The following is a 72089-nucleotide window of genomic DNA, read 5'->3' as shown; positions in this document are numbered from 1 at the left end:
AGCACACAGCCTAAGCCTTGAGTAGACGCATCGCAGTAGACAACGAAGTCCTCTGTCCCCTTGGGTAGGGACAGAACGGACGCGCTGCACAAGGCTTTCTTCAGCGTCTGGAATGCGGTTTCTTGTTTATCACTCCAACAAAAGGGTACACCTTTCTGTGTTAGAGTGATTAGAGGTTTGGCGATTTTGGAAAAGTTCTGGATGAATCTCCGATAGTAGCCACCTTGACTCAAGAATTGCCGGATTTCTGTGGGTGTCCTCGGAGCTGACCAATTCTCTATCGCCTTTATCTTAGAAGGATCGACATGAATACCCTCCTCGCTTACTACGTGACCGAGGAAAGTTACCTTCCGAATGCAGAACTCGCATTTGGAAAATTTCGCGTACAACTTCTCGGATCGAAGGGTTTCCAACACTAGCCTCAAGTGTTGTTTGTGGTCTTCTTCGTTTCGGGAATAGACAATTATGTCATCAATGAACACAATGACAAACTTGTCTAGATATGGACGACACACCCGGTTTATCAGGTCCATGAACACCGCCGGTGCATTGGTTAGACCGAAGGGCATCACTACGAACTCGTAGTGTCCATATCGAGTCCTGAAAGCTGTTTTGGACACATCACTCTCATGGACTCGTAGTTGATGGTACCCTGATCGAAGTTCTATCTTGGAGAAGTAACTGGCTCCCTTGAGTTGATCGAAAAGGTCATCTATTCGCGGAAGAGGATATCGGTTTTTGACAGTCAACTTGTTTAGCTCACGATAATCGATACACATCCGAAAGGATCCATCTTTCTTCTTGACAAATAGTACCGGAGCTCCCCAGGGTGAGGAACTCGGTCTAATGAATCCTTTACTGAGCAACTCGTTAAGTTGACTGGATAACTCCTGCATTTCTGCTAGAGCTAAGCGTTACGGAGACTTCGCTACGGGAGTAGCTCCAGGAATTAGGTCAATACAGAACTCGACTTGGCGCTCGGGAGGAATTCCTGGAAGCTCTTCGGGAAACACATCAGGAAAGTTACAGACTTCAGGGATGCTCACGAGGTCTTTAACTTCCTGCTTCTCTTTGATTACATGGGCCAAGAATGCAACGCACTCCTTTCGCAGGAGCTTTTGAGCTTTGATGCAGGAAATGATACGAAGGTTGGAACTTATTTTATCGCCATAGATTACGAGAGTTTGTCCCGAAGGAAGGTTGAGACGGATGGCTTTCTCGAAACAAAGGATATCCGCATGATTGGAACTCAGCCAATCCATACCAATGATGACATCAAAGCTCTTTATGGATACCGGCATGAGATCGATAGGAAACGAATGGTCGTTCAAGGTAAGGGTACAACCTACGAATATTTCACTCGCGTTTTCTTTCTCACCGTTCGCCATCTCGAAGGTAAACGTTTCGGTTAAAGGTTGGGAATTATGTTTTAGGTTATGTTTGAATGCATGACTAATAAAGCTTCTTTCAGCACCCGAATCGAAAAGAATGCTAGCATATGAGTTGTCGAGAAGGAACGTACCTAAGACAACAGTTGGATCAGCGACCGCTTCCTCCCGTCCCATGGCGAGGACCCTTCCGGTGTTGTCAGAAGTAGACTTCTTGGGGCAGTTCCTTTTAAAGTGCCCAGCTTCACCACAGTTGTAGCAGGTTTAACCAACGCCTGCTCCCGAAGATTGATTGGCCGATTGGGCCGGAGCTTTGTAGAATCGGACCGTGTGCCCCTTTTTACCACAATTGGTACAGGAAAGTTCTCGACAGGGGTCGGGGTTGTGGTGATACTTGCACTTATCACAGAGAGGGAGGTTACCAACATACCGGCTGGTAGGAGTTGGAGCTGTGGATCCCACAACAGAGGCAGCAGCAATGGGGGTAGTAGCAGCATGGACTGCTACTGTTTGCTGTCTTTTGGAGGACCCTTGAGAAGATTGACCCTTCTTCTTTTTCGAGAATTTTCTTTTCTCACCACTCCTTTTGGTCGGTTCAGGAGTGGTAGTGGTTTCCTCGACATCATCACTGTGGTGAATTATGGCTAGCACTATCATATGTATCCGGGCGAGCAGCTAAGACATGACCCTTTGTTGGATTGGTTAGCCCCCAAATAAACCTCTCGATCTTTTTGCTTTCAGGAGTGACCAGACCAAGGCATAGAAGTGCGAGATCATCGAATCGGGAAGTGCATGCAGTAATGTCGAAACCTTTCATCTTCAGGTTCCAGAGCTCGTGCTCTAGCTTTTGCATTTCACCACGTGGACAATATTCGGCAAGGAGGAGTTCTTTCATGGCTTCCCATCCCATGGCATTGGCTACGTGTAGGGTCAAGGATTTGACTCGACCGTTCCACCAAGTCAATGCTTTATCGAGGAAGGTACATGCTGCGAATTTGACCTTATCAGACTCAGCACAAGCACATATTTCGAAGATGCATTCGATTTTCTCGAACCATCGAGACAAGGAAATGACACCGCCAGTGCCATCGAATAATGAAGGCTTCGCATTCATGAAGTCCTTGTAGGAACCCTCCTTACGGTGTTCCTGGTTACTTTCTTGATTCTGATTGCTACCTCCTGAACCACTGGAACCACCGGTGTTTAGTTGGGACATGGAAGCTGCCACCGCGGCGGTAACAACTGTCTGAAATAACACGAGATCAATTTCAGGAGGAGGTGGCGGAGGGTTGTTGGAGCTGGACCTTCTTCTGGGAGGCATCTTGATCTAATAAGATCAAGGAAGAGAGAGGATGGTAAGTCCTCTGAATCGAGTTGAATGATATCACAGATATCCAATTATTCCGAGTAAGCGATAAGCGATAAAGCAGAAAGGAGTTATCAAAGCAGATAATTTATCGCTAATGGAACAATTAAGGATCAATGCATGCACGAGGATTTCTACGAAGGGTTGGTTCCAGAAATACTCCCATAGTATTTCATGATTCGTTACGACACTAGTTCGATGTTTGTGGTATTAGGGTAAGTTTTAGGCATGCCGCACACCACAGTCACTCCCAATGAACATGTTGGCCGTGTCTCGAATGAATATAGTTGGCCAGGCTATATTGATCCTAGACACGACTACATAACTGCCCAGGTTTAACCACAGTAAACAACACCCATTTACTTAGGTTCTGTTCTACTTGAAGTTACGGATCTCGACGGTTCGGTATACTTGTATACTTTTGAAAATACTTGTAGTTTGAAAATACTTTTAATTTAGAGCACTGAGGCCCTTTAGTGTTTATAGTTTTATACCATGTAAGGTTTGGTATACTTTATTCACTATAAACAAGGGCTCTGATACCAATCTGTCACACCCCGAAAACTGAAGGCGGAAACATTTCCAGGGTTGACTCCACGTTGTGTATCAAATCCAATGTACGTAGTAAGTAAAGTGAAACAAACACTACATTACATATTAAAAAGTTTTACAACTTGTTTCAAAAGATACAGTTTATACATTTGATGTATAGTATAGATATAAACAAAAACGAACGGGTCTTGCACGCACTCCATCCTGGATCAAGTGGATCTTCGGGTACCTGTACTAACGCTGACCTGAGAGCACAAGCAGTTTGAAAATCAGCATAACGCTGTTGAGTTCATAAGTAGTTTCTTTTTGTGAAAATGTTCATGTTTCCTTTCTGCTTCTGAAAATGTAACACACGCCAAGAAAATCTCACATTTTCTTAAAAGTTGGTTGTTGTTTCATAATATGTAAAGTATAGTAAGTTTGTACACTGAAAACACGTTTACTCATGTGAAAAATGTATAGTTTGGTTATCTGGTTTGTTAAACTGTTCTATTTATGTATCATTGTATTCTCAGGAAAGTCCCATACTTTCCTGATTGTATATTACCAATTGTAAAAGATATAATGTTATCCAGTTTGTTACACTTTCTAGTTATGTATCTGTTTCCCCAAGAAAGCCCCATGCTTTCCTAAATGTTGGTTTTTAATATGAAAGATGTATTCTTGTTAGACCTGGTTATGTATAAGGTTTCCCAGGAAGGTCCCATACCTTCCTAAATGTTGGTTATCACTGTAAAAGATGTATACGTGGTTATGTTCTATGTTTTTCCCCAGGAAAGTCCCATACTTTCCTGAATGTTGGTTACCTTATGTAAACATTTAAATGAGTTTACAGCCACATATCACATACATACATGAGTTCACGGCCGTGAACTCATGTGGGTGTGGTTTTGAGGGTTTAATGGCTTGTTTGGACTTGGGGATTGTTGGAATGACTTACAAAAATGACTTGGGATAGTTTGAATGAATTAATACCACTAAAAAGGGAGTTCATGGCTGTAAACTTGGAGTTTACGGCCGTAAACTCTCTTATGGTCAAGAGAAATTGATTTGAGGCACAAGGAGCGATCACATGTGATTCTAATTAATTTTCCAAGGCTTGGTATCACTTTTGGGCATCAAATAACATCAATTTAGGAGTTTATGGCCCAGGTATATATACTCTGGCCGTAAACTCTCCTATGTTCATGTATAGTTAATTTATGGCACTTAAAACAATCACATGTGATTCTACAAATTTTTCCAAGCCTTTGGGGTGAATTAGGGGCATCATTTGACATGGTTTTATGAGTTTACGGCCAAAGGGTATGTGCCTAGGCCGTAAACTTCTATATGTGGCATTTTGATATGTTACAAACCCCCAAACTATTTTTAGATGGTTCTCAGATTTACCACAAGGCTATTAGTTAAGTTACAAGGCATTTTGACATGATTTAAGGTGTTAAATCCCCATTTTTGAGGGGTTTACGGCCCAAGAAGGAGCCTTGGCTGTAAACTCCTAAATTTCCCTCAAAATTCAAGTTTCAAAGGTTTCAAGTCCCATTTTGCAAGCCTTAAGGTCGTATCTAAGTCCCAACAATAATTTGGAAGGGTTAATTGGCTTAAAAACCCCAATTTTAAGTGTTTTCGGCCCAAGCTTGATCCTTGGCCATAAACACATGTTCTAGGTCCTAAAACTCAAATTAAACATCAATTTGAAGGCTAAAGAGGTTAGATAACAAGTTAGGGATGTTACCTCTTTGATTTGGAGCCTTAAATCTTTGTTTTTGGACCTTTGATTATGGATGAGGAGAGAGGTTGGAAGTGTTTATGGAAGAATGGCCAAAAGCTTCAAATGAAAGATTTGAATCAGTTATATAGTGCTCGGGAATTGGACACGGCGTAATTCTACCTGATACCGGCGTTAGGCGGGGCTTTTGGTCGCACCCGACCAAGTTGCCGTAACCCGATATTGTCGATTCTAGAGTTATTCTGATAACTATTATGGGGTGTTAAAATGATTTCAAATGACATTAGGACATCCATTAAGTCATTTTAGGTCAATACAAGATAATGATTTAATTAAAAGGCGAAATCGGAATTGAATTTGAAAACGACATTTGGTTGATCGAATTGGATTACAAGTTGAGTTACATTAAGTGATATGGAATTCTGGGTTGTTACAAAGCACGGGACTCACACTTGGATCAGGGAAAGTCACAAGGTTACCAAGGAACTAGTAACTGATTTTTTTTGTTCATGTCTGTCGTTACCATCGTTTCGGTAATGACAAAGAAGATGATTGTTAATTAGAACCTAGTTGTAACACCCGAAATCAGGAAGACCAAGAAAGGAAAGGAAAACCATAAGTTAAAGAGGGTCGACTCGTTGAGTCCAGGGAGGAACTCGACGAGTCGGAGCGGGATCCGGGTGTAAAGTAAGTGACCGACTCGGCGAGTCGGCAAGTGGACTCGGGGAGTCTGGTCTGGGTTGGGAAACCCTAATTCCGAGACTTGGTACCCTATTTAAGCACCTTATTCTCTTCCCCAGGGCTAATTTGCGGCCCCTATAGTCCAGAACCCCAAACCCTAGCCACCATATCCTTTTCTTGGAGCAAGATCTATCCTTGGAGAAGTAATTAGCAAGCTTTGAAGAAGAAGAAGGAGGAAAAGGAGTTGGGAGGTCCAAGGAGATGCTTGTTGGTCCAGGATTGGTTTCTCAACCTCATCACTTTCTGGTAATAAAGCTCTCACCTTGGCTATTGTACTTCTAGATCTAGTTTGCCGCCAAATGGATGGTTTTGAGCTCAAAAACCATAAATTCGTAATGATGAAGCAATTATTCGGTTCATATTGTAGATCTAGACATCCTTGAGCTCCAGGATCTCAAGAAAGACATCTTTTGGTAGCCATGACCTTGTTCTAGCCCAATTAGCCTCCTTAATAGTTAATTTGTAGTATTTTGGCTTCATTGCATCATAGACACATGTAAACTTAGCAACTTTACGTGTTCAGATAGTATTAGAAGACCATATCTATTGTTTGGAGCAAAAGAGAAGCTCTGTGACTCGAAATTATGGGAATGCTCGTATGGAGTCGGCGAGTCAGGCTAGATATCAGACTTGAAATGCGTAGTAACTCGGTGAGTCACATGGGTGGACTCGGCGAGTTAGATGAAGATAGGCAGGAACTCGACGAGTTGGAAGAACAACTCAGCGAATTTGTTGAAGATTGCCTTGGACTCGGCGAGTCAAGTCGCGAAACCCCAAACCCTTCGAGTTAAGACTCGGATCAGTGAGTTGAGTGGGGACTCAGTGAGTTGGACAGGATGGGACTCAGAAGTCGGTAGACTCAGCGAGTCAGGGGATGACTCGGCGAGTCGAGTCGCGAATGAAAGGATTCTGAGCGTATGAACTCGGCGAGTCAGTAGGCAGACTCGGCGAGTAGGGTTGACCTGGAAGGTTGACTTTGACCAGGACTTTGACTTTGACCAGAGTTTACTTAGTTGACTTTTGGAGGACTGTCAGACTAAGTGTTATATTGATATTGGTAGCACGAAGAGCCAGAGGGTTATCAACAGAGCTCAACAGTTCAGGTAAGTTTCCTTCCACTAGGAACGGGTCTAAGGCCACAATGCCGACCCGTTTAGCTACCAGTAGTTTCCGGACTTCGGTCCGATGCAGTAGTTAGTATGTTTGATGCCTTCGTGGATCAGACAGGATTTATGTGTTATGTGTTCCGGGCTACGGCCCAATGCAGAATGCAGTATATGTGTGTTCATGCTAGTTGATATATTTATGTTATGCTATGTCTAGTTAGTCCGGACTTCGGTCCGATGCAGGGGACAACGTCCCAGTTAGTTTCCGGACTTCGGTCCGATGCAGGGGGCAAGGCCCCAGTTAGTCCAGACTTCGGTCTGATGCAGGGGACAAGGTCCCAGTCAGTTTCCGGACTTTGGTCCGATGCAGGGGCAAGGCCCCAATTAGTCCGGACCTCGGTCCGATGCAGTGGGCAAGGCCCAGTATATGCTTTATATGATATTCTATGGGATGTGGTAGTTTGGGGGAGCTCACTAAGCTACGTGCTTATGGTTTCAGTTTTTGGTTTCAGGTACTCGGTTTTCAAAGGAGGAGCTCAGAGAGGTTGTAGTGCACACACCATAGTGAGTTAGCCTGAGAATGTTTTACTTTGTTAATAAGATTATGTTTTGAATTAATACTCAGAAATTATGTTATGACTTATGATACGGTTTTTATAAATATGGTTTTAGTAATATTTTAAAAGAAATTTTTAGTCGTGATTTTGGGTCGTTACAAGTTGGTATCAAAGCATTGGTTTGAGGGATTCAGACATACTTGAGAGTCTGTTTGGACTCAAACTAAGGAAATGGGAAAAAGGTTTTCAAATGAAAAACATTTTCGAAAGGAATTTTTGGTAAAAAGGAGTTTTAGAAACAAAAAGAGTTTTAGAAAAAGCGAATAGAATATTTAGAAGGAAAATAACTTGAAAAGAGAAAAAGGGTGTGGTGCATGCAATCAGCCGAGCTCAAGTAAGTACCCCCAAGTGACCCATACAAGTTTATGATTATCAGTTTGAGTTTCAGTTTTAGTTCCAGTTTCAGTTTCAGTAGAACAACATGCTAGTATAGGACTAAGGATCTAGGAGGATGCCTTATGTGCCTGCTTATGTGTTTCAGCCTTATGAGAATTGCTTGCTAGTATTGAGTAGATAGCAGTAGGATAGCCTGTTTAGGTTATGCCTGATAGAATGAGTTCAACATTTTATGCTAGTACAGTTTCTTGATTATGAGAATAGTTTGCATGAGTATGTTTCCTTTATCCGAATGCTGCTTGCTCTGTGCTTAGTGGGACTCTAAGTGATGGGAGTTAGCCATTAGGTGAATACGTCACATCACATGTGATCAAGGTTGAATAATCTCAGAGTGCTGGATTTGGCCCTATACCGCAGCTCTCGTCTGAGTCTAACCGTTGTGGGGACGAGTCTTTTACTCGAAGGATTATCTGAGCCTCGTCACATGTGATGGTATTCAGGTGGTGGCTAATTGGCATTACGAGGAGGCCTTCAGCAGCTGAGGACTGTTTGGTGGAGTCAGAGGATTCCTAGGGCAAGCCTAGGATGAGAGTAGCAAAGACTAGCAGTAGAGAAAAGGGAGTTGGTGGAGTTGAGGTAACTCTTGAGGAAAGTACAGATAGATGTGGAAGGTAGTATGGGCCCGTACTACTGAAAGCAGAGGATCTGTACTCGATTCAAGAGGGGCCGAGGCAAAGCCAGGGAACTAGTAGAGGGTGTGAGAGCTCCCTCAGCAGCGGTGTGTATTGATAAGTAATGTGTTATGTTTTCAGCGGGTGACATTGCGCGAGATATCAGTTGGCAGTTCTGGCGCCAGGGAGGGATCTAGCTCAGGTTGTAGATCTGGGCAGCTTGATGATCAGATGATGGATTTCATTTCTGTAGAGATTATGTGCAACATCGTTGATCATACTCCAGTGATTTTTGGTTCGGTTAGTGAGGCCATCGTGGAGCTCATGGACAGTCATCTTCAGGCCTTTAGGACCAGGATAGTTTCAGGACGGTTTGGGGCTCGTCTAGAGCCCGATTCTTCTGAAGCTCGAGGATCCATCAGAGAGGGGGATTCCATTTCTGGCTTTTGCCATCAGGGGCCAGGGGTGAGTGGGGCACCCTGTCTCCAGGAGAGACCCTTGCATGATTGGGTAGTTAATGAGGTTTCGCTAGTCATTCGCGAGGAGTTACCTAACATCATTGGACGGGTCACTGATAGGTTAACCGCGAGGCTCCGGGATTGGACAACGGTTGTTCAGACGATGGGTGGGTTTGATGAGGTAACGCATGAACGAGAGTCGGGCAGGGAGTTGGAAAGGAAGAGGAAAACGGATGAGACTCGGGTAGCTACAAGTTCGGGCAAGAGCCCCAAGGGGTCGGATTCGAGATCGAGGGACTATCAGAGCCGCAATCAATGCGGGAAGTGTGGTAGGACGCATGAGGGTGCGTGTAGGCGTAGAAGTGGTGGAGATGCTGGATGTTTCAAGTGCGGTTGGATTGGCCATTTTAGTAGAGATTGTATTGTTACCATCTCCCAGGGACTTGACCTGATATGTTTCCATTGCAGTCAGAGGGGCCACAAGAAGGCCCACTATCCGAGTTTGAATACAGCAGGGTAGGTGCCAGCTCCTGTCCTTGGGACTTCGAGAACCACCAACAGACATCAGGGTCGGGCAAGGGCGCCTACGACTCGGAGCCGAGTATTCGGGTTGATTTCAACAAGGATTCGAGCAGCACTGAATGATGGGGGTACGTATCTTTTACCTTCCTGTCAATTATTATTCATGATATTATTGTTATGTTGCTGCATTGATATCAATAAGCATATGTGTTGGGGTATTATATTACCTGCCTATGGTTAAGTCATATGCCATTTGCATACCTTGGAATTAGAATGGTGAATTGGAGGTCATCCCCTCTAGGGTAGGTTACTTCAGATACAGTAACTGTAGCATGTATGTGTAAGATTCAATAGTGCCTCACTAGTTGCGGAAGGTGTTAGTTGGGTAATGATCAGTTATATTCTCAGAAGTGACAACTAGAGCTTCTAGTGGAGTAGCTAGCGGTCGGTAAGGAAGTGGGTTAGAGATGTTCTCCCTAAACGCAGGCTCTCGGGATGCAGTCAGTTAGTAGTAGAGTGTTGTAAGTCTACGGGGGTAGCCGTAGCATTCCCTAGAATTCAGATATAAGTAGAGTGTTATAAGTCTGCAGGGGTAGCCGTAGCATTCACTAGCAGTCAGTTAGCAGTAGAGTGTTGTAATTCTACGGGGGTAGCCGTAGCATTCACTAGCAGTCAGTTAGTAGTAAAGTGTTGTAAGTCTGCGGGGGTAGCCGTAGCATTCACTAGCAGTCAGATATTAGTAGAGTGTTGTAAGTCTGTGGGGGTATCCGTAGCATTCATTACCAGCCAGATAGTATTAGGGAGTTGTAAGTCTGCGGATATAGCCATAGCATTCGTCAGGTTAGTAGACAGCATGAGTGCGTTGTTTGGACGCGGGGGAAGCAGTAGTACCCACCAGTTCGGGTGCAGCAGTGAGGATACAGGAATCCACGGGTCGGATTTTCGATTTCCCAAATGGTTTAGTTATGGTTGAGCCGGTAATTCGACAGTTGGATCATCACCACAGTTATAAGATCAGGGAAGCAGCGGACCGCTTGGGTTCGTGTATGTTAAGGGCTACCGTTAGTTTGGAAGCCATCATCTTTAGTCTTGGATTTGATGATGTCAGCATGTGACATTTGGACCTGATCAGTGGATCGGTGTCACACCCCAAAACCAAGAACGGCAGAAACGTTCTGGAGCGGAGGACGTCATGTACAGTATCACAACAATGAAAAGTAGTAAACAAACAATAACATCATCCATTGCATTAATAATATAACTTTAATACAAGTGTTCTGTCAAATTATTATAGACACTAAAGTATAAACAAAACGAAAGATGGGTCTTGAACGAGCTCCATCTTCTCTAAACCTTGCCTCGGTACCTGTCTACTGTTGACCTGAGGATACAAGTTATTTTGAAAGAGAGTATCAGCTTTAAAGCTGGTGAGATCATAAGTATTAATGTGTCTTAGTTTGTATGTAAGTATTTATTTGACATGTAATGAAAGACTTGAAAATGTTTTGAAAGAAAGTTCGTGTAAGTATGAAAATGTTTGTAAAACAACTGTAAGCGTTTGAAAAACCCTAGAAATCCCTATAATTCCTACTATATTAAAAGGGAGTCTTCTACCAAGACCCAACTGTTCTAAATGTAGTCTTCTACCAAGACTTAACTGTTCTAGATGTATTCTTCTACAAAGACTTAACTGTGCTACTATTATTATTATTATTATAAGACATTGTATCCTTTGGTACTAAGATACTCAAATATAATTCACCTCATCGCTTATGTGAATGGGTCACAAGAAAAAGGTAATAATATCAATAACCTAAGTATTACCCTTTGGTACTAGGGTAACTAACGGTGTTAACTGAAGACATCTGTAGATGTACATTTACCTCTGTTGCTAACAGCTGGGTATAGGAATAGTTAGTCCCTTAAATTATACCTGTAATGGTATCAACCGTTGACATCCGTGGATGTGCTTTTACCTCTTTTAGCTAACAAAGATTCTAGGGATGGTTAATCCTACAAGTATCCTTTGGTACTAGGATATTAAATCCAATCTATCTCGTCGATTATGTGATTGTATCACAAAGTGAAGATAAGAATGAGTATTATATAACATAATCTATACATATAAAATGTACCATTAATTCATAATATGTTCTCTATGTAAACGTACTTATGTAAGTGCACTCATGTAAATGTACTCTTGTAGATGTATCTATGTAACTGTACTCATGTAAATGTAATCATGTAAATGTATTCATGTAGATGTAATCATGTAAATGTATCTATGTAATAGTAATGTACTGTAATGTTCTACGTGTGCTAGCTGTAATGTGTGTTCTCTCTGTATCTAGCATGTATAGTAATGTACTGTAATGTTCTACGTGTGCTAGTTGTAATGTGTGTTCTCTCTCTATCTAGCATGTATAGTAATGTACTCTGTGTACTAGCTGTAATGTATGTTCTCTCTATCTAGCAAGTATTGACTCATGAATGAACTGACTCACTGTATGATATCGCGTTCTAGTAATAGTTCTAGTGTCTTCCTAAACTACCCATATGGTACTTTACTAGTAATTTAAATGGTACGTATGAACATGGATGTATAGCCTTGCTACCACAGGGCATTGGATGAACTAGAAGGACCTTTATGACTATATCTGTACATATGATATATAACTAATATTTAAACAACCTTCAAACGGATACCCGATGTCCCACTAGACCACATCTCAAGCGCGAAAAGGAAATAGGGTGGATAGCCTTCCTAAGTCTTTTAAACATTTCTTATATAGCTATACATATATAGGCATGAAATTGATAATATAAAAGCATAAAATAAGTTTTGTAAAACCTTTGGACATAATTATTATCTAAGAAAAGATTGACTTGATGTCAATCTATAAAACGGGTTGAAAGTATGGGTTTGATAAAACAGTTTAAGTATAAAGAAACATTTGTTTGAAACACAATTGTAAATGAGTTTGAAATGAAACATACAGAGTAAAATGTACAGTTTAATAAGGAGTTTTAAACATATAAAGTGTTTATGAAAAACATTTGAAGGAAACTGTTTGGTAAAACGTCTAATGAGTAGCCAATCATTTGAATACTGCTTATTAATCACAAGTGATTAATATAATAACTAGCATGATTCTACTTGTATCCACCCCATAAAGCATTTAAAAAAATTTAAAACATTGATTAAGGGGTATGAACTCACCTGTTGCGAGTGGATCGGAAGGAAGTGTCAGATAAGTGCTTGGTGTCAATTGAAGACTTAGACACGCACAAAGATCCTAATAACATATAAAGACATATGTATATAAAAAAAATAGTCTTTAAACAATTAATAAACAAGTCAAGACACTCTAGGTCATGAAAAACACTTTGTATAAGTGTTAAGGAGTGCATCTAAGTGTTTTAGGGAAAGGCTAGTGTTTTGGGGTTGAAGGAACACTCCTAAAATGAGTTTACTCCCTAAAGACCAACATTCCTTGAGTTTATGGCCGTAGCCTCTTGAGTTTACGGTCGTAAACTCCTAACCTTTTTGACCATTTGCTGTTTTGAAGTCTTCTAAGCTATTCCAAACATTCCTACTTCATGTTTAAGCCTTAGGAAGTGTTGTGTGGCATCAAAACACTCCTAAATGGAGTGTACGGTCTAATGACCATTTCTCCATGAGTTTACTACCTTAAACTCATGAGTTAACTACCTTAAGCTCGTGAGTTTACTACCTTAAACCCATAATTTTGGTATTTTGGGGGTTTTCAAGTCCTTAGCTCAATCATGGTACTAGTCTAGGTTAGATTTAGACATAAGGAACAACCATTGGACTTTTATGGGACATTTAAACACTTTTTGGGGTGTTTACGGTTCTGGGAGATCCCCAAACTGTAAACACATATAAATGGTTGTTTTCTTGTTCTTTTAGGTGATATATACATCAAGGATGGATCTAGACAAGTCCCTAAGGCATTGTGAAGCACCTAGACACCCTAACGCACCCTAAGGCACTATATTTGGTGTTTACGGTTTTGGGAGCCTCCAAAAACCGTGAAGACCTTGTTCTTGGTGTTCTTGGGACTTTTCCTTGGTATAAACATGTATAGCTAGCTTTAAATGACTCTAGGATAGAAGTACTTACATTGTGGAAGCTTGAAATGAACTTAAAGTCCAAGAACACTTAGTGTGTGTTCTTGGTGTTTTTGGAAAACTAATCAAAACACAAAAATGGATGGATTAAAGGATGTAAAATCACTAGATTAAGTTATATACTAACTTGAAAGGGCTAGAAACACTTACTAGATTGAAGATATTGAACAAAAACTTGGATGATACTTGAGAGAGTTTGGAGTTACTCTTTTGGTAAATGGGCAGTAAACACAAGAATGACTAGTTTGGGGAGTAAACTCATGCTTAAGGCATGAGTTTACATTTTTGGATGATTTTTCTAGCCAAACATAAAAGTTTGTTCATGAACTTCGAAGACACGAGGTGTTTGCGGTTTTTAAACACTACTAGAAAAACAGCCTTTTACGACGCTCATTGCGCATCGTAAAAGGCTCAGACGACGCGCAAATGTGCGTCAAGGAAGGCCCTGTCATAAAGAGAGACGACGCGCTTTTAAGCGTCGTCTATAGACGACGCACATTTACGACGCTCATTTACGGCGCGCAATTACGGCGCGCGTTTACGACACGCAATGCGTATCAAAGAAGGCCCTGTCATAAAGGAAGACGACACACATTCGCTTGTCGTAACCTTACGACGCGCGTGTTAATGACACGCAATGCGTATCAAGAAAGCCCCTGTCAAGAAAGGCCATGTCATAAATGAAGATGACACACATTTTTGCGTATCATAATTTTAAATATTAAAAAAAATATATTCTTTATAGATTTACTTATTTTCAAATTAAATTTGTATTTAATGTTTCATAATAGAAAATAAAATATCAGATACAAAAAATAGAATCCATTGCATAAATTTAATGTCATACAATTCTATTTCTTACAATATATAAATTTGCATCTAATCTACTATGTACATCAAATTCCAACTAAGTAAAGTTGCATCTTGCCTTTCATAATTCTTTAAGACTAATGCTCCAAACAGCTGATTATATGGATAAGTAGTTGTACATTGTCCCATCTCACTCAATAATGACTTAGCCAATTTCAACTCCAAGTCTTTACTGCATCTTGCTGATAATGCTGCAAGATTTAAATCAAGTGGCTTCATATTCCTTTCTTCCATCAACTTTACCTGATGCACAAAATACACAAAAACAAAAAAAAAAATTGTAGTGGAAGGGGTAATTTGGGAAAATGTGAGGGGTATAATATAATAAGAATGCAAATACTTAATACCATTTTCATGCCATCATGGAAACCAATTGTCACTACTAGAAAGTAGAAATGTTTCATGTAGAGTTAGATGTTCCGCTTCACCTTAGTTACTAAAGAGCATATGGAGACTGATATTCTCTGAATCACATCAACAGCTGCTCCAGACCTGATATTCTTTGCATCACATCAACATCTAGCTGTAAAATCAAAGAGCGTAACAAATAACTTTTTACAGTTTACTTTTGAAGATCATTAAGATTTGAAGATCATACCTTTGCACCACATAAAACTAGAATATGGAGAGAGCTAGACTCCATATCCTTAACAGCCCGACCTAAGGAGATGGAGTGATCCTTTTCATTTTGATCCCATTCATCCAAATATGGAATCTCCATTTGTCAAAAACATACAATCAGAATTAAGAACAATATTTTATATTAAAAATAAGGGAAAATCAATAGCAAAATGAAAGTGAAAATGAAGTGAATTGACATTCTAACTTGTTTCTTGAGGATAGACTGCAACATCAAGTCCTGATTTAACTGTTGTATCTGTAATCTTTTGGATATGACTGAATGCCACATCTTGGAGATAGTCACTCATGCGTGTCTGAAAGAAATTGTAATTATTACAAAAGAACAAGCTTTCTTATATAAAAAATTACGGGTATGGAAAGGTCAAAGGTCTAAAGTCTGAATTAAAGAATTTATAAAGAAAGAAAGAGAGGGAACCTTGAATCCTATGAGAAGGCTAGAGCTGTAACAAGGCCAAGATGTGGTTTCTTCACTACACTATGCATCCTCATATTACTAGAATTCAATATAAATATGTCCCCTTGGATCGTACCTTTGCAATTAATGCATCAACGTTTATCATTCATATAAAATACTACTATAGATTCTTCATCTGAGAATTGAGATGTTTTATTTTGAAACAGATCCATTTGATCATAAGCAGATTTATACACATGCTAAGTGATAACATGAAGTTTAAGAAAAGCAAATGGAGTCTTACATTGCAAGAAACCTCCCATCATCTTATACGCTTCCATGTACTAGTGTTCCACTTGAGCGTAGTTGTAGAAATTGTCCATCTGTGGAGAGCTCAGCAAATCCTTTACTTAGAGATGCCAAAGTGGAGCTTGTCATACCCAACACATCCACAGAGAAAATTAAATGTAGAGGATTAAGTATTGGAACTAGCTTCCATATATATAAATATAATATAATATATATGACAACAAGGGACTCACTGATTAGGTTTGGTGTCAAAACCTTTAGGTGCATCAGATAAGGAGCATCATTTCCATTTCCATCTCTGATTCCAATGACTTCTACACATAGCGGTGCCAATTTTCATCGTCCATGAAAAAACAATAAATTCAAAATACTTTTTTTAATTAAAAAAAATTAATATTATGTTAATACCTTGTAGAGACTTAAAACATCTGTTGTTAGCTTTGTAGCAACATACCTTGCTCTTTTGTTAACAATCATCTGTTTAGTGAAATTATTTGCATAAATCACTCAATTTTGTAAATTGGCCCATGGAACTAAAAATAAATTGGAGGAACAACAACAACATACATACCCTATTTGCAAACAAATTCTTTTTCCTTTTGTTCTTGAACAAAGCTAGTAGAAATTCTACCTGCATATATAATAGTTAGTGAACTAAATTAAACATGTGATATTAAGATACATATTTAATTATTTATCTACATAATTACGATTCTTAAATAGAAATTCTGACATAAACTACCTTGCTAAAGAATAGAAAAAGCAAGAGTCCACCGTGGAATAACAACAGCCCATTCAACAACAAGGATGATGCATGATTACAAGCATCGCAAGGATTTACTGTTGTATCAAAAAATGCAATTAAATTTTTATTTTTATTTATTTCAATGTTCATATAATGAGGAATTAAAAAATGTTATTTATAAAAACAAATTTTTTGTTTATTGTGAATATATATATATATATATATATATATATATATATCAGAATTTTTGTTTTTATTTATTTTAATATTATATAACAAGGGTATTTTAGTCTTTTTAACGAAAAATAAATAAAAAACGGAATTGAATTCCTTCCACCCTCCTAATGAAATCCATCAAACATAGTAATTATAGGACTCCAGTGGAATTGAATTGCCTCTATTTAGCAACCAAACATGCCATGGAATGGAATCTCATATACCAATTCCATCAATGCCCTTGGTTTTTAATTAAAGAGCAATCTATTACCTTGGCAATGTCAAGTTTACCAAGCTGAATAACCAACTCAAATCTATAATCAGGGTCTGTAGCAACTTCCAAGGCCTCTTCAACCTTGCCCCATGACTCCAGAAAATGAGCAACACCATTGAAGAAAACAACCAGAATTCGTTTGTATAAAAATATAATATATATTTAAGATACAAATTTTGGTAATAACAATATAATATTTGAAACTCTACCTATTATAATGCTACTTTGGGATTGAGGGTAAAACTCCATAAGCTCATTCTATGTCTCCACGCATTACAAGTGTCTTGTACTCGATTAATGTCAGGAGCAAAGTGTAACCAATGACACTAAAACATAAAAATTAAAGAAAAAAAATTAGCATAAATGTTGATGATAATTGTTTATTTAAAGATTATTATACCCACTCACTTGAATTCTTTGTTAATGAGATAAACCCTGCTCTGGTTAGCAAGAAACCCAAGAAGATACATAGGTTGATCCAAATGGAACATTGTGTTAACCTGAAACAAATGTCACATTAAATATTATCAAAAATCATCTCACCCTTCACACCAATCAAAATATCAAACCCAAACAAAAAACAAAACCAATTAGTCATCCAGATCAGGATAATTAATATTTATATTTATATAGTTTGATATAATGGCATCAAAAAGTTACAGGGGTGGAATATTATTAAAACTAGAAGACATACCAGTAGAATTAATGTATCCTGAAGTGGACATACATGGTGATCACTAACTATTTTCATACCATGAAACAAAGCCTTAATCAACGACTCCAAAAACAGGTTCGCTCATAGAACCCAGATGCTCACAAACGGATGAGTGATAGACATCATCCTCAGACGCTGAACTTTCAACACACTTGTATAAAATTGATTTCTTTCACAGATAAAGTCATTCATTTTCAAAAGACACTCTCTCTATATTCAAGACCTTATTAAAAAAGCAAGGTTTTAACCAATGCTGGATTATATAGCTCTACTTGGGTGACCTATGTTGGAATAATCCAGAAGTTTAGAAGAATTTAACTAGTTTATTTTTTTGAACTTTTAGTCATTATCCTTTCTTCCTGTATTTTAGAGATAAACCCATCTAGTTAGTTTGCTTTGTTTCTTTCAAGTATAAGTAGGAACGTTATTTATGATGTTACAGTGAGTTTTTTCAGTTCAATAAAAATCTCAGCAGAAAGTTGGACAAAAATACCCCTCAATTGCTTCTTCTTGTTCTCTGTTCCCCTGTTCTTACTTCTTGCTGTTAGATTTAAGCAACCACCTTCCCTCTACCATCTTTAGATGCAACCACATCACTCAGTGGAGGCCATGAATCAAACTTTGATCTGAAAGAAACTGTCTCAAAATTCTCAATCATTCGAATGATATTGGATTTTGGTCTTTCATGAACACGTAAATGTTCCTGTAAATCAATACGTTATTTATTATAATAAGAACCTTGGAAATTTATATTTATATTTATATAGTTTGATATAATGTTTACTTCTGCAGCTCCATTTGCAGCTTTTCTTTCTTCAAGATTAGTACTTCTTCCAACCCACACATAAATTTCTGTTCCACAATCTAGAAGATAACAATGGTGTGTGTCTAGTAACTTCTTTGTCAATGAATCATCAGCTACAGGTATTGCTTTCCCTTTATGATACATAAAACAAGAAAAAAAAATTAGAATTTTATTAATTGTTGAATAAAGAGATAGAATAGTAATAGAATAATATAAGAAAATATTACCAAAGTAGCTGAGTAGGATAAGCATGAGTACTTTGAGCATCATTTGTAGTTGTTTTCTTTGGAAGTGGAGAAAATCCACCAAAGAAACCCCATAATTCTCCAGCTTCAACATCATCCATTAATCTCCCATCATCTATTCAAATTAAACATATACAAGTAGAAATGAGATTGCAAGGGCTTTTCTGTAATTTTCTGTTTTTATAACATAATGCGCACAAAATCACATACCAATGGTAGCTATGCCCCACTTGTTACTATGGTAGGTGGTTTTGATATAAGTAGCGTTTTTTATGAACGCAACTGGTGGAGCAATCTCCAATTGCAAAATTGTTTCAATCGCTAGCGATCTTGAATTGCGTTTTTGGGAACTAATCTGGAAATAATGTTTTAAGTGATGCACCCTGCAATTAGTGAGTAGCGTTTCATCTTCCTCGGCAAGCCATGGTGGCTTGTAGAATTGACAAACTACAAAACCAATAATTAGGAAACATAAAAAAGTTACTGAACGAGAAAATTACAGAACCAGAAATTGACAAAACCCTAACCCTTTGATTTCAATTTATTGGCCCTATGAGCGGACGACAATCATCGATTGACTATCAAGCGATCCTCGTAGGTGCCATGGAGCTCTCTAAAGACAACGTCGATGTCATCCTTGTTAATCAGCTTCTGCATCGCGATTGACTTGCAAGCAAACTGTTGGTGCGTGGTTTTATGAGTGACAAGATGCGTCACACCAAATTGACTTGCGGGAACATTATCCATTGGTCGCCCAAGGATGGGGTTGGAGAGCTGCAAATGGTGATGGTGGATGAAGTGTTGGTCGATAAGGCCCGTACATCGTCGTCGTGCGAGGCCTGACGATTCGGTGTCGATTGGAGGTAGTGTTGGTCGAAGAGGATTTTAAGAACTTCAAAAATATGAAATTATCGATCTTCAACACACCAAGTAGCAATTCAGAAAAATCACATTTTAAAGTCAAAAATATGATTTCAGGAACTTCACAACTAAAAATCGTATATCAGGAACCCACACAATGATTTTAGGGTTTCTTTTAATCTAAGAGGATTTCACAACATACGAAGAAGAAGGAGGAGAGTATCAGGCGGGGTTTTCAATTTTTTGGTATTTGATTCCCACATTGGCAATTAAAAAAATTGAAGAACGCGCGTTGATGAAAAAAATTATAAAACGACAGTTCTACACGACGAACTTTTTTTTTATGGTAGGTGCCCTCCGTGTTTTTAATTTTTTTGTTGGACGCTAATTTTAGGGCCCCCATAAATGCGTGTCTTCTATGCTTCATATTTTGGAAAATTGACATCAATTTTTAGGGCACGGACAGATGCATGTCTTCTATCAGCGCGTGTCATTGATTGTGCGTCGTAAAAGGCTGTTTTTCTAGTAGTGAAATTTCAAAACCCGAGACGGCACTTTCTTTCATCCGTTCGATTAAAGAATGATATTAAAATAATCAAATGAACTTATTTTTCCCAAAAACAAGTAAAAGTGAACTTGACTTATAATATGAAGTGATTGACTTTTAGGGTTTGACCGAATGAAAATTCCGGGTTGTCACATCATCCCCCTGTTAAAGGGAATTTCGTCCCGAAATTAGAATTTAGGTAAGGAAGTAGGTATGAATGATCGATTCAAGAGGTGGGAAACTTCCTAATCGATTGTTTCTCATGCTCATATGTGAATTTGTGCCTTCAGTTGGTATCCCAACGAACCTCCACTATAGGGAGGCGGCGCTGCTTCGTCCGCTTGACCACTCGGTCGAGGGTCACTACGGTTCTAATATGAAGGCAAGGATCTCGTTAATCTCATTCTCGTCGGGTCGAACTTGCGAGGGTCCTAACGGAAAGGTATGGTTTCAAGATCAATATGCGAAGGGTAAAATGTACGTTACTGAGTTCGCGGAGTAGGTTTAGCCAGTGAGGTACAAGATCGATTCTGGTAAGAATCTCGGAGGTCCTAACTATCTTGGATTTAAGCTTTTCACACGAAGCGAAGCGTATTAAGCCATTCCCAGAGTGAGTTTTCCTAAAGAACTTGGTCTCTCACTTGGAATCTCCAAGGTTTCTTCTTCTTTATTAACTTCCCTATCAAAGGCCACCCTCTGCTGGGTCAAAGTCGTAATGGTTTTTGTGATTTGGGAGGAGTTCTATATAAACTATGACAGTAGGTCTTTAAGACCTAGAATTTGGCGAATTCCTGTTAGCATCTCTGGTGTCGACAAATTCTCAACTATGTTGATAAATTGACAGAGTACTCAATAATTTCCACATCACTATTAGTGTGTCTTAGGAGATTTTTACTATTCAATTCCAAAACTCGTGTTCAGAGAACTTTGCGAAAAGTATCTCCGAGGGTAATGTTTTTGCGGGTTCCTTCTTACTACGAGGGTAGATAACTAAGTTGTCACATGGAGAATGATGAACTGATCCAAGTAAGAAAGACATACTCTATTCATTATACTCATGAATGCTTCGGACGTATTGGTCCTATCCGAGAGGTATCATTACGGACTCGAAGTGTCCGCATCGAGTTCGGAAGGTAGTCTTCCAGACATCCTTTCCTCACACTCAAACTGGTGATATTCGGATCTTAGGTCCATTTCTGAAAGTAATTCTTTCCTTGCGTTTGCTCAACCGCTTCATCTATGCAAGGCAGAGACAACGATTTCTAATGGAAAATCTTGACGGAGTCCTCGATATCTGAGGTACATATGATGCAATCCGTCGACCTCTGGAAGAATAAGACCGGGTCTCTCCAGGGTGAGAAGCCTAGTCTTCCAATTCTATTACTGTGTAGTTTGCTAAGTTGTCGGGGCTGTTCTTGTATCTACGTAGGTGTTTAGACTATAGGTCGATCTGTTTACAGGAGTCATACTGGGTTCTAAGTTTGTTCACATGACGATGCGATTACTCGTAATCTTGGGCAGTCTCTGTCCTAAAGTTCACACTAGAATTCATACTTGGTTCAACGATCACTATATCGTGTATACGAGTCGTATATAATTAAGATTGAAAAAGTAGTCGGATAACTGATTCTTCTTTAAGCTCACATCCCATCGGGGAAAATGAAGTTAAAGTGGAATCATCAATTCTAAACCTGTAAAACCTTGATTATATATCACTCTTATGTATACATTCCTCAGTGATAGATCAACCGTGTGAATCCTTGGATTGAACTTGACGTACTGCACGAGTGGTACTTCGGGGATTTCTTCGAAAAAGAGAAGAACTATGCGCATGAGTACTTCGGTGTTCTGAAATGATGGTTTCGCTAATGAGACGTTTACTGATAAAGAGATGTACGTATGAAGCTGTTTTTGTGAGGATCAAATTGAATCGAGTCGTATGATAATTTCGGAATCATACGAAAACTTAAAGACATTAGATTTGAACACAAGACGTTTACAAACAAAACACAACCGTGCAACCATCATCAGAGTTACAATACTTTAGACTAACTAAAAGACTATTGCTACGAATAAGGTATAATACAAAAGGCAAGTATACGCAGCACGAGCATCCCTATACTGACGAAATCTCGCAAAAGATAAGACTCTAGTTGCACTAGTTTTGGATGGGTTATAAGTCTGTTACAACGAAATGCCTAAATTACATTAATGTGGTTCCGGAGCAGGTTCTCCTGCAATTGTGATCCTGAGAATCTTCCCATTTGCGCCAGAGTTCTTTGCTATAGGGAAATCCTTCTTAAAGTGCCCTATCTCACCGCATTGGTGGCATGACTGGCTAGTACTAGCTTTGGTGGCGAGAGTGCGGTGTTTAGCCAGTGTTATGTGGACATGAGTGCCTTCCTCATTACTCCACCGTGGAAATTTCTTCCTAAAGCGTTCTGCAGGAGTTGCCACTTGTGGTTGGGGTATGGCAAGTCTTTGGGCTCTCTTGCGCTCCTTTTGGGCTTGACGATATCGTCTCTTCTTTTCAATCTTACGATTTTTCAAGTCCATGACTGTTGCCATTTGTTCGTTTCCCGGTTTGGTACTACCATCAGAACTCTCGACTCCTTTGTCAGTCTTGCTCGTGTTGCCCGATTTGATGTGTGTATGGAAAGTTGTCACAGCAGCTGCTACTGCAGCTTGTAATGTAGCGGCGTTGATATGGAGGATAGGGGTTTCGTTGCTCGGCTGATTGTTTCTAGATGTCGACATGATTCTGTTAACACGAAAGATAAGGATTTTGTGTGCGATTTTGGTTGACCCTAGATGTACTTCGATTGTTCAAGTTAAGAGTAGAAGTATGTTCACGAAGGTTTGACCTACATCCCTATGATGCAGTCCTAGTGATGGGTAGAAGTAAGTTCGTAGAATGGTCTCAAGATGTTTGTCGTTCAAGCCAAGGTATCGTTGGTTGGTGAATAACATGATCCAACCACTGAAAGAGACTTGGAAATGTCTCTAGAGTTAAATTACTATAGTCCAATAACTTGACTAAAGCATGTTTCAGATAGACTCTAATGAAAGTATGATAAGAGTACTTGAATAAAGAATGACATAGAAGTTAGCCGATTGTCAATATCTTTGATATTCATGACGTACAAGTTCGGGAGAATGACCTTGTAAAAGGTCTTACATCAAATCCATAGAAGATAGTTCTTGACAGCATAAAGACCTAACCAAAAGTACTTACAATACAAGATAGTTTCATAGAAAATGCCACATCGGGCATAGACAGAAAAACAATTCCCTTTTTAACAAGGAAAATAAGGTAAGCATCTACTACTGGCAACGGTCATCCCTCTGGTGAACTCTCAGTTCAGCTAGTTGACGTTCCACATCAAGTTGGTGTCTTTCGTACACTCTTTGGCGTATGCGGAGTTCTATGACTTCGGCTCGTGATTCAGCCAGTGCTTGCAGCAGGGTTTCATGGTTTCTCTCTGATCTCTCGCTAGCGTCTTCTTGACGAATGGTGCGGAGGGTATGTATTCTCGTATCGACGCCAACTTCTGTGATCTGATGTAGGGCTGTCCTGCCTTGAATCTCATTTCGGGCCACTCGGCGGACCGAGATTGGCAAGATTCTGTTTGCTGAGCCCCCATTGCTTAGGTAATAAAAGCTTCGGTCGCCATTAAATGGCATGGGCTGATCTTGTCCTTGGCTCCATGTTTCCAAGCATTCCACCCACTCAGGCATCGGGCCATGAAAAGTCGGACGAGGGTTAGGAATTGGAACGGGAGCTGCCTGGGGTAGGTTCTCAACCTTGGGTTCAGAGTTAGCACCATCTGAAAGGTCTTCATCATGGTGATCATTCAAAGGGATAGGATGATCATTCTTTGGTCCTTCTTCGAACTATCTAGCAATGACCTCATTTAGAAGGTACTGGATGCCGTGGGGGTGGTGTCCAGCCATGTTAACTACGCGAGAATTGGGGTAAGAAAATAATTATTAGACGAACTATCTAGATAATTATTTAGAAAATCTTCATTAGTTACATCGCTATTTGTGAAGTGCATACCAGTTATATGTAATATAATCGAAACAGGATAGGCCTTCGAATAAGTGACCTTAACTCCAGATTCACACAGAATAGGGGTAAAGTAAAATTTTCACAGATTCTAAGTCTATAACATCCTAATTACATATAGCCTTAGTGTATCCACTTAGCAACTATCAACTTAGTAATGAAGATCCCGTTTTAGTTATCAAGTATAAAGTACTTATAGTAACACCAAATCCCCCTATAGTATTTTAAGTTTAATGTTATGTTCTACTGTTCTCATTGTGGTAGGGTTGGTAAGATTTTAGTATGAATGCAGACACGTATACTTAATTAAATATTTTATTATTTAAAGTATAAACTCTTGGTCAGAGTATTTTTAATCCCTATGTATTTATAGTTAGTATATCTTTTATGGGTTGATATACTTAATTCACTATAAACAATGCTCTGATACCAATCTGTCACACCCCAAAACCAAGAACGGCAGAAACGTTCTGGGGCGGAGGACGTCATGTACAGTATCACAACAATGAACAGTAGTAAACAAGCAATAACATCATCCATTGCATTAATAATATAATTTTAATACAAGTGTACTGTTGACCTGAGGATACAAGTTATTTTGAAAGAGAGTATCAGCTTTAAAGCTGGTGAGATCATAAGTATTAATGTGTCTTAGTTTGTATGTAAGTATTTATTTGACATGTAATGAAAGACTTGAAAATGTTTTGAAAGAAAGTTCGTGTAAGTATGAAAATGTTTGTAAAACAACTGTAAGCGTTTGAAAAACCCTAGAAATCCCTATAATTCCTACTATATTAAAAGGGAGTCTTCTACCAAGACCCAACTGTTCTAAATGTAGTCTTCTACCAAGACTTAACTGTTCTAGATGTAGTCTTCTACAAAGACTTAACTGTGCTACTATTATTATTATTATTATTATTATTAGTATTATTATTATTATTATTATTATTATTATTATTATTATTATTATTATTATTATTATTATTATTATTATTGTAAGACATTTTATCCTTTGGTACTAAGATACTCAAATATAATTCACCTCATCGCTTATGTGAATGGGTAACAAGATAAAGGTAATAATATAAATATCCTAAGTATTACCCTTTGGTACTAGGGTAACTAACGGTGTTAACTGAAGACATCTGTAGATGTACATTTACCTCTGTTGCTAACAACTGGGTACAAGAATAGTTAGTCCCTTAAATTATACCTGTAATGGTATCAACCGTTGATATCCGTGGATGTGCTTTTACCTCTGTAGCTAACAAAGATTCTAGGGATGGTTAATCCCACAAGTATCCTATGGTACTAGGATATTAAATCCAATCTATCTCGCCGATTATGTGATTGTATCACAAAGTGAAGATAAGAATGAGGATTATATAACATAATATATACATATAAAATGTACCATTAATTCATAACATGTTCTCTATGTAAACGTACTTATGTAAGTGTACTCATGTAAATGTACTCATGTAGATGTATCTATGTAACTATACTCATGTAAATGTAATCATGTAAATGTATTCATGTAGATGTAATCATGTAAATGTATCTACGTAATAGTATAGTAATGTACTGTAATGTTCTACGTGTGCTAGCTGTAATATGTGTTCTCTCTGTATCTAGCATGTATAGTAATGTACTGTAATGTTCTACGTGTGCTAGTTGTAATGTGTGTTCTCTCTCTATCTAGCATGTATAATAATGTACTGTGTGTACTAGCTGTAATGTATGTTCTCTCTATCTAGCAAGTATTGACTCATGAATGAACTGACTCATTGTATGATACCACGTTCTAGTAATAGTTCTAGTATCTTCCTAAACTACCCATATGGTAGCTTACTAGTAATTTAACTGGTACGTATGAACATGGATGTATACCCTTGATACCCAAGGGCATTGGATGAACTGGAAGGACCTTTATGACTATATATGTACATATGATATATAACTAATATTTAAACAACCTTCGGACGGATACCCGATGTCCCACCAGATCACATCTCAAGCGCGAAAAGGAAATAGGGTGGATAGCCTTCCTAAGTCTTTTAAACATTTCATATATAGGTATACATATATAGGCATGAAATTGATAATATAAAAGCATAAAATAAGTTTTGTAAAACCTTTGGACATAATTATTATCTAAGAAAATATTGACTTGATGTCAATCTATAAAACGGGTTGAAAGTATGGGTTTTATAAAACAGTTTAACTATAAAGAAACATTTGTTTGACACACAATTGTAAATGAGTTTGAAATGACACATACAAAGTAAAATGTACGGTTTAATAAGGATTTTTAAACATATAAAGTGTTTATGAAAAACATTTGAAGGAAACTGATTGCTAAAACGGCTAATGAGTAGCCAATCATTTGAATGCTGCTTATTAATCACAAGTGATTGATATAATAACTAGCATGATTCTACTTGTATCCCCCCATAAAGCATTTAAAAACATTTAAAACATTGATTAAGGGGTATGAACTCACCTGTTGCGAGTGGATCGGAAGGAAGTGTCGGATAAGTGCTTGGTGTCAAGTGAAGACTTAGACACGCACAAAGATCCTAATAACATATAAAGACATATGTATATAAACAAATAGTCTTGAAAAAATTAATAAACAAGTGAAGACACTCTAGGTCATGAGTTTACTCCCTAAAGACCAACACCTCCTTGAGTTTATGATTGTAACCTCTTGAGTTTACGGTCGTAAACCCTTAACCTTTTTGACCATTTGCTGTTTTGAAGTCTTCTAAGTTATTCCAAACATTCCTACTTCATGTTTAAGCCTTAGGAAGTGTTGTGTGGCATCAAAACACTCCTAAATGGAGTTTACGGTCTAAAACTCTTGAGTTTACTACCTTAAACCCATAATTTGGTATTATGGGGGTTTTCAAGTCCTTAGCTCAATCATGGCACTAGTCTAGGTTAGATTTAGACATAAGGAACAACCATGGGACTTTTATGGGACATTTAAACACTTTTTTGGGTGTTTATGTTTTGGGAGATCCCCAAACCATAAACACATACAAATGGTTGTTTTCTTGTTCTTTTAGGTGATATACACATCAAGGATGGATCTAGATAAGCCCCTAAGGCATTGTGAAGCATCTAGACACCATAAAGCACCCTAAGGTACTATATTTGGTGTTTACGGTTTTGGGAGCCTACCAAAACCGTGAAGACATTGTTCTTGGTGTTCTTGGGACTTTTCCTTGGTACAAAACATGTATAGCTAGCTTTAAATGACTCTAGGATAGAAGTACTTACATTGTGGAAGCTTGAAATGAACTTAAAGTCCAAGAGCACTTAGTGTGTGTTCTTGGTGTTCTTGGTGTTTTTGGAAAACTAATCAAACACAAAAATTGATGGATTAAAGGATGTAAAATCACTAGATTAAGTGATATACTAACTTCAAAGTGCTAGAAACACTTACTAGATTGATGATATTGAACAAAAACTTGGATGATACTTTAGAGAGTTTGGAGTTTACTCTTTTGGTAAATGGGGAGTAAACACAAGAATGACTAGTTTGGGGAGTAAACTCATGCTTAAGGCATGAGTTTACGTTTTTGGATGATTTTTCGACCCAAACATAAAAGTTTGGTTGTGAACTTCTAAGACACGAGGTGTTTGCGGTTTTTAAATTTCAAAACCCGAGAGGGCACTTTCTTTAACCCGTTCGATTAAAGAATGATATTAAAATAATCAAATGAACTTATTTTTCCCAAAAACAAGTAAAAGTGAACTTGAATGATATTATGAAGTGATTGACTTTTAGGGTTTGACCGAATGAAAATTCTGGGTTGTCACAATTGGGAGGTTGGTAGAGCCACAGTGACAGGATAACTAGTGGAAACAAGTTCTAGAGAAAGATTTCGTTCAGAAGTCGTGGGAGCAAGTAAGTGAGGAGTCCTAGGACTCCTCAGTTGAGTTGGAACTCGGTGTTGCAGATAACCGATAGATGATTGGAGACCAGGAAGGTCTTGAGATGTTTTGGGAAGCAGCCATATAGCAGTTCAATGTTTCAGTTAGTTCAGTGTTTTAGCCAGTTCAGTGCTTCAGCCAGTTTAGTGTTTCAGTCAGTTCAGTGTTTCAGGCAGTTCAATGTTTCAACCAGTTCAGTGCTTCAATCAGTTCAATGTTTCAGTCAGTTCAGTGTTTCAGGCAGTTCAGTGTTTCAGGCAGTTCAGTGTTTCGGATAGTTTCAGTGTTATGGACAGTATTAGTATGTGTGCTGGAATGCAAGTGCTGACGGTATAGTTGGTTGATTTGGAAATGGCAAGTCCCTCTCAACAGGATCAGTTGAGTCTTCTGCCAAGTATAAGTGATCTGCAAGGATAATTAGGCAGGTAGCCTTCTTTCAGGATGGAAGGCTCGAGTTAGTGGAAGTTGGGTAGTCAGATGGGAGATAAGCAGGCTGGTTCCAGCAACATCGATTCAGTATGAGTGGCAGAGTGAATAGAACAGTTATAGATAGTCGAAGTATCTTCAGAATTCGCTGGAAGCGACCAGGAGATTGTGAGGGGGTGTAGTGACCTATTTTGGTCCGATAACCCAGATATCAGCAGATTAGTTGGACCAGGGTGGTCTCAGTGCATCCGATAGATGGATGAGGGGCAACGGAATTTTCAGTCAGAGGTAGTAACGATAAGGGAAGTATGGTATGAGATAGCAAGTTGGCAGACGGTGCTACGCCTCTCACAGTAGGGTTGGATAATCTCAGAGGGGAGGGCTTGACCTTGTTGCGCAGCTCTCATATGAGTCTTAACCGTTGCAGGGATGAACCTTTCACTCGAAGGATTATCTGATCCATTAGCTGGGACGGGTGCTCAGCACTAAAATTATGGAAATAAGAAGCATTCAGTATGTACCAGAAGTAGTGACCAGTATTGAGAGTGGATGGAGTGATGGACATTGTGAAGGGTATGATCTTCACAGTGACAAAGGAGGTGAATAGCTATAGAAGGAAGCCTTGGGAAAACCAGTGGACGCATGAGGAAAAGAGTGTAAACCCCAAGAATGTTTAGCCTAAGTACTCGGGGATTTATCTGCAAGGATTATGCCATCCAGGATGACCGGGCAGAAGGTCAATAGAGTTAGATTCACTAGGCAGGGTGTTGGAGGCGGATGGCAGGTCAGTTGGCCATAGTGAACTTCGAGGACGAAGTTTAATTTAAGTGGGGGAGATTTGTAACACCCAAAATCAAGAAGACGAAGAAAGGAAAGGAAAACCATAAGTTAAAGAGGGTCGACTCGTCGAGTCCAGGGAGGAACTCGGCGAGTCGGAGCGGGATCCGGGTGTAAAGTAAGTGACCGACTCGGAGAGTCGGCAAGTGGACTCGGCGAGTCTGGTCTGGGTTGGGAAACCCTAATTCCGAGACTTGGTACCCTATTTAAGCACCTTATTCTCTTCCCCAGGGCTCATTTGCGGACCCTATAGTCCAAAACCCCAAACCCTAGCCACCATATCCTTTTCTTGGAGCAAGATCTAGCCTTGGAGAAGTAATTAGCAAGCTTTGAAGAAGAAGAAGAAGGAGAAGGAGTTGGGAGGTCCAAGGAGAAGCTTGTTGGTCCAGGATTTGCTTCTCAACCTCATCACTTTCTAGTAATAAAGCTCTCACCTTGGCTATTATACTTCTAGATCTAGCTTGCCCCCAAATGGATGGTTTTGTGCTCAAAAACCATAAATTCATAATGATGAAGCAGTTATATCGGTTCATATTGTAGATCTAGACATCCTTGAGCTCCGGGAGCTCAAGAAAGACATCTTTTAGTAGCCATGACCTTGTTCTAGCCCAATTAGCCTCCTTAATAGTTAATTTGTAGTGTTTTGGCTTCATTGTGTGAAAACCGTCAAAATTCGAGTTAGTTCTAGATTTGAATAAACTTAGTTGCACATATAGGCACTACACATATTAGAGTTAGTAACAAGAAGCTAAGTTATAACCTAGTAGAATCTTGGAAACAGATAGAGACAATGGATAATGTGCTTGGATTTCATATTGGTATATGAATTCTACGACTACTTAACTGTAGTGGCTATCCATATTCGGGTTACTCTTTGACTCGTACAACATTTCATGAATCATATACACACATCATGCACTTGACCTAGAAGTAGAAGTGAGTTCAAAGTCTCATAGAAACTTAAGTCAAAGTTGAAGACTAGGACTAGTATACTGGATTCCTCAATTTTGCTTGAATCTCGGAATCACTACATAGAATGCCAATAAACCGATAAAAATAAATTACAAACATTATTTCTAACTTGAATAAGTGTTTGGAAACACAAAAATAATTTGATGTCTCAAAGATTCAACTTACCTAGATATCTAAAGTTTAGCAAAATCCGAAAAACACTAAAAGCCCTAAAAACTCATATTTATAAACTTTAACCTTAAAAATCCTATAAAAATAATTATGAAACTTATAATATTATCTTATCATAATAATTATTATGAAATACAATCAATGAAAATAAAGATTTAGTTATTAAAATTTAACCTTGATTTATAATTCAAAAATCAAGAGTTTTATGCATAAAAACTAGGTTAAGATGCACATTTTATAAAAAGTTGGACATTTTTATAAAAGATATGATTTTTTATAAAAGAAACAAGAGAGAGGGAGCCTCCCCCCCCCCCCCTAAAATTCGTCCTCTCTCTCCCATTATCTCTCTCCCCCAAAATTTGAAGCATTTCTCACCTCTCCACTTCACCTCCTCATTCTCTCTCACACTCTTTATCATCATCACATTTTCTCTCTTCCCCTCACCCTAACCACGAATGTTTACAGAGAAATGGCTCCAATAATACACCTTAAACTCTAAATATTCATCATTTGAAGTAATCTTGAAGGTAATCCCGAATTTTCTTTCATTCTACTTCACTTTTCCTTCAAGTTTTGCTATTTTCTTATACTTTCTCCTTATTCTCCTTCTTCATCTTCTTCAAACTTGTTTACTTTTTTGTTAAAATGGGTTTTAGAACATCATGGATGTGTTTTAACACCATGCATGTATGATAAACAAGTTTGCATGTTCATGATCTTAGTGCAAAAATCGATTTTAAGGACTAAAACATCAAACTCAAGTTAAGAGTTTTTGAGAAACAATTTTTTGTTCATAAATGAATGTATACATTTTGATAAGTTTTAATCTTTTGATCTCTGGAAACATAACTAGAATATAAGTTTATCATGATATCTTTTAAAATATTTCAAAAGATTTACTCAAAGAAATGATGAAAACTCATTTTTCTAACTAATCACCATGCATGCAATCTGCCAGATTTCTTTACTTGACTTTAAACTGTCATATCTCACTCATTTCTTAACCAAATTTCGTGATTATTTTTCTGAAATATAATACTTTGAGATAAATTTCAAACCCAACTGGTCTCACTGTAAAATATTAAATATCAGATTTTTGGAAATTTTTAGAAAATGGATGCGCAAACAGCTCTTTTTCTGTGATCACCATTTTTGCCTTGCATGATCAATGGCCTTAAATCCAACCATAAATCTGGGGAAAAATACTTTAGAAACTTAACATATCCAATGAATGATGGCTGAAATTTTGTGGCTTAAAACCTCACTGAATGGGCTACTCAAATTCATGAACTTCAGCCACATTTACATCTCATGTACCATTGCATGCAACATTTCTTAACTTGTTTGGGTTCATTACCCCTATTTCCCTTCTGAATAAATTTTGAACATTTTTCTTTTTGAAAGCCCTCACATGCATGTGATAACCTGTAAAATACCAAGAGCTTTTATTATTTCTTTGATTTATTAAAATTATTGCTAAAACCAAGGGCATAAATCACATAAAATACTTCCAGAGGTCAATAAATCCGGACTAAATTCATGGATGACCCCTATGGTGAATAATGACCCACCACTAAATTTCATCAATTTTTGTTGCTGTTTGTTATGATTTCCGATTTTCTTTTTGTTAGGGTATAATAAATCACAAAATCACTTTAGAAAGTGGGAAAATTTTATCTAACAATTTTCGCATACCTTAACTCTGATGGGTGACTAAGAAAAATAATTTCAAAATTTTTCATGATGCCTTACTATTTTTCCCAATTTTTGGTAATTATAATGGTCTAAAAATAGGAAAAATAGTTCTGATTATCCAAAATTCATGAAAATTTACCAGAACATCATAATGTACAGTAGGAGGTTACATCAAAATTTTGAGGATTTTTCTCTACTGTAAACTATTTTTCTCTTATTTTCTAAAGTTAATTACACTTAAATACAGTGAAATACACATAAATACCCAAAACCGGATTATACAATATGAAAACCACTTTTGGTATTTTTCCCAGGTTATTTATACTGTAAATGATGTTAAAAAAAAATTTGGTAATTTATTTTAACTATTTAATATTATTTATTCAATTAATGATTCATTAAAGGAATAAAACAAGGAAAAATAGAAATACCCACTGAAAAATACCTTTTATATTTTTCCCAGCCTAGTTATGTATAATAATAGTTAAATAAAAAGTTTGGATAATTTTGGAAACTGTTTTCTATTTATTTCAATTTTTATTGGAATAAATGCTCAAAAATCATAAAATATAATTAAACATCTTGGAAATCCATTTTTATATTTTTCCCAGCCTATTAATGTTTAATAACAGTAATATAAAAAGTTTGGGGAATTTTCTTAACTCATTGCTATTTTTCATGAATTTATGATTATTACAGAAACTAAAATGGTGAAAAATAGTTAGACAAATAAAAAATTCAAGAAAATTTATCTTGAGGTCTTTGACTTCAATTAAAACTGAAATGCAAAGTTTGGGCTATTTTAGAATTAAATTGATTTATTTTTGAATATTTAACCATTGGAACACCTCTAAAATGTTAAATATTAACATTTCAATAATGGAAAATTTACACTTAAATTGTTATATAACAATTGATTCTTTGAAACTTAATTTCCACAGAAAAATATTTGTAACTTATCGATATTAAATTTTGACACAATATTGGCGTAATTCTATTGTAGTACTATGCATACTCGTGTTAGATTTCAATTAGAAACTCACTAGCGAATACCATTATTGTAGGAATCGATAGTGATACGAGTGGAGCATAGTCAAGGCACCAATTGCATCATCTCAATGCATATTGTGAGTATTCACCAATCCCCTATTTTCGGTTTTATGTTTTGGGGTGGAAAAGCATGTCCAGAAAACTATTGTTTGCATGTTGTATTTAAATTGATTATTATCAAACATGATTGCTATTGTATTGCTATGTTACTTTATGTATGTCTATGCAACACGGGACATGAGAACTTATCATACTAAGGCCCTTCCCTTATCTCTAACCATTAACTCTTTGAGCAAATGGTCATTATGGATAGCGCTATTAGGAATTGACAACTCCTCACCCACCCTATTGCTGGAGTGCATGATACCATATTCATCTATGGAACGATAAGCATAGATCTCGATAGGGCTTCAGTCATAGCTTTGGTTGAGACTCATTGTTTGCTCATATACATACAAACTCGTTTCTCGTTATAGCAATAAACTTGTATTCATTAATAGCAATCAACTTTGTTTCTCATTATAGCAATGAACTCTATTTCTCATTACAACAACGAACTTTTACTAGTGGAAACTTGTATACATGTTTTAGCAATGAAATTGTTTGCTCGTTGTAGCAACGAAATTGACAGCTCATTTTAGCAATGAAACTTGTTTACTCGTTTGAGTAACGAACTTTATCTTCCATGAGAATATGAATGTTGCATTTTATTCGGGCAATATAGTTTATCTCTCAGGATGACAAAAGAACTTTTCTTTTACAAACTTATTTACTCATTTTAACAATATACTTGTATTATATCAAACTTTTATCAAAACTTTGATTTCAACCTATGGAACCAAGATTATTTTGTTTATTTGTGAGTACTCACCAACTATTTTTATAGTTGACGCTCGTTTTACATGCTTTTTCAGGAATTATCGAGTAAGTGGCACTTAGGGACACTTCACTTTTAGGAGCATTCGCATGTGTTGTATTTCTATTTTCATTGTAATTTCTTGTAAAAGTTGTTCAAACCCATTGTAAATTTGTAATGATTTTTAATACTATGGTTGGTGTTGTCTTTTAACTTTTGCTATGAAACCCTTTGTACTGTCACGCCTCGTGTTTCCGCTTTAGCGGGGTGTGACAGGAAATGGTATCAGAGCCGAAGGTTATAGAGAATACCGGTTTTCCCTTGGAAAACAACAACTATAGCCAAAAAAATTCTAAACGTTTTTAAGATACTGAACATACTACTAGTATGACTAATTTGAGTACGCATTATTGGACTTTAATTAAGTATAGCCTGGCCAACTATGCTTAATTAAGGAAACTTAATGCGATGCTTGAAACGGTTATAGTATAATTATGTTCAAAACGATTTTCAGCTTGAACTTTGAACAACAAAATTTTTCGGTATGCGTACGGGCATTGCATATTATAGGCATTCATCTAGATACACTTAGAAAGTAAGTGCACTTTTATAACAATGCCTTTATTTAGAAACATTCTTACCCCTTATCAAGTGCTAGGTTAACCACTTAGGTTATATCACTAGCTGCTCTAGAAGCAATGCACATAGTGCTAAGAATGGGTATTCCTTGGTAACTATTGACTTTAGATGTAAGATTAGTTGCTAGATATGCACTAGTAATAATCTTAAGTCGAAACCTATACCATTTATTCCTCAATACCTCTTCATCGTCTTCGTACTAGAGTTACAACTAGGAAAAAGCGTTTCGATATCGACACGAATAATAATTGGAGCATCGCGTAAGGAGATAGATGAATCACCACTAAGTAATCACTTGGATATCATTGGCGGGCATTCCGGATTCGACTCACAAGGAGACACGGAGGTTTAACCCATACGTGAGACTTCTCTACTACGTTACGAATTTAGCTTTAGGTTGTTTCCGCCTTGAGCTTAAAACTTAACAAAGGATATCCCTTTGACCTCTATAAAAGGTCATAAACTGCATTGACACCATAAAACGTTTTACTAACAATTTTTCTTGTCCTTTATCTCGGGGAAAAGACATCGGCACTCGCCTAAGACTCGCATTAGTATTTAGGTACGATCAGCTACACTAACATACTTATTCCTTATTTCTTAATCTTCCATCGAAAAGTTATTTCGTTTCATCGGTTTTATTTATCATCGATAAAATATTTTATATCCACTTCATTCAACTTAGTAGACATTTCCTAACAATTTAAGCCATATTCTCGCTAAAACTCTTTTGACAACTTGCTTTAATTTAACGCTTTTCTCCAAAACTCAACTTAACCAATATTGGTTTTTACCTTGCTATTTCAATTTCATTTCAAATCCATTTCAATGGATAGATGTGCTTTTAACGGGCATAGAAACCATTTTAAACCTTGATTACCATTTTGGCACGTTTTCGAAAAACTTAGAAACATTTTCTTTTCTAAAAGTGTTTAAATTCTATGATATAAAACATAGACATATGACATTGAAGTTCATATTATGTGTAAAAGCTTCATCGGATCTTTCAAACCACATTTGTTGTGACTTTTTGACCGCTTTCTCATTTAGACATTGTAATTTAGTTTAATGTGTTTTCTCAAAAACACAACATGATATTTATGCAAATTTCTACTTCAAACATGTTTATAAGACATATCTAACGCTTGTAATTCAAAACATACATTATTTGTGTACTTTGCTTCAATATAATTTTATAATCTATAAAGATTCTAAAATATAAGGCATTGCAAAACTTAGTGTTCACTTTCAAATTTCCAGTGGTGCACTTTCGACAATGCACAATTATTCATCTAAATATGTTAAGTCTTTACCTTATCTGTTTAACCATTGTTGGACTCCAGTCAAAAAGGTCAAAGCTGTTGGCATTTCAATTACAATTTTTAGTGTTTCTTCTTTTTCACAAATGGAGTTTAACTTAATAGATAATTCGTGAATTTTTAGCAATCCTTAGCAAACACTTTAAAACTCCCATATGTTTATTTAGTCATCAATATACATCAAATGTTGAAGTTTGAAATATATCTAAACCTGGTTTTAAATCTACCTATAGGTATTGTTCTTATAATTTTAACAATAACAATCTTTGCTGCTACCTTCCTTTTTCTTTCCCCCGAAATTTATTTCTCGCTCTCCTTCTGATTTTAGATCTCGCACGTCATAATATTAACATAATACATTGTCTAACTTTGTTTCTGTCTATTTTTCTTCTCTTGGTATCATGTTCATATACATAAAGACTAGAAGTTTACCCTTTCGTTTTGAGCAATTAATATGTGTATAGTCATGAGGCATACATTTGATTTAGTCAACTTTAATATATTCAAATACACCTTTTATCATATACATCTTGTTTTTATTTTGAAATCTACTATAAACAAGTGATCCTTACTTACATTTGTGCTTTCGTTCTAAATTCAGAAAACTTGATTTAAAATGCAAGTTTCATTGTATTTTTCCTTATAATTAATACACAAGGTGAATACCCGCGTTCTTATCATTTTTCTATATCTGGAAAAGTATACGTGAAGGAGATGTTTTCTTATGTCTCTTCTTTTCTTTAAATACAACAAAAGTTTTGAATTTTACGATTATCTATTCTCTAAATGATTGATTTTGTAGAAACACTAAAATAAGAATGCACTATTTCCAAAGATCAACATTTTTACACATTTCTTAAAATAGCATTTTACTTTGCAATTTTCAGTGAGTTCCTAAACTCTCAAACTTGTTTTCATAAGTATTCGGACTTCTCGTAAACTTGAATTTGTCCTGACTTAGACAATTGGATAATTTCGCAAAAGTTTAATATGAATATTTCTATATAAATTCCCTCATTGATGAATTAAACCTTTAACCTTGATTAATCTTTATATTATTTTACTACTTTATTTGATCGCCACACATGTATCTTCATTATCTTGGAATTACTGCACATTTTGTTAACAGTGAGATTTTTATCACTTCTAAACACTTAAAATGCTATCTACACAATGTGATTTAATTTATCATAAACATCATTGAAAAGTTCCCATCTGTAGACACTCACTCTCGAAATCTCTGTCATCTCAGAGTGAAATTCGGCAAACAAATTTGGATCTTTGTAAAAATCAAACTTTAATTTATCTTTCAAATAGGCAAACGAATTTTTAGTATTAGCACCATCAAAATCCACCCACGAAACATGAACCACCTCATCAAAACCGTCAAGATCAAACCATGAATCGAACATCTTAATTAAACGTTGACAGGCCATAATAAAATTAAATTATTACTCCTCAAAAGGATAGGACCATGATTAGAAAGCGTCCTATCCAAAGCAATAGACATAAGATCTGTATACACCTCCAAAAACCACTCGTCTACCAGAAATCTATCTAGTTTTCTTACTTTCACCTTTTCTAAATTTTTTAACAGGTAGATTTTAATAAAACTGAACAGTAAAATGAAAACCACCCATTGTCACCTCAATTAACTCACTATTAGTAATAATTAACTCATTAAAATGACTTGCAGATAATTGACAAAAACTAGAATCCATCCCTTTATCAATACCTTTTCACAACATTAGAATCTCTAAATATCAAATTATTTCCGGGGTTTTGAATCTTTAAGCCGTGAATGTAAACTCCACAAGTCTTTTTTAGCTTGAATACCTTGAGGAGCATACACATTGATCATAAACACCAGAAAATCAAAATTAATCCAAGGCCCTTCAACGATAATAATGTTATCAGTGCAAACAACCCTCTTCTTATCAAAGTAAGAAGTGTTGGGTTAATCGGTTGTTTGAAAAGCAATAGGAAAGTTTATTTTTTATTAGTTTTGTTTTCCGATTTTAGAATAAGAGTCGAAGTCTGTTTTTTATGGTTTTAGAGGTTCATAAGGTATCTAATTAATTAGTATAAAAGTAGGCGTCATTTTTTTAATGCAATTACTAGTTCTTCCTTTTGTTTTAACTTTAAGAGCAAATTTTTCTTCCAGTATATTCTTCTTCTGTTTTCGTGTTCCTTGCACCACAAAAGGAAACTAGTTTATTTTCCTATACTTGGTATCAGAGCGGTTTTGTTGAAGGGGGTGTGATTCGAGGATGATTAGAAGCAACCCCGGTTTCTTTTAATCGGACTTGTAAGAGACTAACCAGAGGCGCAAAATAAACGGACGGTAAGGCGTCAAAGCGGGTGGCTTTGATTCGTTTCATTCTGCGGATGACGTATCAAGTTCCGGTTTTGACTCCAACGAATAATCTGGTATGGGTGGTCAGAGTCAAGTAGATGCACACGACATATGGGAGACGATCGAACGAAAGGCGTTAGGTGAAACATCAGATCAAATGAAGTCAAAACAAGCTTTTGTCTTTTTGTTTCAAGCGATACCCGAAGAAATGGTGTTGCAAATGACGAGTTACACCGACCCAAAGAAAGTGTGGGATGGGCTGAAAATACGACATTTGGAAGTGGATCGGGTGAGAACGGCTTGACTTGCAACGTTAAAAAGAGAGCTTGAAAGTTTACGCATGAAGGAAGGTGAAATGGTTGATGATTTTGTGACAAAATTATCAGGTTTAGCCTCAAAAGCAAGGAGTCTTGGATATGCGCTTGAAGAAGGTAAATTGGTAAAGAGGTTACTAGATTTGATGCCTAAGTCGTTTCTTCAAATCGTGGCTTCAATAGAGCAATGTTTTGAGTTGGACTCGATATTATTCGATGAAGCGGTCGGTAGATTTAAGGCATACGAAGAACATATAAGAGGAACCGAGAAAGTGGAGGACACTCGAGGTGAGTTGTTGTTGGCTAGTGAGGAAATATCACATGTTTGTAAGCATTTTGACAATGGACATTCAAATCGGGATGACTTTGGACGTGGCCGGGGAAGAGGTCGGGAGTCCGGGAGAAGTCGAAATGGTAATCAACGTGTCCGGGATAAAAGTCATGTTAGATGTTACAAATGTGATTTTTAAATAATGGTCCACATTACTCTTCAATAATTTATGCATTTCTTTTCTAGTACCCGACATTTCATGCCCCAATGCTTTAGCAACTGTTAAATACCGATTTTTAAATACTGGTCCACACATCATGAACTGATGATCCATCATTTTCCATTAACGTGAACATCAATTCCTTCTTTTCACTACTAGAAAACTGGTGCAATAGCTACAACACAATCCGTAGCTATTCCGTAGCTATAAGCGGATAGCAACGGAATTGCTACGGAAAAATGTATGTAGCATAATGGCCCGTGGGAAAATTATAGCTACGGATTAGCTACGGAATAGCTACGGAGTAGCTATGGAATTTTCCGTAGCTACGGAATAGCTACGGAAATAAATAGCAACGGAATTCCTACTCAATAGCTACAGAATTGAATAGCTACAGAATAGCTACGAAAGTTGATAGCTACGGAATAGCTACGGAAATGGATAGTTACGGAATAGCTACGGAAGTAAATAGCTACGGATTTTTTTGTAGGAAATCCGTAGCTAATTACTTTTTATTTTTAAAAAAAAAACAATAAAAAATTATAAAGAAATCCAGTTTTTTTCTGTCCAAAATATTGAAAACCCCATTACATTAAACTTAAAATAATATTGAAATTCAACTACAAAACAAATATCATTATAATAAAACTAATAAACCTAAAAAAGTATCAAATACAAATTCATATTACTAATTAACATTGTTTAATAATACACATAATAAGTGTCAACTACAAATGTTTAAATAAGTGCTTACAAAATAAAATTGAAATTTTTTTGATGGATTACTTGGCAAAGGAAGTATCAAACTAACAACCTGCAAGCTTGCCTGAAAAATGTAAAAACAAGTATCAATTACTAATTGAAAGAATGTGCAACTGTTATTTAGTTACAGTAAGTTAGTTATAATTTTCTTTTAGCATATAAAAGAAATCATATTATGCAAGCGATGTTAATAATACTGTGAGAATTATTTATCATGGTAACTAATATTCATACCATTCAAACTAATTTTAACACATGAATGCTAACAGATACAAAATATCATCTAACAAACAAATCATTTTTCCTATAGTCATAATAGTGAAAAATAGCATCTTATTAACAAACCATTTTTACTAATGTTAAATGATAAAAAAAAACACCATTTCAATCCATCTAATCATCTATGCGTAATAAAGAGAAGCTACAATGGCTCTTGGTTTTGTACCTACGGATTAGCTACGGAATATGCTTTCCGTTAGAATTCCATAGCTATTCCGTAGCTAATTAGCTACGGATTTTTCTTATTTTTGATTTTTCGGGCACCAAACGTCGTTTTTTTCGCTCCATTTTTTTCACACCTCTATTATACATGATTATCTATATTTTCACCAATTTATTGCTATTAATATCATTTATAAAGGCGTGTATACATACGAGATCCATTGCTCGTTTAGTGGTTTAACACTATAATGCTTATGAATACGTTCACATACATCTCACAAACACGTATACATACACATATACACGTACACATATACCACAACTCATTCATGTATATAAATATATATATATATATATATACAAACACTAGCCGTTTACCCGCGCCAAGCGACGGGTACAAATAGTTTTTTTTCAGAAATTCGTTTCTAGAAATGATTAGTTTCTTTAGGCGTGAGCTAATTCCTTGCTATACCATGAGCTACGTGTCGGATAGTTGATTTCAATGGGTAGTTTCTAGTTAGATGCATATTCGTACAATGGGGTGAGCAAATAAGTAAAACACATGGCTATACCATGAGCTAAGGTATTTTACCGGAATTTGGGACCATTTCTGGGTTCAAAACAATACTTTGTTTTAACTTTTAATGTCTTGAAATGTATTTTTCGAGCATCCGGGACACTACAAGGGGTGAAAACTGGTCTTTGGAAACCTCTCGAACCTATAAATAATAAATTGAAGAAAAAAATTAATAAAAACAATTTATATTTAATATATGAAAATCAATTTTTTATAGGTTTGAAACCGATTACAAATGATGTTATTTGAGCATGTTTGAGGTTAACAACCAATAAAAATGATGTTATTATTTATTTGTTTTTTTATATATAAAGAATTTGAAATCAATAATACTTGAAAGACAAAATTTGTGTCTCCAAAATTATCAAGTGATCAATAATTGAAGGCCCATAGTAGTACATTTGTATTTTGTTTAAAAATTGAAATTGTGTTGCTGTTTGTATTAAAATATTTGGTCCCTTGTGTTTTTAAGTTAAACTAAAACTACATTGCTATTCTGCATTTAAAAAAAATACATTTTTCAACAATACATTGATGTTTTTGGTTAAAACAAACGTATGTTTTCTTTTTCTTTTAAAAAAAGAACCATGTTGTGGTTTTTGTTAGAATATCAAAGTCCCTTGTGTTTTTAGGTTAAACTAAAACTACATTGTTGTTTTGCATTAGAATAAAAATTACAATTTTATGTTGGATTATATAAACACATCATTTTGGAATTGTTCATAGTCATCTACTCATCTCGCCAAAAAAAAATGATAAGTAAAAAAGAGAACACAATTCTTCTTAAAGTTGTTGGAGCTATTAAATTTCAATTTTTTTTTTCACATCATTTTTGAAGATATTATAAAATTCTTTTAAATAGCAATGATTAAACAAATTTTAATGACAATGACCGAAATATGAGATATTTTACTCTATTTTTGATGTTTTTTTTAAAATTTTTTAGAGAAAGAAGAATAATTACAGTCTTACATTTAAGATATGGGAAACCAAGGCATGGTCTTTATTACAATCATAAAAAACATGGGAAGTGAAAATTAATCTACACAAAACATTTACAATAATTAAACTAATTTCTAGTCTTCCATCCTAGTGTTTCTAATAAGAATAATTTTGCTGAACGCAAGGTTGCTCCTTAGTAGGTTCCTGCACATTATATTAATACAAGGGTTAAATCCAAGACATAACAACCATTCTACTTGCACTTTGAAAAATCTACCCAATTATACCGACATAGTTTTTTCAAAGTACACTATTAAGTGATGAAAAATGAAAAGTAAGATGCTATTTATAACAAAATATAAATGAAAGCTGAAAGCAGGTTGTTATTCATCTTTTGTGCAGAATGTTATATATAATCGAACTAAACACTTCAAACTTGAACCAAAAAAATAAAAATATTCAAAAAAAATTTATAACTTTTTTAGGAAATACATTGTTGTATAACAAATACAAACTATAATTCCAAAAGAATTGTCTTTTACATCAAAAAATTTGACAAAAAATCTCTTAATGAATCTTGAGTCTTCTTTTACTTCCTTCCCAGTCCATTTTACTACCCTTACACTACTTATTAAAATAAGATTAGCACAAGTACAACCTGCATAAAAGCCACTTTACAAATTGATTTTTAATTTTGCAAATTAAAACGCATTTACTTGTGAATTGTTGAAAATAGCCGACATAACTACTCCAGATACTATCTTGAGAAAAAAAAACTTTTCCTTTAGAATTTCAGAAATGGATTGAAATACCCCCTTCAACTTTTTTACTACACAAAATCTTTAAATACTTTTTTTCCCCTGCCAACGATAGCCAAGATGCTCGACAATTTGAATATAACTGCTTGAATTAAATCCCAAAAAAAAGACCATTCTACCCATAGCTCTTTTTATTGAACCAGATCATCTTACCTTTAACTAGCTTCACTTCTCTTTTTAACTTTCGTTTTCTAGTGAGACTAACCCATACACATAAAAATATACAAAACTGCCAAATTTACATTTAACTACAAACAGACCATTTTGCACTTTTGTTATTATTCCAAAGATAAGTGAAAGGCATTTTTTATTTGAGAGAGCTATGTTTAGGCCTATTTGCACTAATTTTAAGAATTTTTATTCCATTAAATATGAAAGAACCCTGAAAGCATTATGCTGAATAATTGACAGTTCTTTGTCAAGGAATAAATCTAGTAAGGCATTTTCATTTATTTTGTTATTGTAGCATCTTGCTTGCATTTAAAGCAGGATGCTATGATAAACAAATTAATGAAAGTATGTTGCTATAAAAGAGTGATGTGTACCGATTTTTGTTCTAGCGGACTGATGTCTCTAATTTACATCTGATGTAATCCCTTCAGCTTATCAGCTTCTTTCATTATGGATCTCAACTAAATAGCTCCAATCCTAAAAAAAAGGAAGCAAACCCAAGAATTCTGCAATTAATTGCATCTGATAAATAGTAAAATTTGGTTACTAAAACACTCAAAATCATAAAAGGACAATTAACAAAGTAGCTTTTAATCTCGTCAGAACCTTCTAAAATTCAACATACTCAATAGGCAGAGGTATGGGTTGGTTACAGGCAGGGGAATGCAAGCCTTAACCGAAAATCATGAGAGATAAACTATACATGTAATGGGGATTTGAATTAAGCGATAAGGGGATATTTTATTTTCAAAATTCTAGAACCCACAAATCACAGTATCAGATTAGGAAAGAGGGGGAATTATCAGATTAGGAAAGAGGGGGAATGATGAGATAGATACATGGGTGGTGGTGTTATCGGTGTTGATGGGTGGCTACCCAATTGGGTACATTATTGAACTGGTGGATAATGGAAAAGGAGGTGCTTACCAAGCTAAATGAAATCAAAAGAAAAAAAAAAATAAGAACATGAGGGGATAAAAGTTTTTTGATGAAAAGGAAGAAATGTGTGGTAACCACCACCTCTCCGCCTATCAGATCCCACCACAGCTCTGTTACCTCCACCCCTCTCAACCTCGATCCTCTCCCTATCTGCTTGTTATATCTTTTCTTTCCAGTTTTTTGTTCAGTCCTAACACAAACACGCCATCGATGGAGATGGTAGAGGTCGCGGCCACGTATGGTGGCGACCGGTGGTGAGAGTGGCGGATGATAATGGGCGTTTTTAGGGCTCGTAGAGGTTCTTGGATCAAGAGAGGTGGAAAGAAGAACATTGACATGACTTTTCAATCACGAACATAACTGTTGCTTTTTCCCAAATGGCTTCAGACTTCATCCTTGCTGAGATAGATGGGCTTATGGTTTAATGGTGGCATTGTAGAGGAATTTTGAGATAAACAGAGAAAGGGGGTTGATCTTGCAGTGAAGAGGATGGGAGATATAGATGAACAGAGATGAGGAGAGGAGTAGTTGTAGCTATAAACAATGTTAGGTCTAGGTTTTTAGAGAAAATGTGGAGAGACGGTGCTAGGTTTTCAGAGAGATTGTGGAGTGATGGTGGTGGATTTCAGGGAAAATGGAAAACGGTGCTGGTTAGGGTTTACAATGAGATCAAGCGGAGCATTATCTAGAAATGTGTAGCAGCAAATCCTCGCATTCCTCCGTATTTTTATGGTTCCTTTCTGTTTGAACGAGTCTTTCACTTTTAATCGGCCTAAAATACTGAGAATTTGAATAAATCCTACCTAAACTTTGGGGAATATATTTAGGAAAGATAAGGAGATACCCAAAAATGAAATAAGATACTCTACTGCATTGTTTGATTATACTTTTAGCTTATAAAATTGGACAATTTAAATTTTAGTATTATTTTATTGATGTTCAGTTGTATTTTAAGCTTAAACACTTGGACGTCTTAAATTTATTTTTAGAAATAGTAAGGTTTGAATAATAAGATAGTAAGATAATCCATCAGAAGTTGGTGAAAAGTATAGGCATTACAGTGTTAAACTGTGAAACGAGTAGTTGATCCCGAAAGGACACACGACTTTATGAACGATATTAATAGCTATAGGTTGGTGAAAATATAGATAATCATCTATAGTAGAGGTGTGAAAAAAACGAAGCGAAAAAAAACGACGTTTGATGCCCGGAAAATCAAAATTAAGAAAAATCCGTAGCTAATCCGTAGCTACTTAGCTACGGATTAGCTACGAAATTATAACGGAAAGCATACTCCGTAGCTAATCCTTAGATAAATATTATCTGTAGGTATCCCGTAGCCATTCCGTAGCTATTCCGTTACTAAATTAGGGCATCCCATTCTGTAGCTAATCCGTAGCAATTCCGTAGCTAATTAACTACGGAAATTTTCCATAGCTATTTTCCGTAGGAAAACCCCATGTTTTCTAGTAGTGTTTTTATGTTTTAAAGTTTGAGAGAAAGATGATGATCCTCCTCTCGGTATAGCAGAAACCCAAGACTGGGATTTTCTTGGATGTTGCTGATGCTGAGAATGTTAAACCACAGGAGCATTAACATCAAATTTCATCCCATCAAAACCAGGTAGTTTAGAATAAGATAAAGAATTCGAGTCTTCTGCTTTCATATTGACATGTTCTGTGTCCTCTTCTTATTGATTTAGCCTGTGAACTATGATTATAATAATATAAAAAATATACTAGTTTAGTGCCTAAAAGACTTGTAAAAGTATGTTTAGGGTTTTTGTATTTTTAACATTTTCAAAGCCGGGTAACAGGAAAAATGGGTTTAATAAACGGTCTTGATTATTATTGCTATAAGGCATGAAATTTGGGTTGTTAGTGTTTGTAAACTAATTTAGATTATATGTCCTTTTGTCTTTCCATAGCTTTATCTTACTAGTTTAGTTTCTTGGTTGCTTAATTATGATGGATATTTTAACAAAATTTGCTATTTTTTTTTATTTTGTTTTTCTTCTGTTGCTGTCTATAGGATGATAGAGTTTGATCAAAGTCAATGAACTGAACACAACTAAAAAAGAAGAACATTTAGAGTAAATTAAAGAAAACATATAGGGAAGTAAAACAGGTTGGAGTTGTTGTTCATGAAGGCACAGGCATTAAATCCCAGATGGTTTCCAATTACAATAGTGAACTTGAACACGACCAACAAAAGGGTATTATAGGTACATCAATTTTTAGAAAAAACGTAATGACCGATCATAGTCCTCAATGTCCAAACAAGACACTTAAATTTGGTAGACACTTTTTGTCAAAAATGTAAGCATGATGAAATTATGAAATACATTGCCTATATCTGTAAAGATGGTAAAAGACATTGCTATTTTCTTCACTTTACCCTCTTTATTTTGCTTTTAAAAGTGGCAATTGGAACAAGCACCGGCCATCTTGGTAACACAAATGGGATCGCCAAAGATGATAAAATGAATTGATCGATTTCAATCGGTTTTGAAGCAACATCCAGCCTTCTATTCAGAATATTATACGACACAATGCGCTTAGGCGCCATGCATTGCAAATACACAACATTTGGATTCAATGGATGAAATGATAAAGGAAAAATCCATCCGCACCGAAACAGCCAATTACTCAATTCCAGATCATTAGAATGAAGATCGCTACGTCTCACTTTAAACTCACAACACCATTCTCCTTTCTCATAATCCTTCATAGACCACATGCTGAACAAATATGGGGCGGAATAATCAGCCACCTCGAAATAGCGAAGGGTGCCTTGGCTCTCACCACATATTTGAGAAGGCACTCTCGAGCTCTTTGTCACAGGAAGTGGAATTATGCGAACAGATTTTGGATCTTTGTAAGGACGAAATCCAAGCAGGGCATGAACTCCATGATATTTTTTAAAAACTTCCCAATGGAGAGCCCCGTAACAATATATTGGGCCATCGGCAAGTTCCTGCAGTTGGATGGGAATAGGGCAAGGTAGCTTGTAGTTGATCCATTTGCCAGTTTCAGATGTAAACATCTCTAAATTGAGATAATCCGATTTAAAATGTTTGAACCTAACAACTGTATAACCTGTAAGCATATGATCTTCATTAACCCTAGTAATAAGCCCTTCCTTGAAGGAATATTGGTAGTTGGGTCCACAACTAGGTAAAGTGACCCATTCTCGAGTGAGTGGATCACAGATGTAGTAAACAAACGGTGCTGGAGAAAGCCAACGACATAGAATCAAACCATTACTCATAGCTAAAACCCTAAATTGATCATACTTTTTTTAAAGGTAGAGAGAAAAAGAACAGAGAATTCGAACGTATTGTCGATTTCAGTACCAAGACGATTAACAAACTCCTTGAAGTTCGGTACGCCAGAGTACCTACTCAAGATTCTGAAAGGCCGCGAGGACAATGCTGCATTGGAATTGCGAACCGAGTAATAGAATCGGCAGAAGGAAGGGTGAGAAATTAGGGTTTGCCAATGCTTGCACACACTTTTAAAAATAAAAATAGATTTCACGGGTAATCTGGCGAGAATTTCTATAAGCAACGAATCAGGAAAGTTTCGAATATCATACCAAAAAAATTGTTTTCTCTTGCTGGAAATATTGGTACGCAGAAGTAGTTCAACAATTTGGTTCTCATCGCCATCATCATTAAATTGATTGCTTGTGTTACTCTTATCGTCGTCTTCCATGCATCCAACTGCAAGGTGGGTCCGGGTAGTAGTAACAGAAACACAAACGCCAACTTCCTTCGGTAATTTTCGTAAGGTTAATGATTTCACAATGGGTTGAGCTGAGACAAGCGGATTTTAATAGGGTTTCAAATTTCAATGGATTGAGCTTTGCGCAACAAGACATATTAATCAACCGACTTGATTTAATGGGCTAGTTTAATGTGGGCTTTTATTTTATTTTTAAATAAAAAATGTATTAACTATTTTATCAAAGAAAATATATAAATTAGGCTGTTTAATAATCGTTGGAAACACTACAAGAAACGGGACCTATCGGGACGACAAATGTCGTGTCTATAGATTAAAAAAGTCGTCCCTATAGGTGTCCGGGACGACTGTAGCTCTCGTCCTCATAGCCCCGTCGCAATAGATCTTTTTGACCGTCGCTAAATATCGTCGCAATAGCTATCCTTTAGAGACGACATGTCGTCCTGTTCTGGTTCGTCGCTATACATTGCTAGTCTCCATAGATGAAGCTATAGAGACGACATGTCGCCTCTATAGGTATATCTATAAACACAACACGTCGTCTCCATAGATAGAGATGAGTCGACTTGCCCTACCCTTTAGCAACAGTATGTCATCGTGGTAGATGCACCTGTAGAGACGACATGTCGTCTCTATAGATCCACCTATAGAAACGACATGTCGTCTCTATATGTATGCCAATACACCTGCTCTTTTTTCTCTATAATTTCCCAGTTTTCACATCACAAAATTAGTAAAGCAGTAAATTTACAAAATAAATAAAACGGTAAATTTAATTGCAAAACATTAATATTTGATACAATCTCAAAACACTACATTCTATATGGTTTATAAAAAACACCATCAACAATGGATTGTTTCTCATCATAGTGTGCCTTTTTTTGCTCCCTAAAGCTTCTTGCACTCTTCCCACTTTCATTATCTGAAAAAAAAAAAAAAAAGGATGAAGGAACTAGGAGAAGAAATAACCTTGATCTTGATCCATGGCATCTATTTCATCTTCATCATCCGAAGATGTCCATCCAGAATGCAATCTCATTCAGTGCTAAACGGATTTCAACTGAACATAATCCAAACCACCTTCTGCAAAAAATAAAAAAGTGTAAATTGTAAGTAACATGACCACATTTTAATGATTTTTATAAATAAAAGATGAATAAATAAAACATGCAACTGGGGATGTGAATCTTGATCGATTAAAACACTATCCAAAATTGTCTGAAATGATGCCACAATTCCCATTTCTTTGTATATGTTGTAAAGTCAGGGTAGCTAAACAACACAAGTATGCATATAAATTATAATGTTAGTTGATATTAAAGTATAAACATTGGTGTCTTTTAAAGTATTGTAGTAAGAGATCACCTGAATCAACCAGACAACATTCTCACTGTAAAATTCATTGTTTATAATCCAAGTAGCTAAATTGTCCCATTCACTTTGCTTTCTTCCATATATAGATATTCTGTATTCAGCCATCAGCCAAAAGGCAAAAGCTTTAAGTGTAAGTGTAAGTGTCATGCATGAATCAAAACAGATAAAAGGAATAAATAAATAACATGGATTTCAAAACTCACTTGTCTCATTCACTTTGCTTTCTTCCATATATAGATATTTACTCGCTTCAAGATCTGCAAACACTTGGCTTGTTACCTCAGCAAGAAAACGACCTGAAAAAAGTAGGGAAACATACCCTGAATAAGATTGTCCTGTTTCAAGAAAATCTCCAAAAGCCTACTTTGACCACAGAGGTTGTATTTCAGATTGAATTTATCAAAACGATGAAATGTGGACATCTAATTGATCATAACGATGAAATGTGGACATCTACATTCAAGACTTATGATCAGAAAAAAAACATTCACAAAAGAAGATATAATTGTTCTACAGATAGTAAAGTTACCCGGTTAAATCCAAGCTCTCAAAAACCTCTTTTAAGGTCAGATATGTCCCATCACAAAATATTACAACCTAAAACAGGAAAAAAGAAACTTTGATTCATGCAAAAGAGAAACACATTTTTAAATGATTAAGAAATAGATATGATGCATTACCTCATCTGGTTTCTTTCTGAACTTCGACTTAATGAACCTCAACAGATGCTTTTGATGCATGCTATCTTACAATCTTTATCTGCATAAACATGAACCACGCCATCTTCCATTTGAAAATAATGCTGCAAGCATTTGAATATCAAGTCAAGATTCAAGAAAATAAGCATCAAGAACAAACTTGTGTCAGAAACTTCAAACCTACATCATATTTTGTCTCAGGGTATACTCAAAAGGATTTGGATTACGCTTTGGAGAACTAGGATCAGATATAACTTGTTTCTCCCATGGAGCAATGCTTTCTCTGAACACATAGCTCTTTCGCAGCTCAAGACAGCCTTGTAATGCTCTATAAACATCTGCTTCATCAGAAGATGGTGTCTCTGCAATAAGAGGAGTTGGAAAGAAAGAAGATTTTTCAATTTTCAAATACTTGTGTGTATATCTGTTTTCCTGCATCGATGAAATTACAAACAAAAAGAAAGAGAGAAGATTACCAAATGGCCTGATTCTTAGCCTTACAAAGGTCTCATGCTCTGGTTCTTTCCTAAGAATATCAGCAGCTACAGGATCTGGTTGAACACCATGCAGGTCTCTAGATTCACTATGCTCTCCATTTGCATTATTATGTTCTGGTAAGCTCCCATGACCCTGTTTGGTAGATGCCAAACATATGTTTAAAAGTGTGTGTTTCAAGATGGAATATCAGGTATCAGTTACAAACACACACGGAGATCTAATAATGTATCAAAAGCTTACAGCATTTCCATTAGTATGAAGGTATGTTGTATCTAGATCAGCATTGTCAGTCATATCATCATCTTCTTCAGACCAATAGGAAGTAGACAGAGAGAGTAAAAGGGAAGGATAAGTACCGATTGGAGAGAATAAGTGATGATTTGAGCAATGATACCTCCGCCAGCTTCGTCAAGGCCATTCACGACGGTGTTCGACATTCCTCTCCGTCGATGATTTTCTGTGAGAGCTATGAAACCATAGAAAATCAAAATTCCAGTTTCAAACACATAATTGCTAACCTAAACCCCAATTCCAGTTTCTAACCGAGAATTACTAACCTAGGTCGCCAGAGTGGGGCTTGTAATTGTTAGAACTCGTAACCGGGGGTGAAAAGAAAGCCGATAGTTGGAATCGTCGGTGTTGAAGCTGATCGTCGGTGGTCTTCGGCAACTAGCATGAGGATCGGTGGAAAGAGGAAGAAGATTTGCCGGTGGTGGGAGGTGTGGAAGCCGCCAGGGAAGAATCTTTGACCGACCGATTGAGAGAGACCGATGATTGATTAGTTAGCGTGCGTGAATGAAACGAAGGGGCTGTTCTAATTTTGGCTGTAGAGAGCTGTGAGGACGACAAGTCGTCCCTATAGCTATCCCCAAAACGACCTTCCCCATAGCTATCCCCAAAACGACCTTCCCCATTATTTCCGTCAAAGGATTTAAAATATATGTTATTTATTTATTTTTTTATTTATTGGAGGGAGAAGTCGTCCCCCATAGGTAGGGGTGTTCAAAACCGGATATCCGAAAATTCGGATATCCGAATTTCGGATATCCAAAAATTCGAATAGTTGATTTTTGATATCCGAATCTGTATCCGAAATTTCGGATATCCGAAATTCGGATATCCGAAATTTCGGATATGGATTCGGATATTAAACCGGATATCCGAATTTCATTAGTTTTAAATAAATAAAATAAACCCTCCAAGAACAAGATCGTTTCCGTGCATTTGTTAAGTATAATAAGACTTCATTTGGTCCGGTTAAATGCAAGTTACCTCATGATACCTGAAGATCTTGAGAAATCAAACTCAAATTACTAAAATCAACATAAAAAATGTAACATTTATACCATCCCCACGTTGCGTACCAAGTAAAAATGTTAATAATTTGTCTTTTTGAATTTCAAATGAAATAACCCAATGCATTAAACCTATTTTAATAATTTTTTATACTATATATTTCGGATTTCGGATATCCGAAATATCCGAAAATTTCACATTTTAATATCCGTATCCGAATCCGAAAAACCGGATATCTGAATTTCGGGTATCCGAATTTTCGGATATCCGATTTTTCGGGTATTTTCGGATCGGATTTTCGGATTTTTCGGATCGGATGTTCGGATGCGGATATTTTTGACCACCCCTACCCATAGGTGTTTCAAGAACGCGCCAAAGCCACTTTCGTTCCCGCCTAACATGTTGAGACGAGAGGTCGTCAGTGTAGTTTCAAAAGTCAAAAATAATTAGTCAACTCTATGGCAACAACATGTAGTCCGTATAGGACGACTATTGCGACAACATATGTCGTCCCTATAGATCTCGTATGTATAGGTGCTTGTTCTTGTAATGAAAACACTTAAACAAAAATTAATGCTTTTAAGGAGGTCGTATAAATATTTAACTATATGATCCGTGTTTAACGCGGGGAGCGCATAAATAAAATAAAAATTTATATAAATATTGTAGAATAATTATAAAAAAGCAGGGTTATTGATATTACTGAAATGTGTAGAAACTACTCTGAAATCAGTAAATATGTATAGTAGTTGAAGGAACTATTTATAGACAACATTTTTTGTTTTATTAGTTGAACGACATTCATCGTCACATATGAGTACGTTCAAACTTTTTTTACTTGTGACAAGGGAAACAACTATATACAGCCGACCATGCGTGAAAATGAGTCTACGCAAGTATAATTCAACATTTGACAACCTATTTTCAAAATACATTGTTATTTTATGGTTATATTACGAAATCGAACTGTCTATTTCAAAAAATAGCAACTTGTTTATGTTCCTTCAAAATGAACCACATAAAACCCCACACAATATTAAATATCAAAAACTTTAACCAATAAATATAAAAATAGTTAGGTTTGTTCGATTTAGATATTGCTCGTGACTCATTAAAAATGTCAAAAGATACAATTGGCACAACAACATACTAGTTATTATGAGACCAGTTAAACAATTTAAACACATGTGGATGTCTTTTTTATTTTATGATACTAATAAAATAATGGAAAAAGAAATGTTTACTTAAAGACATCCGTGGACGTTTGAGTAAGGTTTGTGGTCTTAGCTGCTGAGTAGTCGTATCTTTTACATAGCTATTAAATGGTTATAAAATATGTATTTAAAAAAAATAATGTTTTCTTGTTGCTTCGATGATCAACAGATAAAAGAACAAAAAAAACTTGATTTTCATTATATACCCATTTAGTACAAAAGTAGCCAACCAAAATTAAAGTAGGTACAAAACCATTAAGAAAATTGTAACATCTCAAAATTCAAGACCGAAAATTTTATTTGTAATTAAATTATTATAAAACCAATAGTATAAAACATCCATCATATCATCCCATGTCAAAAACCAGTTTATCAATAATCAGAACATATCATCATAAAATAGTGTCACAGTGTAATCCCAAGAATCCCATGTGCGGAAAACATAGTGTGGTGCGTTGCAATCATGTCGACTCCTTTCCTCTTGAGGAAGAAGTACCTGAAACCAAAACAGAAAACTATAAGCACGAAGCTTAGTGAGTTCCCTCATGATACCACATAACCACATACTACCAGACATATCTAGGTGCCCGACATACCCCTTCGGTCTGTCCGATTGGATACTGCCAAGCATAGCTGGGTGCTGGCCTCCCCTTCGATCTATCTGACCGGATACTGCCGAGCATATCTGGGTGATGGCCTCTCCTTCAGTCTGTCTGACCAGATATTGTCGAACATATCTGGGTGCTAGCCTCCCCTTCGGTCTATCTGACATGAAACATCCCAAAAATACAACCCAAAACTTTCGTTTTCAAAACATTATTAAAACCATAATATTATCTCCTAGTTATAAAATCATAAACCATGTGTCTCAAATATCATAATATTTATTACATATCAAATATCATATCAAGATATTAGAGTAAAACTCCCAGGCTGAAGACCGTGGTGTGTGCCATGCGATCCTCCCGAGCCCTTCCCTTTTTGCTAGTGGAAGTACCTGAAACCAAAACTGAAACCGTGAGCACAAAGCTTAGTACGCTTCCCCAAGCTACCCCATACCATACACATATAACATGCAACTGAGAGATATGGGCCCCGCCCACACTCCGCTAACTAGGAGATAAGGGCCCCGCCCACACTCTACTGACTCTGAGATACGGGTCCCGCCCACACTCAGCTACTTCGAGATACGGGCCCCGCCCACACTCAACTACGAAACGAACATACAAGTATCACATAGACTACCAGTATAACTAAGTCTATCAGTCAGGCATATATTCTTAATCAAACTAAACTGTGAGATACGGTCCCCTCCCATACTCGGCTACTATGAGATACGGGCCCTACCCCCACTTAGCTACTAACATATCAATCTACGGGCCGACCTTGGTGCCTTAGACCCGTTCCTACTGAACGGAAACTCACCTCGTACGACTGACTGCGGAAAACTCGAGTGAGGAATCCCTGTTTGCTGCTCCAACGACTCCCTGACTATCAATTCCATAACAACACTTAATTAAAATTTGATAATCCTTTTTAGGGTAAAATGACCATTTTACCCTCTGGTCAAAGTCAACGTCCTAGTCAAAGTCAACCTTCTAGTGTAAGGTCCTAAAACGGATTTTACCAGTAATCAAAACAAACATACAATAAAATTAACAAGAATAGGAGTAGAAAACATATTAGAAACAAGCTTGTACATGCTTAGATTGCATAAAACGTCTGGTACAACTTGCTCTGAACAACCGTGAACTGTTGTGGCATCAACAACCATAAATGACCTAAAAACCCCTATATATAGTGGGCTGGGCCGGACACTGGGTTTACGGCCATAAACAGCTTACAACCATAAACTCACACCGTGGCCGTAAACTACAAAACAACCTACCAAACTCAGTTACAAACTCAAAAGAGCTTATTACAATGATAGCCTAGACCGAACCACAAAATAGACCCTCAAATCTCCCGCTTGGTTTGGTGCTAGCTTGAGCTCAGTCTTTGTCGACCAACAGCACACCTGACTCTCCTATCGCTCCATTCCACATCCGTTTGTTAATGATCTCCACAACCATAGATGAAAACTCTTTGGCGGCTGGCTCAAAGATGTCTTCTGAAACTTTAATCTGATGATGGCTCAACTGATGCATATCCCACTTCCCAAATTGAAGCAGGTCTCGTTTGTCGTACAGGCGAATGCATCCTTTATCATGCTTGATCACAGCAGATGATGTAGTTTCATCAAACACCCAATATAGCATAGACTGTAAAGATCCATCTGGATGATTCTGAAGAATAGGGATCTGCTTCACTTGATTGGTAGTCGGCCACATCACGGTTCGAAGAGGTTGATCTTCCAAGAAATGCTTGAACTGCGTAGCCTAAGGATTCTGAGAGACATTGGCAAAAGGGTCATGTGATAGCTCTGACAGATCGACTCTCGTCCAAGAATTTAAATCATGAGCATCTTTATATAGTTCAGTTTTACCACTCTTCCGTTTCATGATCCACATGTTCAGGGTATCGTGAAATTCCCAAGAAACGATCCTAGATCTATCACCATATGTATGTGTAAAACGATTATCTTCAAGATCTGTGAAAGTGATAGTAGGCTGATGTGACAACCCGAAATTTCCATTCTATAAAAACCATGTCAAGTCATTAGAAGATTAGAACAGTTACAAATAATTTCCATACTTTTGAGGATTTCAGGTTTTACACTTAAGTAGATATCAGGAGAGTGGGTGCACTAGGGTTTTGTGCAACACTGTTATTCCAACACTGTTACTCACTTTCGGACTTTCGTTCCGGAAAGTGAGTACTTCTATCTAGTGTTGTTTTAAAGCTTCTTATATGCTTAATGCACTAGAAATCATAGGAAAACACTAAGATCTATGAGTTTACCGCCCAAGAACACCTTGGGGAGTAAACTCCTTTATGAGAGCCAAAGTGTGCCCAATGTCCCTCCAAGCCTTGGAACTCAACCTAGAAGCTACCATTACATGTTTAGACCACAAAATAATTAAGAATCAAAGGCTAGAAGTGAGTTCACGGCCAAGGATGTTCTTGGGCCGTGAACTCCATTTTTAGGTGCCAAAACACCCTAAAAGCCTTCCTTAAGCCAAGAGACTAATTTAGACATGTACCCTAATGAGTTTAGGACTAACAAACACCCTTAGAACACCAAGAGTACAGTGTTAACGGCCCAAGAAATTCCAAGGCTGTGAACTCCAAACAATAGTGCCAAATGGTGCTATAAACTCTTCTAAAGCTTTGTACACTAGCATAGTTTAGTTCCTAGTTGATTTAGGGACTTGAAAACACCAAGAACACCCATCCAAGGGAGATTACGGCCATAATCTCCATGGGATATTGTCCCAGGGCTGTAAACTCCTAAAAGGAGTTATATAATGCCCTAAACTCTTCCATAGACCAAGCCATTAAGTAGAAATGCTTATTAGGGCCTTATAGAGCATCAAACATCAAATGGTCACCTAAGTATGAGCTTACGGCCATAAACTCATGAGTTTACGGCCGTAAACTCATTTAGTAGGGTCATTAGGGCCGTGAACCTCATGGTGGAGTTTTCCTTGAGCCCTACCCACAATAGCTTCCCCTACAAACACTTAGATGCAATCCTAGAGGCTAATAACACTTGATAAAGGTGTTTAGCATGTCCTAGGGTGTCTTGACTTGTTTATTAGTTGTTTATAGACTAATTTGTTACATCTATGTGATATTATATGTTAACTAGGATCATAGAGTGTGTTCAAGACTTCACTTGACACCTAGCTGTCCTACCTCTTCAGTTCATCCGTATCACCCACAACCAATGTTGCAGAAAACGTTAGACGTTAGCTAGTCGGTGGACTGGAGTCTAGGGATTAATCGGTTAGGCGGGGACTAATCGGGGGATTAATCGGGGACCATTAATTATTAAGCAAAATATATAAAAATTTATAAATATAACTTTAATCGTAAGAATATAAATAAATAAGCATAAAAGTTTAATAATACGTTTAAAAAGAACAATAATTTATCATCCAATTAATAAGAAAAGTTATTCAAATTTTAATATATGTTAAGAAAAGAAGTAAATTTTGGTATTTGTATATTTGAAAACATAGAAATTTTGAAAATATTGGAGAAAAACTTTAAAATTTAATTTTTTTTTAAATTTTTATATATTAGTTGAACATTGAAATACTATGAACTTTTGAAATTTTGAAAATTTTGGTTTAATATTTAAAATGTGAAAATTTGAAAATTTTGGCCGATTAGGCCGCCTAGGACCGATTAGGACCGCCTAGGACCGATTAGACCCGTCGAGCTCCGACTTTGACTCCCTTTGACCAAAACCGATTAAGCCAACCGATTAACATTAATCCTATTCGGTTGAAGACCGCCTAGCGATTAATCCCCGATTAATCGGCCGCCTAGACCGATTTTTACAACACTGCCCACAACAGGTGAGTTCATACTCCTTAATCAATGTTTTAATTGTTTTTAAATGTTTTATGGGGAGGGGATACAAGTAGAATCATGCTAGTTATTATATCAATCACATGTGATTGATAAGCAGCATTCAAATGATTGGCTACTCATTAGCCGTTTTACCAAACAGTTTCCTTCAAATGATTTTTATAAACACTTCGTATGTTTAAAACTCCTTATTAAACTGTACATTTTACTCTGTATGTTCCATTTCAAACTCATTTATAATTGTGTTTCCAATAAATGTTTATTTATACTTAAACTGTTTTATCAAACCCATGCTTTCAAACCGTTTTATAGATTGACATCAAGTCGATCTTTTCTTAGATAATAATTTTGATCAAAGGTTTTACAAAACTTATTTTATGCTTTTATATTACAAATTGCATGCCTCTATATGTATAGTTATATAAGAAATGTTTAAAAGACTTAGGAAGGCTATCCACCCTATTTCCTTTTCGCGCTTGAGATGTGGTCTGGTGGGACATCGGGTATCCGTCCGAAGGTTGTTTAAATATTAGTTATATATAATATGTACATATATAGTCATAAAGGTCCTTCCAGTTCATCCAATGCCCTTGGGTAGCAAGGGTATACATCCATGTTCATACGTACCATTTATATTACTAGTAAGCTACAATATGGGTAGTTTAGGAAGATACTAGAACTATTACTAGAACACAATATAATACAATGAGTCAGTTCAATCATGAGTCAATACTTGCTAGATAGAGAGAGAACACACAATATAGCTAGTACACACAGTACATTACTATACATGCTAGATAGAGAGAGAACACACATTACAGCTAGCACACGTAGAACATTACAGTACATTACTATACTATTACATAGATATGTTTACATGATTACACTTACATGAGTACAATTACATGATCACACTTACATGAGTACGCTTACATATACATAGGACAGACGTCACTAGGTGCTATAGCATGGAACAAGTTCAGGATCTAACTATACCGATGAATCACAACGCAATTGTGATGGGTATACATGATCATTGTAATGTGGATGTGTCACGTAGTGCATATATGCATGGGCGTGTAAAGGTCTCAAAATCCCTTTGACAGGGGAGCGTATAGCCTGGGATCTAGCCATCACATTATACCTTATCCCTCAAATAAGGCAATTGAGTACAGAAGTAGTTATTTATTACAAATACTACAATACTTAGAAGAATTACCCTAGACTTTAGGTAATTAGTATGGTTGTAGTTGGACACTACACCATAGTACTATTTCATTTTCCCATTACATTCACTTCGTGAATTTTCACACGATGCACGGTAATGTAGAAACTATATTTTTGGTTAATGATAGTCAGATTTGGGAAAATACACTCTCTTACAAGAGCCATACACACAAACACTAGATGCCTTGGTAGAAGGATACGATTAGTAGGAAACATAGGGCTTCCTAGGATCATACAAAACATTTTTATACTTACAATTCATATACATTTTTATTCTTACAGTTCATATACATTCTCCATACTTACAATTCATAGACATACAAATACTTACATACAAATTAAGACACTGAAATACTTATGATCTCACCAGCTTTAAAGCTGATACTCTCTTTCAAAATAACTTGTATCCTCAGGTCAACCATAGAAAGGTACCGATGCAAGGTTCAGGGAAGATGGTGCTCGTTCAAGGCGCATCTTTCATTTTGATTTATTCTTTAGTGTCTATTATAATTTGACAGAACACTTGTATTAAAATTATATTATTAATGCAATGGATGATATTGTTGCTTGTTTACTACTTTTCATTGTTGTGATACTGTATATAGCGTCCTCCGCCCCAGAACGTTTCCGCCGTTCTTGGTTTTGGGGTATGATAGCTAACCTGCTGGAGCATTCTGATCTGAGCTCCTTTTAAACAAGTATTGACCTTTTTCAGCAGATTTGGCCAGTTTGGCACGTTTTAAGGCCACAACACTTGGAGCTTAAACAGGTTCTTCTTCAAATGTATCAACAACACGTGATGTTTGAGCATATGTCACAGTAGGGTGAGCTTTGATATGCAGATTGATCCTTGATTCATTAGCGGACGTCTTAAACTTGTCACCGAGTTCCTCCTCTAACTTCTTCTTCAAATCAAAGTAACTTGAGGTGAGAAGATTAAAGTGATTCTGTAAGTCAGACATCTGTTTGGTCTTCAAAGCTTTATCCTCTTGAAGATCAGAAACTTGAATCTTTAGCTCTGCATTCTCGTTCAAAAGATCATTTACTCTCTTCTGAAGCTTGTCCTCTTGAAGATCAAAACTTGGATATTGAGCTCTATGTTCTTTTGATCAAGTACATTTACTCTTTTTTGAAGCTCATCAATGGCTGAAACAACTTCTCCTGAATGCCCTTCTTTAAAGGAAATTCCTTTAGCTCTAGAAGAAGGTATAGAAGTTTTCTCCTAAGCTAGATGCATGGCTAGCCGTATAGAGGCATCATCTAGATCTGGCCTAGGAGGGGAGAATCTTGTTGGAGCAGAGGAACCACAAACCTCAAAGGTGGTGCTAGGGCCTTCACGTAAAGGTTATGTTGAGACGATAGCAGGGGTAGTTGTTGGTGTAATTGGTAGGCCTTGAGATAGGTCAGAATCCAGTGGCCCACGTCTGGGATCACGTCTTCTTCTCTTTGTCGGAGGTTGTGAGGTATGGATTGTTGCATCATCACTTTGAAGTGGTTCAGTAGTAGGTGAAACAACATCAAGGGGAGGAATCCCGAATACTGTCATTATTGGAGTTGTTGTATCAACCACTTGATCTGTAGTAACAGGTGTTGACTTGAGAACGTCATCAGATTCCCTTATCTCCGTTGTTGGGTGAGCAACATCATGGATATCGTCAAGTAGTGTGTTGAGATTTACATTCGACAAAAAATCTTCGTTACTTCCAAAGTTAGTCGGAATCTCATCTTTATCAAAGCCTGTAAGGTCAGATCTTTATATTGATCAGTCTCAATTGTCTGCTTAGAAGACCCTTCATTATAGTCACTTTGAACTTGGACTGATTGCAGATTATGCTCCTCGGCTATAATAACATTGGGAACAACAATCTCTCTCCTTCCTGATCTGACACAGTGATCACGTCGCCTTCCGAGATCACCTTTTCTGATGAAGTAGGCTCAAAATATATTTTGTCAGAGGATCCATGAGACTCAGACACCTCATTTGGCTTAGCAAATCTTCCGAATTTTACAAGCGTATATAGTCCTTGAAAGACGACTTTTCCTTTGCGATTTTGTTTGATGAGCCCAATAGTGCGAGGGCCTAAGGACTTCATATCAAGTGAATCTCCTTCTTTGATCATATCAGGAAATTGCTGTTGATGAATAGCTGAATAAACCTGGGATACATCAAGAAGGTATCTCGTGTGATAGCATTGATGTTGACTACGAAATCATCCAAGATAAACCTTGAAAAGTTGAAACTAATTCCTGCAGCAAGAGAAACTATAGCTCCAGTGTTTCTCAGAGATATTTCATTCGCACCAGATCTCCTGCCGGAGATGTAGCTCACGAACACATGAGCTAGGAATCTCCAATAAGGCGGCATAAGCTTCTTCATAGAAGGAGGAGAAACGTCTTCGTACCCCATTTTCCTCAGAATTTTCTGGGCGTCTTCGATTCCGATCTCAGTGGGAAAGCTAGGTAAATCATTGATCAGCAATGTTTCTCTAATGAACTGCTCGGTGATCACAACCTTGCATCCTTTAACAATTGCATCCACAGTCACTGCTCCACCGTCATCTCCTGTCATCTTAGCAGTTTGCCAAAATTCCATTATTATGTTCTGATAGACCATAGTGTTCATGGTGATAGTGGAGGCACGACAGCATTCTATCAAACCATGAATCATCGATTTGAAGTCTCCGTGGGCAACTGGGGGATCTGCAAGTACAATGGCCAGGTTGTGCATATCTACGAATTTTAAAGTTACCATTTGATCTGCACTAAAACGAACCAAGTGAGAAAACAAATTAAAATAGTTAAAGTTTTATTGTTCTCTTATTTATTAAACATAATTTGGCCCCAAAATTAAAATTAATTTTGACTAAAATTAAGTTTGCGGTCAACTTTGGGTTTACGGCCGTAAACTCATGGCCGTAAGCTTATGGCCGCAAATGGAGTTTATGCCCGTAAACTCCTGGCGGTAAGCTTGGGCCGTAAACGCCGACGAATTCTTTTTTGTTCGATTTTAGCCCCAAAATCCATCGATTTGATGAATAAAACACATTCCTATGGTCGGTTTTGCTATACCTTCGAGATTCACTGAACAATTTCGCAAAAGAAAAGAAAAAACATTTCGAGAGAGGAGAGGGTAGAGAGTGTTTGCGGCCGGAAATAAAGGAATGACGGGTGAAGTGAGTTTCTGGTGGTAAACCTCCCATTTTATACCCTTGACAATTTTACCTGCTGTCCACACAGTGTAAGGCACGGTCCAAATTTCAAATTTTTCAAAAATATAACTTTTGAGGATTTAAAATAAAATTAAAATTAAAATTAAATAAAAATAAAAGAAACAAAAATAAAAATAAAATTAAAATATTTTCCAAAATTAAAATTAACTATTAAATTTTGACAATTATAAAAAAAAATATAAAAATAAAAATAAAAATAAAAATAAAAGAAACAGACTAATTTTTCTCAGTAATTACTGAAAATAAATTTTTGTGACGCTGGGATCAAAGTTGTTGGACAGCCCTAATCCACTTGTCAACACCTTTATTTTCATGTCTTTGTCTAGTCAATCGTCGGTATTGTGGTCCACTTAAACACGAAACATTTGTGACGAAGTTGGACAATCTATGAATGATAAGATATTTTGAGCCCTAATTTTTTAAGATAAATTTCCTAGGGACCATTTAGCTGACGACAACCAGGGATATTGTTGTCCACCTAAATTGAGCACGAGATTTACAGACAATCTGTAAGTGTTCAATTTTAATTGTACTAAAACATGTTTCCCGCTTCCTGATATGCTCCAGTAATCAAGAACTTCCAGAATACTCCTTACATTGGATGAGCAGATAATTATTAAGAGAGAAGATAGATTTAGAATGCATATGCTATACACCCAGGTCGGATCTCTTCCAATCACGCAAAGGATGGAACATATGACTAACTGAAGTCTTAGAGGGATTTAAGAAAAGAATGATGCATATACTTTGTACTAGGTCGGATTGTAAGTCACGCAAAGGAGACAGTATATGGCTAACATATAGAAAGAATTGCATAGATAGAAGATGCAGAGAAATAGAGTTGCATATGTTACATTCCAGGTCGGATCATTCGATCACGCAGAGGAGGAAACATATGACTAACAGGCAGAGAGAAAGAAAATAATCTTCTATAGACCTAATTTATCAGAATTCCCCAGTCACCCCATCAATACCGGGATTAAGGATAAAATCGGCACATCGAGGAAGAGTTAATCCACAGTTCTAGATACGAGTTCTTTTAATGTGACCAGTAGACTGCCATATATATCTCCCTGCTCAACCTATCTGAGTGTCGTATTGTCAGACTAAACGGATCTAACTAGGTTAATTTTATCAAGTCTTGATTTCCATAAGTTCAAATCTACCTAGTCAAGTCCATTTAAAAATTCTGTGCCTACCAGCGCATTGAACACAGAGTGTAGACACTTCAGCTTTGGTACGTTACGCAGATTTAGATTACTCTTTATCACTTGGTAATATCACTTCCCGACACATACCTACAAGCAAGCACCATATTTTTTTTATTTTCTGTTTTTATATTGTTTTTGGATTTTCTGAAATTCTTATTTTTTTTGTTTTTTTTTTTGTTTATTTCTCCCCCTAAATTTGTGCATGGGTGAGAATAAAATCACTAAAATGTGCAAATTTAAAACTAACCTAACCAAAAATAAACTACAAAATAAGAATTAAGAAAATAAAATTAAATTAAAAAAAAAACTTAAAATAAGTAAAAAATAAAATTAAAAAATAAAATTAATTTCTCAAAACGAATCATTTTCAAAAATCCCACAAGCACATCGAATCGAGCTTTGTTATAAGGCTTGGTGAACAAATCCGCCACATTGTTAGCAGTGGGAACTTGTTCCAGTCGGATGAGTGAACATTCATAACAGTTTCTAATAAAATGAATTTTGATATCAATGTGCTCGGTTTTGGAATGTTGGACAGGATTTTTAGCAATTTGAATTGCAGCCTCATTTTCACAGTAAATAGGGGTTTCTAGATAATTTAAACCATAATCCAACAACTAATGTTGGATCCAGATAACTTGAGAGCAACAGGCAGACGCAACAACATATTCTGCTTCAGCTGTTGAAGTTGAAACAATGTGTTGCTTCTTGCACTGCCACGACACCAGCCGATCTCCAAGATATTGACACTCCCTGAAGAAGATTTCCTTTCAAGCTCACAGCCTCCATAATTACTGTCAGCAAAAGCATATAAATTAAATTCGGAATTTTTCGGATACCAAAGACCGAATTTTGGGCTGCCTTTGATATACCAAAAAAATCTTTTGACAACAATAAGATGTGAAAGTTTAGGATTAGCCTGATAGCATGTTCATTGACAAACTGCAAACATGATGTCTAGACGGCTTGCAGTAAGATACATCAACGATCCGATCATCGATCTGTAGTGTGTCTGATCTACGGATTCGCCATCAGTATCTGGAGTTAGCAGAGGTCTTTCGGCCATTGGCGTTGATGTAGGTTTGGCGTCTTGAAACCCGAACTTCTCAAGAATATCCTCCACATACTTAGCTTGATGTAGCAGGATTCCGGTTGAATTTTATTTGACCTGAAGCCCTAGAAACATGGTCATCTCTCCCAACGAACTCATCTCGAACCGCTTTTTCATAACGCCTTCAAACTCCTTGCATAGCTGCGGATTGGTAGACCCGAAGATAACGTCTCAACGTAGATTTGAACCAGAATTTGATCATTACCAAGATGCTTGATAAACAAAGTTTGATCGATAGTACCATGAGAGTATCCATGCTCGAGCAAGTGCTTTGTTAGGGTTGCATACCACGCTCGAGGAGCTTGATGTAACCTATACAAAGCCTTGTCTAACTTGTAGACATGATTAGGAAACTTTGAGTTAACGAACCCAGGGGGCTGATCAACATAGATTTCTTCCTTCACCTTGCCATACAAGAAGGCTGTCTTGAAGTCCATTTGATAAACTGTGAAGTTCTAGGAGGAATATGCAAGAAAGATACGAATAGTCTCCAAGCGAGCTACTGGAGCATATACCTCGTTATAATCAAGACCCTCGACTTGTCGAAACCCACGAACCACCAATCTAGCTTTACTTCGCACTATAACCCCTGAATCATCCTGCTTGTTTTGATAGACACAACGTGTGTCAAGAGACTTTTTGCACTTTGGTAACTCAACCAATTTCCAAACCCCGAGCTTTTCAAACTGATTCAACTCTTCATGCATTGCGTCTACCAGCTGGGCTCATTCAAATCCATTTCAATGTTCTTTGGCTCTATTTGAGAAATGAAGCAAGAATAGAGACATGTATTAACATCTCCACTCTGACTTCTAGTTTGAACTCCATCGCTTAGCTGACCAATGACGTTTTCGATCGGATGATCACGTTGAATTCTTGAGGGTATCTCGTGACTGATATCATTAAGCGAAACAGGAAGATTGTGAATATTGACACCTCCTTCATTTTATGATTGTTCCACACCAAATGACTCTGCTACAAACTCATTAGAAATGTCTTCAGGAAAGAGTAGTTCCATAAAAGTTGAAGTGACAGCGGAAGCATCTCTAGACATGAACTATCTTTCAACAGGAGTGAGCGGTGTAGCTTCAGCATCAGGAGTATCATCCTGAACTGGAGATTTTAGACTATCAGGTAGTACATATGACTCCCCCTCAGTTGACGCAGAGGACTCTCCCTCAGATGGTGAAGAGGATACCCTTGGGGATCTATGTACAACTTCTTTGTCTTCGTCTTCAGGAACATTCTTCAAACCAGAGAAAGACCCAGATGAACTATCTGAACACACATTTATAGACTTGAAAAGTGATGTGTAATCAAATAACCAATCCAGACCTACTTGAGCATCTGTTTTTTTACTCTAACCAACGCACGTCATAGGATTCCACAATCTGTTTCGTCTTCTTATTGTAGACCCTATATGCGGTGCGTGCAACATACCCTACGAAATAACAATCATCGATTTTGGCATTAAACTTAGGGTTGGACTCCAGGTGAAGAAGGGTGCAAGGGAAGCCAAATACACGGAAATGACTGACAGAAGGCTTGTGACCATATAGAATCTCATACGGCGGCTTCATTTGAGCTATGTTGATCAATATACGATTCTGAATGTGCAGACAGTGTTAATTGCTTCAGCCCAAAAGGAAACGGGTAACTTGGAGTCACACAACATCGTCCTTGCAGCGTCTTTTAAAGTTCTATTTCTCCTTTCATCAACACCATTTTGTTGAGGTGTGTGAGCGGAGCTGTACTGACACATAATCCCCTTTTCCGCGCAAAAATGATCTAGAATAGAATTCTTGAACTCTGTTCCATTGTCGGTACGAAGCGCCTTCACTCGATTATTGGTTTGGTTCTCAATTAACACTATGAACTTCTTTATCAGTTCTGCAACCCCAGCTTTGTTGGATAAGAAGAAAACCCATGTAAAACGAGAGAAATCATCGATCACAACCAGACAGTATGAACTTCTGATGATGCTTAGGACGTTGACTGGGCCGAATAAGTCCATATGTAATAATTGGAGCACCTGACTGATTGAGTTAACCTGTTTTGACAGGTGTGGTTTTCTATGATGTTTACCCTGGGCACATGACACACACTTCTCAAACGTTATAAAATCTTTGTAAGGTAGACCACGAACCATCTCATTATTTGCAAGACGATTTAGGTTTTTTGGCGTTAGCATGACCGAGTCTTCGGTACCATAGCATTGCATTTTGTTCTGAGACCTTTGAAAAGAGGCAAGTAACTTGTTCGGGAATATTGCTATTGATATTAATAATGTAAGCATTTCCATCCCTCTTAGATTTGACAAGAATCCATTCTTATGGGATGACAATGCATGTCTTGAGAATCATACATTCCTTGTCAGTGAAATGTGTAGAATAGCCTTTGTCGCATATTTGAGACACACTCAAAAAACTATGCTTTAACTCGGGAGCAAAGTTGACATTCTCGAAACTTAACACTCCATTTGAAATGGTTCCTCTCTTAGTGATCTTGCCACCTTCTCCACTCGCAAAGGAAACATATCCCCTATTAAAAGATTGAATGTTGTTCAGTTAAGAGATATCTCCTGTCATATGCCGGGAGTATCCGCTGCCAACGAACCAAGGTCTGACGACATTCCCCTGCAACTGTCCCTGTAAAATGTACGGGATCATTCAGATTTGTGAACCCAGGTCATCACGTTCCCGGGTTGACCCTTTACTTTTTCAAAATTTTCTTTACTTTCTGACTTTTCAGAGGATGCAAATGATGGATTGGAATTTATTTTGGGCATCCGTTGATAATTAGGTTTCCTAACAGTCACCAATGGTTTTGAAACAATTTTCTTATCAGTTTGCATTGGGTACTTGAGTTTTCTACTAGAAGAGGTTGAAGACCCAGAGCTGCTCCTTGACAAAACCGATCTTGGCGGAGCCGTGTTCGGATTTGGCAAACTGTTTGGCACTTTGTAATGAAAAACCTTTTTATTATTTTCAGGGACTGCCTTTTTTGTACTACAATCATGTTTCCAATCATCATTCCGAGAACGAGTTCTAGAGGACTTTCTAGTTAAAGACCTTCCTCTAAATTCGTTCTCTCCTCTTTGTGACGCATAATGTACAAACATTCTATTTAGACAATTCCTAGCTATATGACTACCAATACCACAATTAAAACAAATCTATATGTTATTATTAAAACATGTACTGCCTTTTTCAAATTTATTTTCCATACCGACACCCTTACTTTTCTCACATGAACATGAACAAGAAATAGGTTGTGAGAAAAGTGAGGGCGTAAGTGATGGAGTGACTTGTGGAGGTGGTGAGTTTTTATTTTCATCATTACAAGCATTAGAATTATCAAACATCTCATTAAACACTTTAAAACAATTCAAACTAGTATCAACAGTTGTAGAAAAATCACAAAAAACATTGTCAATTTTAACATCAAAAAAGATAAAGTCTCTATTTAAAACTAAAACTTCAGGTTCAGACTCAGTTTTATTTTCAGAAACAGATCCTTCAACTTTGTACTTTGACTGATTCAAGGATTGATCTGCAGGGGATGTAGAAACGTTAGTATTTTCAACATTAATAACTCCTCCTAAAACAAAACCCATTGGCTTGCCATAAACCATGAAAGATTCATTGGGAATCTCCTCATTAAAGACAGGGTGATACTGATAATTGTGATTGAATGGAGGAGGCACTTTATCGTATCCCAAACCCTTTTTCTGGTTTTGTTTAAACTGTAGGCAGTGGTCAATCATGTTGGCAACTACCTCGCTAGATACATCATACTTATTAAAATCAAAACTTGCAGTATCAAATTTGTTTTTTAATGTATCAAGCTCAGCAATTAACTCAGTATTCTGTCTCTTGACATAATCATACTTTTCACATTTATTACTGTAGTGTTCCTGGAGTCTCCTAAAGTCCTTTATTTTTGTCTCTAATTGGGCTTTTAAGGGTTTTTGTCCTTTTCTAAGTTGATAACCCTCATATCTAAGGTCCTGTACCTCTCTACGTAATGATTCTATTTCCTCACGAAGAATTTTAACATAATCAATACAAGCTTGAGAACAAGAAGGCAAACTTACCTCATTTTTCTTCGGTTCAGAAGTAGAAGATACCATCAACGCAAACTAAAGTTCCATCACCTTATCTTCATCTGCAACACTCTCTGCAGAAGCTTCATCACTAACTTGGGCCAGGTGAGCATTTTCGGGTTTTGAAGTGTTCAGGGCCTGAATCTGGTCCTCCCAATTGAATGGCTGAGCAACCATAGCCTTCTCACTATTGACCTGAGCACCTCCCCTATTGTTTCGCACCACAACCATTGCCCGATCATTGTTTAATCTTCTATCAGGCTTCGGGCACTCATGAGCAAAATGACTCGGCTCGTGACAGTTAAAGCACCTCAAGTTCCCTTTGCTGAACCCCACCTTCTTATCAGCGCTCATCCCCTAATTGTTCTTTCCATTCTACCTCGCAAACTTCTTTGCCCTGAACACTGCCATGGAAATTTGACATGTAATATCCATTTCTTCCACGTCTTCTGGATGGATCTAATCCTGATCAGCAAATGATAGTTGTGGTGGAAGATCTCCAGCTACAAGAGCATGATAGCAGTTGACAAGTCCTATGGAGAAAGCTAGATTTTCATCACACTCCTTAGCATTTGAGGAAGAAGACACATTAGAGGAAGAAGCAACTTGAGAAGCTACAAAAGGCTGGTTTTGAGAAAAAGGCATGGATGATGTAGCAGGAAGTGAAGTAGCTGATGTAGTGGAAAAGGATTGAGTATGAGCTTGCTGAGCAGGAAAAGGGTGACGTGCAGAGGGAAAGGTAAGGGATGAAAGAGCATTATTAGATGACATCCCAAGGTTTTTAGTTGAATATGAATTCACATGATTCATCTCTCACTGTTTATCATCAATATCACAAGCCTTGATGATAGCCATCACTTCAGCGAGAGTAAGGCGATTTAGATCCTTGGTGTTCTTGATGACAGCCACATTCATCACCCATGATTTTGGGAGAGAATTCAGTAGCTTTTTATTTATTTCAAACTTTGTCAAGAAGATCCCAGCTATAGACATCTCAGTGGTGAGAGATGTGAATCGCTGCAGCTGCGCCTCTAAGGTTTCCCCAGGAATGTAGTTGAACATGTTAAACCTTTGTCGTAGCATATCCTGGCGGCTTTTCTTCATGTCCTCATTACCCTCATATACCTCAATCAAAGCTTCCCACAAATCTTTTGCTGAAGTATACTCTCTGAAACCTTGAGCTATATCAGGAGATAGAGCCATGGTTAGAGTGGCCAATGCCTTTTCTTGTTCTTCCACTTTCACAAATTCTTCATATGTGTAATTTTCTATAGATTTGTCAACTACTTTCCCTACAACAGTGGTGGCAATTCTGACAGGGTTCTTGCTGATGCTTCTCCAGATCTTCAAGTCCTTCATTTTAATGTACTTTTCGATCCGGTATTTTCATTCAGGAAAACCTTCTGCAGATAATAGTCTTGGAATTCGTGTAGTGGTGCCCATGACAAAATCTAGCTCTTGATGATCTGTTTGACTTTGAGAATCCATTTATTCTGATTTTAAAACTTAAAGGGTTAAAAAAATAAAAATAAAAAACTGTCAAAATTTAGTTTACGGTCGTGTAGTTGTTTACGGCCGTCAACTATGTTTACGGTCGGGTGTTTGCGGTTGGGGTGTTTACGGTTGGGGTGTTTACGGTTATTTAATATGTAGTGATTATGGTTTAAGAACACGGTTTATGCTTCTTGAATATGCTTGAGTTTACGGCTGTAAATAGGGTTTACGGTCGTAATCCTTCGGCAGTAAACTCCCAAAAATCTCAGTAAACGTAAGTTTGATGCAAATTTGACCCCCTTTGCTATGAAAACACCAAAACCTAATCTCGAAAACGGAAGAATATGAGTTTAAAAGACTAAAAACTTGATTGAATGATGCTTTGACACCGGTTCTTGCTCTGATACCAATTGTAAGGTCCTAAAACGGATCTTACCAGTAATAAAAAAAAACACACAATCGAATTAAGAAGAATATGAGTAGAAAATAGATTAGAAACAAGGTTGCACACGCTTAGATTGCATAAAACGCCTGGTACAACTTGCTTTGAACAACCGTGAACTGTTGTGGCATCAACAACCATAATGACCGATAAAACCCCTATATATAGTGGGCTGGGCTGGACACTGGGTTTACGGCTGTAAACAGCTTACGGCCATAAACTCACACCTTGGCCGTAAACTACAAAACAACCTACCAAACTCAGTTACAGACTCAAAAGAACTTATTACAATGATAGCCTAGACCAAACCACAAAATAGACCCTTCATCCAGGTTGACCTAACTCACTGAGTCAACCTATTGACTCGCCGAGTTCTAGAACTCAAAAACCCTAAATTTTGCGACTTGAATCGCCGAGTCACCCTATGACTCGTCGAGTTCCCAAGCTAACCATCATCACGACTAGACGAAGTGACTCGTCGAGTCGTCCTCAGAATCACCGAGTCCTGGCATAATCAGAAAAGGGACATATCGACTCTAACTCGTCGAGTCCCTCGTTAGGCTCGTCGAGTTCTTCAACTTCCGAGTCCTAGTCCTGTCCAACCCACTGAGTCACCACCTCAACTCAATGGTTCTATGTAACATCCGGATTCCTAGGTATATTATTTTATTCATTTATTTTGGAGTTTGTGGAGGAACTCGAAGAGTTGGTGCTTAGACTCGCCGAGTAGGGTCGCGGATTCTAATCCGGGTTCATGACTGGACTCGGTGAGTTCATGAGTGGACTCGGCGAGTCCACGTTGTTTAATGAAACCCTAATTTCCCGGGTTTCGGACCTATTTAAAGGCCCTTAGCGCCGTCATTTGCGGCTACAAAACCCCAGAGAGAAACCTTAAAAGAGCTAGAGCGTTTGTGAGAGAAAAGGAGCCATTTCTTGATCTTTGTAGTTGATTCTTGCCAGAAGGAGGTGATTCCAGCTTTTAGGAGACCAAGGAGGTTGTGTATCTGTGGATTTCGCGCAAAAGACTTCATCTTTGAGGTATTATATCGCCCCTTTATCCGTTTTGTTGAAGGAATCCATAGATGTAGAGTTTTTATGTCCTTTGTTGGAATGAATTGTGAGAATATGGCCCCTATTCATATTAAGACTTCAGATCTGGACCCATAGTGGTCTAAGGATCTTATTCCAGCTTGCTTTATGTTGAGCTATGGAAGTAATGAGCTTAGGATGTTATATTTGGGGCTAAATCACCAAGTGAAACCTCCTAGACGTCCCATGAGTGTCAAGACTCGAGCTTTATGTGTTTATCGGGCTTGGGAAGTTTAGCTATATGCATCAAAGGAACAGATCTGACCTCAGGAGGTCAATTGAGTTTGTCCATGGCATGAACTCGCCGAGTCCAAGGGCAGACTCGGCGAGTAGGGTTAGGGTTTCCCGTAAATCACTCAGCAAGTAAATTGCCGAGTTGGGGGAATGAATCAGTGAGTCAGAGGGGGGATAGAGGACTGGAGTTCATGGCGGAACTCGCCTAGTTGATCTTGAGACTCGACGAGTTGAGTCGGGGTGGCCCCGTGATTCATGCCATGTGTAACTCGTCCAGCAAGGGGAGAGACTCGACGTGCCAAGCGAGACTATAGAGTTAGTGTACACGTGTAGACTCGCCGAGTCGCTCAAGTGCACTCGACGAGTCGGGTCAAAGTTTGACCGTTGACTTTTGTTGACTTTTAGGGTCTGGTCAACAATGGGGCCTTTGAGCCAAGAGAGGGGTAAAATTGTCTTTTACCCTTCTGAGGGTGCCAAGAGAGGGTTGGGTCTAGTCCCGAGAGTTATATTTATGAGAGTATTTACTTTATGTGATTAGGCGGAGGCTAGATCGTATTTCTACCAAGTTAGAGATTTACCGAGACATATGAGGT

General features: G+C 37.1%; 2 protein-coding genes and 1 long non-coding RNA gene across 3 annotated transcripts; all 3 read right to left on the bottom strand.

Moving 5' to 3' along the window:
• Positions 1-18276: 18276 nt before the first annotated feature.
• LOC145050999 (villin-3-like) lies at positions 18277-18951 on the bottom strand. Its single transcript, XM_078999161.1, has 3 exons — positions 18836-18951; positions 18588-18739; positions 18277-18506 (listed from the first exon to the last, which is right to left on the bottom strand). Exons 1-3 carry the CDS (start codon positions 18948-18950, stop codon positions 18354-18356), a joined length of 420 nt encoding a protein of 139 aa, XP_078855287.1. The 5' UTR covers position 18951; the 3' UTR covers positions 18277-18353.
• Positions 18952-42095: 23144 nt separating this feature from the next.
• On the bottom strand, positions 42096-44860 carry LOC145052768 (uncharacterized). The gene is made up of 2 exons (XR_013684169.1): positions 43484-44860; positions 42096-42324 (listed from the first exon to the last, which is right to left on the bottom strand). It is a non-coding gene; the product is annotated as an uncharacterized LOC145052768 (long non-coding RNA).
• Positions 44861-46436: 1576 nt separating this feature from the next.
• Positions 46437-47318, bottom strand: LOC145049670 (putative F-box/kelch-repeat protein At4g22430). Its single transcript, XM_078998048.1, has one exon. It carries the CDS (start codon positions 47316-47318, stop codon positions 46437-46439), a length of 882 nt encoding a protein of 293 aa, XP_078854174.1.
• Between the last annotated feature and the right edge of the window lie 24771 nt (positions 47319-72089).

The sequence above is a fragment of the Lactuca serriola genome, chromosome 5 (genome assembly GCF_051521515.1).
Source record: "Lactuca serriola cultivar US96UC23 chromosome 5, Lser_US96UC23_V15, whole genome shotgun sequence".
Lineage (NCBI taxonomy): Eukaryota > Viridiplantae > Streptophyta > Magnoliopsida > Asterales > Asteraceae > Lactuca > Lactuca serriola.
This window is presented reverse-complemented; position numbering and strand designations above follow the sequence as displayed.

Excerpts from the sequence above, each read along its gene's own strand:
- LOC145050999 (XM_078999161.1), bottom strand. The coding sequence starts at position 18,950 with ATGATGTTGAAGCTGGAGAATTATGGGGTTTCTTTGGTGGATTTTCTC. Across the intron at positions 18,740-18,835 it reads TATCCTACTCAGCTACTTTG|GGAAAGCAATACCTGTAGCT; the intron begins GTAATATTTTCT and ends TGTATCATAAAG. Across the intron at positions 18,507-18,587 it reads CTGCAAATGGAGCTGCAGAA|GAACATTTACGTGTTCATGA; the intron begins GTAAACATTATA and ends ATTGATTTACAG.
- LOC145049670 (XM_078998048.1), bottom strand. The coding sequence starts at position 47,318 with ATGAGTAATGGTTTGATTCTATGTCGTTGGCTTTCTCCAGCACCGTTT.